General features: G+C 33.9%; 4 protein-coding genes across 5 annotated transcripts in view; 2 read left to right on the forward strand and 2 right to left on the reverse strand.

The window, feature by feature from the left end:
* LOC112757616 (protein FAR1-RELATED SEQUENCE 5-like) overlaps positions 1-1,473 on the forward strand; it is a 1,676-nt gene extending 203 nt beyond the window's left edge. The window contains exons 1-2 of the mRNA XM_025806171.1: positions 1-745; positions 919-1,473. The exon at positions 1-745 is cut by the window's left edge and continues 203 nt beyond it. Coding sequence (XP_025661956.1) covers positions 1-745; positions 919-1,473 — 1,300 coding nt within the window. The remainder of the gene's footprint in view (positions 746-918) is intronic.
* Positions 1,474-8,507: 7,034 nt separating this feature from the next.
* LOC112759152 (ferredoxin-dependent glutamate synthase, chloroplastic-like) lies at positions 8,508-10,600 on the forward strand. Its single transcript, XM_025807973.2, has 4 exons — positions 8,508-8,686; positions 9,648-9,777; positions 10,082-10,140; positions 10,280-10,600. Exons 2-4 carry the CDS (start codon positions 9,718-9,720, stop codon positions 10,398-10,400), a joined length of 240 nt encoding a protein of 79 aa, XP_025663758.1. The 5' UTR covers positions 8,508-8,686; positions 9,648-9,717; the 3' UTR covers positions 10,401-10,600.
* A 2,730-nt stretch (positions 10,601-13,330) lies between these two features.
* On the reverse strand, positions 13,331-18,227 carry LOC112755106 (uncharacterized). Of its 2 annotated transcripts, none has more exons than XM_072219607.1 (9): positions 17,937-18,227; positions 17,147-17,761; positions 16,940-17,037; positions 16,517-16,601; positions 16,359-16,433; positions 14,405-15,408; positions 14,221-14,290; positions 13,803-14,116; positions 13,331-13,653 (listed from the first exon to the last, which is right to left on the reverse strand). In XM_072219607.1, the coding sequence occupies exons 1-2, from the start codon at positions 18,182-18,184 to the stop codon at positions 17,620-17,622; spliced, it is 390 nt and encodes a 129-aa protein (XP_072075708.1). In that variant the 5' UTR covers positions 18,185-18,227; the 3' UTR covers positions 13,331-13,653; positions 13,803-14,116; positions 14,221-14,290; positions 14,405-15,408; positions 16,359-16,433; positions 16,517-16,601; positions 16,940-17,037; positions 17,147-17,619. The 2 variants fall into 2 exon arrangements, with proteins under 2 accessions (XP_072075708.1, XP_072075709.1); XM_072219608.1 differs by having other exon boundaries at positions 17,937-18,222.
* Positions 18,228-35,620: 17,393 nt separating this feature from the next.
* On the reverse strand, positions 35,621-43,867 carry LOC112759154 (triacylglycerol lipase 2-like). The gene is made up of 9 exons (XM_025807975.1): positions 43,715-43,867; positions 41,446-41,562; positions 39,439-39,579; positions 39,151-39,261; positions 37,659-37,802; positions 37,084-37,124; positions 36,662-36,741; positions 36,039-36,134; positions 35,621-35,943 (listed from the first exon to the last, which is right to left on the reverse strand). The coding sequence occupies exons 1-9, from the start codon at positions 43,865-43,867 to the stop codon at positions 35,621-35,623; spliced, it is 1,206 nt and encodes a 401-aa protein (XP_025663760.1).
* Between the last annotated feature and the right edge of the window lie 28,222 nt (positions 43,868-72,089).

Consider the following 72,089-nt stretch of genomic DNA (forward strand, 5'->3'; position numbering starts at 1 on the left):
ACGTGGTTCAGGCAATGAAATGAGTGATGATGTGGACACTTCGATGTTTTCAACCGCGGCTGCATTGGCCGATGCCGAATTTCATAGGGTTGAAGATGCTTATGCAAGATATGTGGAGTATGCAAAGGCGACTGGATTTGCTGTTCAAAAAGGGGATTCCATTAAAGATGATGAAGGAAATGTTGTGAGAAAATTTTCCTATTGCAATCGACAGGGCTTGCGGGAGAAGAAGCACTATGAGAGGGCGGATAGGAAGAGGGCGCATAAGGCAGATACTAGGACCAACTGTAGTGCGAAGTTCGTTGTATTTTTAGACAAACAGAGTGGCAAGTGGAGGACGAAGACATTTGTTCAAGATCACAATCATGATTTGACTTTGCCTGCTTTCACTAATGTGATGGCAGCCCACCGCAATATCAACGAAGGTGATAAAGCCCACATTCATAGTATGCACGAAGCAGGATTCCAAACCAATCAGATCATGTGGTTCTTTGCATATTTGTCTGGGGGTTATCAAAACTTGCACTTCATAAAGAAGGATGTTTACAACTATATCGACGATGTACGTCGCTCTCGGATTGTTCAGGGCAATGCGGCAGCAGCAATAAGTTATCTGAAGGGAAAAACTGAGATGGATCCATTAGCTGTTGTGATGTACACATATTGTCCCGAAAACCACCTTGGTCATCTGTTTTGGTCAGACGGAGCGATGCAGTATGACTATGAGTGCTTTGGTGACGTGTTGGCATTTGATTCGACATATAGGAAAATCTATACAAGCGGCCTTTAGTAATATTTTCTGGCACTAATCACCACCGACAGACAATAATTTTTGGTTTCGGGTTGCTGGAGGACGAGAAAATTCCATCTTATAAGTGGCTGCTAGGCACTTTCCTTGAGGTCATGCATCAAAAATAGCCCAAAGTTGTGGTTACAGATGGAGACGAGTCAACGAAGGAGGCTATTAGGACAGAATTCCCTAATGCCACGCATCGACTTTGCACCTGGCACTTAGCGTGGAATGCTGTTTCAAACATCAAGGATAATGATTTTTGTGCTGCTTTTAAGACTGCTGTGTATGGTCATTTTGAGGTAGAGGAGTTTGATCAGTATTGGGCAGACATGGTTGATGCATTCGGGTTACAGGAGAACGAATGGATTTGGGCAACGTACGAGAAGAGGGTACATTGGGCAAATGCATATTTGTGTGATACGTTTTGTGCTGGGTTGAGAACGACGTCAAGACGCGAGGGTATTAATGCATTGCTTAAAAGGTTTATCAAGTCATCGAATTGTTTGTTGGAGTTGGTCGAGAATCTTAAACGTGTGGTTAAGGACTACAGGAATAATGAGTTTATCGCGGATTACAAATCTCTATATTCAGAACCGGTCATAACTACTGGACTGGAATCAATTGAGAGGGCCATGTCACAAATCTACACTAGAGAGATATTCTTCGAGGTCAAGAAATAGATTGAAGGGATGGCTGCGTTGATAGTTCTTCATAGGGAGAGTTATGGTAGCACAGAGAAGTTCATGTTTAGAAAGTTTCGTAAGCCCCGTCGGGTTTACTCTGTACTGTATGAAAGCAATTCTGAAAGGTATGAGTGTTCTTGCAAGCTTTAGAACAGCATTAGAATTCTGTGTTTTGAAAGAGCTGGAGAAGGATGCCTTGCAATGTGGTTGGTGCGGAAAAGGTGGTGCAAAGATGCTAAGTCTGGATCATTCCACGACTTGGACAGAGGTTTGGATAGTAATAGAGCATTTCGGGGGCGGTATGGTTCGTTGTGGACTTCTTGCCTCCCTATGTGTTTGTTAGCGGCTCAACGGCCTGCCACGTACAAGTACGCTGCTGCCAAGATAGCACAGCTATTAAAAGAGATTGAAGCGAAAGTTCCGAAGGGTAATAGTTCAACTTTCGTGCATGATACTGTAGATGGTGAAGATATTTTAGATTCAAAGATTATCAAGTCAAAAGGTACACCGCGGTCAACCGGCAACGACAAAATGGCTAGGCAGTGCAGGCGCTGCCACGGTTTTGGACATGATCGGCGAAATTGCACAGCAAACAACGAGGACATGTTAGATGAGGTTAGTGCTAAATTTAAAGTCGTTAATGGTAGTGTTACCGTATGATAATTTACTATTTCATTTTTTCAATACTAAGTATGGAAAAAGACTGAATCTCAACTTATTGTCCAGTCATTAGGGTCCGATTTGAGACAAAGTCAGCTTGGTGGAAAAAGATCTTGCCATGCCAAGAATTGTGGGTCAGCCAAGACACCATTTTTGCATGATCAAGGAGTTTCAACCATTAACACCTAAAGAAGTGGTGGAAAAAGATCTTGCCATGCCAAGAATTGTGGGTCAGCTAAGACATCATTTCTACATGATCAAAGAGCTTCAACCATTAACACCTAAAGTTACTGGCTTCAAAAGTTTAGGATGGCTAGTCAAAGTGCCCAACACACTGTTGCTAAATTTAGATAACCATAAGATCATTTTGTCAAGGGGTAATGAGTGAATACATGTACCTGGTTTCATTAGTGTGATGTTAAAGAAACTGTTGGTCTTTTTGATAGTTTTTATTTTGATGTTAAAAGAAATTGTTGGTCTTTTTGATAGTTATGTTGTATGTGTAAACTTCAGTTGATTCGAATTAAATTGTACTAAACAAACTTTTATTTCAAACAAATGAAAACAAAAAATTAAAAATAATATTGGTGTTCAATATTATGTACTCTTTATGTACTCCTACTATAATTAATTATCATCAACAAAGAAACTAATATAAAAATAATTTACGTAACGAATAATTTAAATATTTTTATATTTTTAATTTACATAACTATTAATATTATAATGGATTAATTTAAATTTTAAAAAAAATTATTCGTGTAGTGCAATATAATACAAATAAAGTGAATTCGAAATCTATAAATACGGGTTTTGTGTGTAAATTAAATAGGTTGAGTCTTATTACCTTAAAGCACATTTGGCTAGTAGTTTATATGCGAAAACGTACTCCCTTGGGCGTTATATGCGATTTGCATCCATTCACCCTTTAGAATTCCAAATTCGATGGATTTATATAGTAACATAAATGGGTGATCGAAATTATATTTGCATGGCTTTGGTTAATTGTGTTACTTTAATTTAAATTGTGACTTACTATTTAAATGAAGTTAATTTATTAGCTTCATGACCGTAACAGTTTGTACAGCTGAGTTGATTTTGAAATTTAGATCCAACCATACGGTAACCTCATTCAATATCTTAGATTTGATTACCTCACAATTGGGTAAGGCATACCACAAACAACGGGTTAGTAATTTATAGAGATAAGCTGTGAAAATTAGTAAAGCAAATTTTAGAAAATATATAAATAAATAATAACTAAATAAAATGAGAGGTAATAAACAATCTTAGTTTATAACCTTAGAATTTTAGTGGTTGAAAAAGAGAAGAATTATATACCTCTAATTGACGGATGGTTCATATTAAAGAGACTCACCTATAAATTGAGTTTTTCTTTAATTCATTTCAATCAAGTCATCCAAATAGAATAACATAATATTTCTTTGAGTAGTTTTCTCCTATATATAGAGAGAGAAGTGTGTTCTCCTTTTGTCAAGAGAGAGTGTTATTGTAGTCTCCTTGTGATAGAGAGAAGTTGTAATTCTCAAAAAAAGTTATTCAATTGTTTCCATATTTTATACAAATTTCTAATTTTTCATCTCTATATTTTGCTGTGTCATTTGTATGGTACCTAACAGTGGTATCAGAGCCACCAAAGGTTGCTGATTAATATAATTTTTTTCCCCGCTGTGAGTTACCGTCTAAAAAAATGGCAGCAAAGTATGAAATTCTGAAATTCAGTTGGAGTAATTTTTCCATATGGATATTGAAGATAAAAGCCATTATGAGAAAAGACAATTACGTGACAGCAATTGAAGGTAGACCCACTGGAATTACAGATGAAAAATGGAAGGAGATGGACAATAATGCTGTTGCAAACTTACACTTGGCACTAGCTGATTCAGTTTTATCAAGTGTAGCAGAGAAAAAGATAGCAAAGAAAATTTGGGATGCTCTCACCAAATTATATGAAGTCAAGTCACTTCACAACAAGATATTCTTGAAGAGAAGACTTTATACTCTTCGAATGAGTGAGTCAACATCGGCAACGGATCACATCAACAATCTAAATACGCTATTCTCCCAACTTTCATCGTTGGAATATACCATAGCGGAAAATGAACGTGCAGAGCTCTTACTTCAAAGTCTACCAGATTCATATGATCAACTTATCATTAACTTAACTAGTAATGTTTTGACTGATTATCTTTCTTTTAATGACATGGCTACTGCGGTTCTTGGAGAAGAATCTAGGCGCAAGAATAAGGAAGATAGATTAGAGAGCTCAAAACAAGTAGAGGCTTTGTTGATGATAAGAGGAAGATCAATAGAGCGTGGTTCCAGTGGGAGTCAAAGTAGACCAAAGTCACAAAGTAAGAAGCAGGTCAAATGCTACAATTGTGGAAAGAGAGGGCACTTCAAAAAAGATTGTTGGAATAAGAAGAGTATGGAGAAGATTCCAGAAGGATCAAGTTCTCAAGGATGTGTTGCGAGCACCTCTGATGATGGAGAAATCCTGTATGACGAAGCAACAACTGGTTCTAAAGGCAGTAAACAGCTCACTGATGTTTGGATTGTTGATTCAGGAGCAACATGGCACATGACTCCTCATCGTGATTGGTTTTGTACATATGAACCTGTCTCGGAAGGATTGGTGTTTATGGGAAACGATCATGCCTTAGAAATTGTTGGAATGGGTACTGTCAAAATAAAAATGTTTGATGGTTCTATTCGTTCACTTCAAGGGTAAGACACGTGAAAGGCTTGAAGAAGAATTTGTTGTCGATTGGGAAATTGGATGAACTTGGTTGTAAGACCCATATTGAAGGTGGGATCTTAAAAGTTGTTAAAGGAGCTCTTGGGTAATAAAAGCAGAAAAGATTGCAGCAAATCTATACATGCTTGTGGGAGATACTTTACAAGAGGAGAGGCATCAGTTACTTTAACAAGCCAAGAAGAAATGATGATGATATGGCATTGCAAACTAGGCCACATGTCAGAACGAGGCTTGAAGATTCTTGTAGAATGTAATCTCATTCCCGGGCTCAAATCGGTAAACTTACCGTTTTGTAAGCACTGCGTTACAAGCAAACAACATAGATTGACGTTTGGTAGATCAACTGCTCAGAGCAAGCACATATTGGAGTTGATTTATTCTTATGTGTGGGAATCGCCGGAGATGTCCCTAGGAGGAGCAAAATATCTTGTATCATTTATTGATGATTACTCTAGGAGGATATGTGTGTACCCGATCAAGAAGAAGTCAAACGTGTTTGCGATGTTCAAAGAGTTCAAAGCAAAGTTAGAACTTGAATCTGGAAAGAAGATCAAGTGTTTAAGGACAGATAATGGAGGAGAATATGTCGATGGTGATTTTCTAACATTTTGCAAGCAAGCAGGTATTCAACGACAATTCACAGTTGCATATACGCCTCAGCAAAATGGTGTAGCAGAGCAAATGAATAGGACTCTCCTAGAAAGAGCACGAGCTATGTTGCAAACTGTAGGTTTAGCCAAGTCTTTTTGGGCAGAAGCTGTTAAAATCGCCTGTTATGTGATAAATCGGTCACCATCAACTGCAATTGGGTTAAAGACACTAATGGAGATGTGACAAGGTAAGCCACCTAATTATTCTTCTTTACATATATTTGGTTGTCCTGTGTACGTGATGTACAATTCCCAAGAAAGAACAAAGCTAGACCCAAAATCTAGAAAATGTATATTCTTGGGTTATGCTGACGGAGTTAAGGGGTATCGCCTGTGGGATCCCACTGCCCACAAGGTAGTTGTTAGTAGAGATGTGATATTTGCAGAAGATGAATTGAAAAAGGAACAAGAAAATGATAGCACTGTTAAAGAGATAACCACTGTTCAAATAGATGAAAAATGCAGAGAATGTGATATTTCTGAAGCAAAACCACAACACAAAGAACAAGAAGCAAAGGCCAATGACATAGAAGTTCGTCGATCCACTCGACAAAGAAGAACACCATCATGGCACTCAAATTATGTTTTGAAAAACCATGATACATATTGTCTTTTGACAGAAGATGGAGAGCCAACAACTTTTATGGAGGCTATGCACAATCCAGACGCTTCTATGTGGATGACAGCAATGCAAGAAGAAATTGAGGCATTACATAGAAACCATACCTGGAAACTTGTTGAACTTCCAGCAGGTCGGAAAGCCATTGGTAACAAATGGGTTTACAAGATCAAACGAGATAGTAATGATCAGGTGGAACGATATCGTGCAAGATTGGTTGTCAAGGGATATGCTCAGAAAGAAGGTGTTGACTTCAATGAAATATTTTCTCCAGTGGTGAGACTAACTACTATTAGAGTAGTTTTGGCTATGTGTACTGCATTTGATTTACATCTAGAGCAATTAGATGTAAAGACTGCTTTTCTTCATGGAGAACTTGAATAAGAGATATATATGCTCCAACCAGAAGGTTTTGAAGAACAAGGAAAAGAAAACTTGATTTGTAGGTTAACTAAATCTCTGTACGGTCTAAAGCAGGCGCCAAGGTGTTGGTACAAGAGATTTGATTCTTTCACTATTAGCCTTGGATACAATAGACTTAGTTCAGATCATCGTACTTATTACAAGAGGTCTGGTGATAATGGTTTTATCATTCTGCTGTTGTATGTGGATGACATGTTGGTGGTAGGTCCCAACAAAGATCAAATCCAAGAATTGAAGGCACAGTTGGCTAGGGAGTTTGATATAAAAGACTTGGGACCAGCAAACAAGATTTTAGGGATGCAAATTCACCGAGACAAAAAGGATAGGAAGATTTGGCTATCGCAAAAGAATTATTTGAAGAAGATCTTGCAACGCTTCAACATGCAAGAATGTAAGCCAATTTCAACCCCACTTCCTATGAATTTTATATTATCCTCAAGTATGTGCCCTAGTAGTGAAGCAAAGAGGATGGAAATGTCTCGAGTACCGTATGCATCAACAGTGGGAAGCCTTATGTATGCCATTATCTGTACAAGGCCAGATATTGCTCAAGCAGTTGCGGTGGTAAGTCGATTTATGGTAGATCCGGGTAAAGAGCATTGGAATGTTGTTAAGAGGATCTTGAGATACATCAAAGGAACCTCAAATGTTGCATTATGTTTTGGAGGATCAGAATTCATTGTCAATGGATATGTCGACTCAGACTTTGCAGGTAATCTTGATAAACGAAAATCTACTACAAGCTATGTGTTTACACTTGCAGGAGGAGCTGTGAGCTGGCTATTTAAATTACAGACTGTTGTAGCTTTATCTACTACAGAAGCTGAATATATGGCAGCTACACAAGCATGCAAGGAAGCTATTTGGATCCAAAGGTTGATAGAAGAACTCGGGCACAAACAATAGAAGATTTCTGTGTATTGTGACAGTCAAAGTGCCTTGTACATTGCAAGGAATCCTGCCTTTCATTCAAGAACAAAACACATTGGAGTACAATATCACTTTTTTTGGGAAGTAGTAGAAGAAGGAAGTGTTGATATGCAGAAGATTCACACTAAAGATAACCTAGTAGATGCCATGACAAAACCAATCAACACAGAAAAGTTTGAATGGTGTAGATCCTCGTACGGCCTATGGAATACATGAGCAATATGAATTTTGAAAATTTATCAAAATTAGCTTTAAGTGGGAGATTGTGAAAATTAGTAAAGCTAATTTTAGAAAATATATAAATAAATAATAACTAAATAAAATGAGAGGTAATAAACAATCTTAGTTTATAACCTTAGAATTTTAGTGGTTGAAAAAGAGAAGAATTATATACCTCTAATGGACGGATGGTTCATATTGAAGAGACTCACCTATAAATTGAGTTTTTCTTTAATTCATTTCAATCAAGTCATCCAGATAGAATAACATAATATTTCTTTGAGTAGTTTTCTCCTATATATAGAGAGAGAAGTGTGTTCTCCTTTTGTCAAGAGAGAGTGTTATTGTAGTCTCCTTGTGATAGAGAGAAGTTGTAATTCTCAAAAAAAGTTATTCAATTATTCCATATTTTATACAAATTTCTAATTTTTCATCTCTATATTTTGCTGTGTCATTTGTCTGGTACCTAACATAAGCCTCAATGTAGTCCCTGAAGTTGCACTCGAGCCTCATAGTAGTCCCTGAACTTAAAAGTTCCTCAAAGTCATCCCCGAACTTGCACTCCGGGACTCAAAGTTATCCTTCCGGCAATTTCTGGACACCTGGCACAACCGGAAAGCTGAGCTGGCAGCCTTCGTGACACGTGGGCCTTATTGAAACGACGCCATTTTGGCTGTGGCACCAAAATGAGATGAAACGACGTCGTTTCATGCTGAAAGCTTCCTTCCTCCTTCCTCCTTCCTCCCTCCTCTGAAAACACAAAACAAACACAACAGAGAGTGAGGTTTCTTCTTCTCCGAGACAGTCACCAATGGCGCATGTGCGATTATATTAACCGCACCGATTTCAGTCGAAAACTCAGGCCATGGAGCATCGCTGTTGTCATCTCCTTCATACACAGAGTTGGGAAGGCTAGTTTCTCTGACACAGGTAAGCCGAAAATGAAAAAAATATGTGCTTTCTCTGTGTTTTGATGTTGTTGTTAATTTAACATTCACCAATGTTCAGACCGTTTCTTTTGAATGCAATCTGCGGCTATGAACGCCTCTGTTTTGGGCTCTGTGCTAGGGTTTGATTAGTTACTAGGTTTGTTACGGTGGAAAAAAAAGGAAAAATTCAAATCAGAAATGATACCTGATGTTATTTCTCAGTCTTCTGTAGTGCAGCTCATTGAAACTTTCATCAATTTTCCTTTTTCTAGTTTTTATTCTGATTAATGTTGATTTGTGCTGGTTTTGTTTCTTAATTGTAGAAGTTTACTTGATTCTTTAATCAAATTGATGGTCGTACTTGTTGCTATGTTTTGAAGATTTGTTTAATGAAAAAAATTATTGGTGAAAAACTGTCTGAATTTTACTGATGTTCTCATGCCTTTACTTCGAAAGAGCAATTTGATGGGTTGTCCTGATCAAGCCATTTGTGTATTATTAAGTTCTGTTTAAATCATACAAATGGTTAAATCGGATCCTTAAAGGTCACCAGATGGATGAAATCTTTAGCTTGTATTTACTTACAATGGATATCATTTTTGTTTCTTACTTATCCTCACAATTTTTCGTCATCCGCATTGCATTCAAGACATTTTTTAAGTTAGGATTAGCTAGTGTTCTTAAATTGGACTAGTGTTCTATTATCTATTTTTCATTTTTTGTCTTAGCTTATTAGTTTGCCAATTATAACACAGTTGTATTCTCACCCTTGTCAAGAAGCCAATTCTCATTTAAACTGGAATAAAACTGAGTTTTTGGTTTTCCCATGAACCACTGTTTGCTGGTGTGACTATAGATAGGTCCACCTTGCGTGAGTTGTTGGGAGCAGTGGAAACTGTGAACCATTTCGCTTGCCTCTATCTTATTGAGCACATCATGATGTTTCTAATTTCATTTTTTAGTGCTGTCTGTCCATACTTGGCATTGGAGACATGTCGACAGTGGCGTTTGAGTAACAAAACTGTAAACCTGATGAGGAATGGAAAGATGCCTACTGTCTCAATTGAGCAGGCCCAGAATAATTACTCCAAGGTTAGTGATCATCTTCAAACTGAAAGACTACTTAAGATATGATGTGGGTTGATACAACATTGTCCTAATACACTTATATATACCAATAATCTAGGTCAAGTATAGTACCAACTGCCATTAGCCAGTCAAGGCTGCTAACATAATAAGTCTCAAAAAACAAGAATATCAAAATTCTAACCTTGATGTTTAAGAGAAGAAATTTTGTTCTGCTTCATGGTGACATTTCCTTCTTTCTGTTAATTAGTTCTTAATAAAAGAATGTGATCTCTGATAGCAAATTATCTTGCATTTGTATGAATTTTAGGCTGTAAAAGCGGGTCTTCTTAAAATTCTTTCCAAAATGGGGATCTCATTGCTTTCAAGGTATGTGATTTATGTTAAAGAGCTGAAGGGTCAAAAGAAAATAGTATTTTCTTGTGTTTTGATTCTTATCCTTCCTTAAGGATATCATGCTTATGCTTTTTTTGACAAGTCAATTTGTTAATTACTTCCATGTATGCAGTTATTGCGGTGCACATATTTTTGAAATCTATGGATTAGGAAAGGAAGTTGTCGATCTTGCATTCAGAGGAAGTATGTCAAAAATTGGGGGATTAAATGGCACTTCTTCATTCTGGAAATGAAGATATGTAGGCAGATAGCTATTGAAGATACAAAAGCTAACTTTGCTCCGTTGAAAGGCTTTACATTCTATATTCTGTGAAAAGCATGGTTCCCTCAAGATCTATGTTTAACGCAATGCCATATACTAACATCATTAGGCACCATTTTAAGAGTTACAGTGGAAAAATAAATAAATTGCTCGAGTGGTTTTCAGCTTTGTTCATCGAAGTTCCTCTGCTACATAATTACATAATTTTTGTATCGTGGCACTATTTCTATCCAATATACACTACCTAGTTTCATAACAATTGGGTAAATCCTATGCCACAATTGTGTGATATCTATGTACTTATGCCATAGCTCGTGGTTGCCATAACCGTCGGGCTTCAAAGATGGAGAAGACAAGAACACAGAACCGAGGAGAAGAGAATAGAGTGAGCACTGTGGCCTTCAAATTTGGGGATTAGGGTTTTAACTTCAACTGAGGGACCAAATTGATGTGGGAGAGTTTACTCTACCACATTAGCTAGCCGTTGTAAAGCCCACGTGTCACGAAGGTTGCTAGCTCAGCTTTCCGGTTGCGCCAGGTGTCCAGAAATTGCCGGAAGGACAACTTTGAGTCCCGGAGTGCAAGTTTGGGGATGACTTTGAGGAACTTTTAAGTTCAGGGACTACTATGAGGCTCGAGTGCAACTTCAGGGACTACATTGAGACTTATCTCGTAATTTATACTAGATAATTTTTGTCCAAAAGGCTTTATACTATCTGAGACTCAAAAGTTATGTTAATTTATGCCCTATAAGCATCTTCTGCAGTCGAAAGAGTGTAATAGCATTTGTGTGCACCAGAAACATGGCATGGAGCCCTTGTCTAGTGTGGATATAGCATTTTTCAGCAAACAGATAAGTCTACACAACAACATTCAGGGCTCAGGATTCGGTTGTCCCAGAACGTTTGGACCATTAAATGGTCCCATAACAAAACATGTTTTTTAAGGTTTTTTAATAATTGCTAAATAGTCATTTTTTAAATTTAATTACAAATTAACCCCATATATTTTATTTAATTATAAAAATAATTTTTTATTTTATAAATAATTATTTTAACCAAAATCTATCATCTTTATTAACAATCAAGAACAAAAACAATAACGAATTAGATCTTCCATTGATCCTAATAAATTTTTTGGCCATTCTAATCGATTAAAATATTAAATTTGATTTGTCACGTTCGTGAGGAGTCATGAAATCGTGTTTCATTGAAAACCAATCGATTGAATTTCAGTTTATCACTAAACAATCGATTGCAAATTGCTGGGAAGCATGGTTTTGCATAAATCAATCGATTGGTCATAGTAACCAATCGATTGAACAATGAATTAAATGTGGAATTTATGAAATTCAATCGATTGTTTAGGATTTTCAATCGATTGATTTCTTCAAAACAATCGATTGGTCTCACTATTCAATCGATTGGTTATGGCTAAAAATCGATTGAACTTTGCACGTAACTTCTAATTCAATCGATTGGTTTGAAACTTCAATCGATTGTGGAGACTTTCCCCTCAAGGTAGTACCTAATTTCTTCATCTCCTTTACTTTAATAATGTTTTCTTTAAGTCACTACTTCTTTCTTCCTACCTACCTTGCTTGCTGTGATTTCGTTCATTTGTTACAGGGAAATGATTTCAGTCTGTTTGTTCGTTCACATTCGTTGTGTTCATGAGAATGTACTATAGTTATAGTGACTCAACCCTATCAATTTTCATTTTTTAATTATCCTAGACTATTCATTGATTGGTTACACCCTCTGTTTTTTCGTCAGTGTTGGGCTGCATTGGCGCTTCAAGTTTGATTGGTGCTCAATGAGTACCCGAAACTGAAGCTAACCCAAGGAAGAAAACTGCTTGAGATATGACAATTCCGATGATGTTTTCCCAATTTATATTGGCGATGATCGTACAGACGAGGATGCTTTTAACGCTTTTAACATAAAAATAAATAATCAAACTTATTGATATTTAATTAATTACACTACTTGTATTACATATCTAACTGACTACCATAATCATCATCAGGTTTTGCGCAACAGAGGTCAAGGGATTGGAAATCTTGTTTCTAGAGTTCCAAAAGACACATAAACTTCATACACCTTGAAACATCCAGCAGAGGCAAGTTCCAACAAATAATTATTATCTTATAAATATAGTATTTTTTTGTATTATGGTGAATCTGAACATCCTTGCCCAACCAATATGTTCAGGTTGAGCAATTTTTGCGGCGTCTAGTGGAATGGAAAAGATCGATTACACCAACAAGTGCATAGAGAGGTTTATTCCATAAGTAGTATACTTAACTTATTGTAGATTACCTATTGAAGGAATATAAGAGTTTCAAACCAATCGATTGAATTAGAAGTCACGTGCAAAGTTCAATCGATTTTTAGCCATAACCAATTGATTGAATAGTGAGACCAATCGATTGTTTTGAAGAAATCAATCGATTGAAAATCCTAAACAATCGATTGATTTACATAAATTCCACATTTAATTCATTGTTCAATCGATTGGTTACTATGACCAATCGATTGATTTATGCAAAACCATGCTTCCCAGCAATTTACAATCGATTGTTTAGTGATAAACTGAAATCCAATCGATTGGTTTTCAACGAAACACGATTTCATGACTCCTCACGAACGTGACAGATCAAATTTAATATTTTAATCGATTGGAATGGCCAAAAAATTTATTAGGATCAATGGAAGATCTAATTCGTTATTATTTTTGTTCTTAATTGTTAATAAAGATGATAGATTTTGGTTAAAATAATTATTTATAAAATAAAAAATCGTTTTTATAATTAAATAAAATATATGGGGTTAATTTGTAATTAAATTTAAAAAAGGACTATTTAGCAATTATTAAAAAACCTTAAAAAACATGTTTTGTTATGGGACCATTTAGTGGTCCAAACGTTCTGGAACCACCGAATCCTGATCCAACATTCAGTGCATCATGTAAGAAAACATAAAGTGTGCCTACAATTGTTTAGCACCTTACATCAAGTAGTAGCTCAAGTAAAATAGGTCCGAAATAAAGTTGCAAAACACAAGTCTGAGCATAGCTTTGTCGTCTTTTCCACTAGGGAAAGCTATTTCTAGGGAGGAGAGTAGGACAATGAACTATGCACCAGCATTTCTGGATTAATGCAGGGGATGCTGCTCCACTTCCCAGCAATACAACTACTACGTTAAATCTTTCAACATGGTTACCTGTTATCAACCGCCTCAATGGTCAGCATGAAGGTAACAAAAGGGTGAATGAGAACCTCAATAAAACCAAAAATAGCCACCTCTTGCACCCAAGATGGAGGGGGCAAATCGTGTCAGTCAAAATTGTTAGACCATAATTTTAGAAGTACCTTCATATGCATGGGAGAAAAAGCTTTTGCATCATATATCTTCATGTCTTTGTGTGAGGGCTCATCCATCGCAGGGGGTTGAACTTCAAAATTAAGTACTTCCAAAATGGATTCATTTCTTCGGCCTTGTATTATCGTAGCTGCTCCCAAAAAGAGTTAAATCGACGACTGCAGGTTCATTTCGTAATTGGAGGATCCCTCGTGAAGGTCCTCCAATACTCTATCGCCGATTCTATCATTGGCATATGGTTCTCGTTGTGGTACTTAAGAACCATGTCGATGCCAAGCCTCATCCTACTATAGTAGCTCACCTTCTGCATCACAGTTAGCATTTTATCAGCGCATTCCACATGAAATTCGATACATTGTTCAATGGTATGGAACTAGGTAAAACAGTTTATGCAATAACATCGCTTACCGCAATGTCATAAGAGCTCCAAAGGTGGTATAATATCATCCACTGAGCTACATACATTCCGTAGTCGTTGCTGTAACATGGAGATTTTAAGGTTCATATGTAAAACAAACTTAAAGTCTCGTGTATCCACTTAAATAAATTCATTGTGATTGTGATGAATAAATGAAATCCCCTTATCTCATACCTTCGATCGTCTTGTTCGACAACTTTTGGCTCATAAAGCTTGTAGTCACTTATTAGTAACCTCTCATCAGTTGGGTTTTCGTACCATGAGTCATCATCAAGTATTCTTCTAAGAAAATTGCCTGAACACGTGGTAGGACATAAGTAGAGTCGTTATTACATTCAGAATACACGCAATTTATAAAGAACAAATAGGCCACAAAGAGGATGCATACGGAGTACATTTCGTACCACTTTCTTAATCAGCCTAATCCTTTTGGCCCTAAATCGGGCAGCAGGTTTCAGTGAATCCAGATACACTAGCTCCTTACCAACAATGTCCACAACCAGCAGGAACCAGTGGTTGTCGGACCAAATGGGGGCAAAAATTTGTAAATACTAACTTCGTAAACAACGCATTTAGGAAACATCTGTTGATTGTCCCACATAGTAAAAAATAAAATCATAAAGAAATTCTCATAGACACAAGAACACATACACTGAGATATACTAATGAATACTCTAGTTCAGCTGTAACATAGTAAAAACCTATTTAAGATCACAGTTCAACTCTTCCTCATCTACCAATCCCATGAATCTCATGTTACTTGAAAAAAAAACAATACAATCAGCTGCAATTTATAGTTCCAATTTCATATCTATGCAAATTCAAACAATAAAGGATGTGCTTCACAAACATAATATACATGCAACTTGATATATAAAATTAAGAAGGAGAAATCTAGGTGAGTAGCTGCCGCAGTGAATAAGAGACAAAGAGAAGGGTAATGTCATCATGAAGATTTGTTTGTTTTCAAAAATAACAAAGGTAAATTATGTTTAAATTTAAAATTTTCTTATTTAATTTAGCAAAGTAATATAACCAACTCAAGCACCAGGAGCGTGCGTACTCCAGATAATTTAAAAATTACATGCCTTGCACACGTTGTTAGCCATCCCCATGAAAGCTTTGCGTATAGCCTCCACAGTAGCCCATGGCATCTATCCGCGACCCGTAGCAATTTGCTGCAGAATACAGAATTTTGGTTAATACATTTCACAATTATTAGACATTGCTAGTATAATTAAATATTTATCTTTTTTATTTATAGTTATCTAGATCTTGATTTTATGTTATAATTAATTTGTGGTACGTAAATTCTTTTTCCAGATTATGATTCGTACGATAAGCGAATTTGATTAAATCATGATGATTTTAACACTAAAAATCTAACTACAAAATAATAAATAAACTATAAAATAGATGATTTAATGGGACATGATTTGTTAAATAAGCAATATATATTATCTAAATAAGTCTAATCCTATGGTTATGAATGTCATCCTCAAAATATGTCGCACAATAGGGTAAACAGTGTCATAATCTCTAATACGTTTAATGATGTTCGATTATGAGTTTATCATTTTATATTTTTCTGTCTTTAATATTCAGCAGAAAGCAATGTCAACGGACCAAAAATATAGCTCAAAATGCTATTATGGTTCGGAACTGTTTATCTGTTAATTACAATCATGTAATTATAATTCATAATGATTAAAGAAAAAGTCTAGGGGGCCAGCAACTTTTGTGTTTTCTGGCCAACATTTAACCATCAAAACAAAACTGAGTGATCTCCCACCATTAGATGTAATCTCACACCATTAAAAACATTATTGATGGCCAATTGATGGTTACAAAACACCAAAATTGCTGGCTCCTAGCATTCCTCATGATTAAAAATTAAAAGAATTGACATATTTAATTTAAATATAAATACTTTTACCTCTAATTAATAACTACATATATATTTGGCATACATAAATATTTTTTTCAAGATCCGCCTAAGTTGTCCATCATGGCAACTTTTAACATACACGAAGACATCAATTGAATTAGCCTAGAACACACATCTGATAAATTTCCTGTTGAACATTATCCTACATAAGTATAGAGAGAGACAAAGTACAAAACTAACCGTGAGGGTTGTTGGCAAGAACCATTGAACTCTGCTCGAGCTTTGAGTAAGCATTGAGGCCAGCAGTATCAGAACCTATTAGGCAGCACCATATTCTTAATGGATTGCACAACAAATTGATAGCAGTGATACATGGTTATATGGAAATAGAGACTTACGTCGTCCACAATGAGCTTTCCAGGCTCAAGGGTCCTCAATGCCCCACGTGTGACGGCACAGTGAGGGTTAGGAACAAGCAGCTCACTACAAATTAAATTGGTTAGTAGGTTGTGGCCAGTTAAGTTGGAAACACCACACGAATTCATATAGAAGCAACTTAGTATTAGCAAGAAGTGGAACACCTTGAGGTTGAAATTCTCACATGAATGCCAACATTTAATAGAATTAGAAATCCTGATAACTATATGTAAATTGCTTGTCGAAAACACAAGAAAATGAAATTGAATCATAACCAGTAGTTTTGTTATCATCTCAAGTTGATGCTATCCATATAGACTCTAAAAGAAACCAACACTATTCGTCATGTGCAAGCAGAAGGCGATGAGACAAAAGTAAGATAGAATTATCAGGGTTAAGCTTACTCTTGGTCCAGGACGTTGTTAAAGATATATGCAGCAGCTGCCAAGTCAAGCCCAACGACTTGCATGTCCTCGGTCGGGAAAAAAGTCATCGGCATGCCCTGCACACCGTGAAGGATGTAGCTAATTATGTTAGTTACTTCATTAACGATGAAAAACATTAACTCAGATCATTGTCTATTACATAACAAATAAAGATGTTATCTTTACCGCTGGGAGGATGGAACCGACTTCCTTTGCCCATCTACTCTTATCAACATGTCGAACCTGTAAGAAATTCTGCTACTCAGCCCATTTCACAACAGGGATGTCCCTACTGCTGTTGTAGGGGCATGATTCTTTTGTTCCGTTCTTTCCTCTTGCAGCATTGAACAATTTCCTTTTTCCCTTTGGAGGTTCAGTTTTAGGTCTCCTTTTCGACACCGAATGGCTTCTGCTGTCCGTCCCCCTGAAGTGATGATATCTTTCCTCCGGGCTGGAAGGTGGTGTGGGGATGGGCACATAGTCTGGATCATCGAAGATGGAGGATGACAGCTTCTGACGTCACTTGTAGGTTCGCAGTGTTGTCCTAGCTTGTTTTTTGGTGGCAGCAGGGGTGGGAGTCTTCATGTCAGAGGAGTTACATGGCATTCCGGAATTGCTTCTTATAATAGGCAAGACAACGTTCTTGGTCAGGCCATGCTTCAGAAGTTCCACCAGTTCAGTGTTGAGAGACTACTGGCGATAAACTTCTTGAGGTCGTCTATCTGGCTCTGGATACCATCCATTTTCCTAATCAACGATGACAGCATCTCAGGCGCGACCTTCGCTCCAAATTCGCCGTCCCTACACGGGTTTAAAAATTCAACTTTAGCACAGTTGATGAGTGTTAGTCACGATATCAACACAGTAGCATCATAACAAACTTTTCAAATGAGACTAAATCCTTCGATACGAAAATCAGAATTCTCATCTAACTGGAGCTTCAACACAAATTATTATAAGACTCAACAAGACTTACGATTTCGGAGAATCAAATGTTGGAGACCCCGGTGATGCCTTCGATGCAGAGTCGCGAGACAAAGTTGGACCGTCTTTAAAGTCCTCCATCTGATCTGCCGAAGATATATGAATCGGTGGGTGGTTCGGTGCGTCCATGCCTGTAAGTTGAAATCCACGAGAGGTACGAACAAAAACTTCCATAAATAGTATAATGGAAAATATTAGAATCCCTACCCGTGAAAGATCCCCACAATGAAGTTGCGTCATTGTCTTGGTTTGGGGACGAAGGCACAGGGAGGAGGAATTGAAGGCGGTATTTGGTGGTTTAGGGTTAAAGGTCACAGTGTTATTAGAGAGCACGGTCGCATCAGATTGTGATGCTGGTGTAATGGGCAATTTTGATGATTTTTTTTATCAATCCAATGGTGCTGCAACTTTTATGTAATGGAACGGCAGCCAATTCCATGCCATGGGTTATGAATAAACAGCCATATTATTGGGCAGTTGTTATGTTAAGCCCGAAATGTATAAGAATTTGGGGATGGAACCAATATGGGCTAGCCCAATGTGTTGGGTAGGGAAAATGAAAAATAATATAAGTACTCTATTTAGGAGGCTCATTCTAAAACCATATCGATGTCAAAAGGTTCATGCAAGTGATCTTCAACAAGGTTCAGAGATGGCTAAATGTATGACATTCAACTTGAAAGTCTTTATTGCTAACTTTGATATTTTTAAATAAGACACGAAAAACTTACCTTGGCTTATATGAAACAAACATATACTTCTCAGGTCGTTTGGAGAGTATAGTCTATTAGGAGTCTCCTAATAGAATGTTTCTACACAGCAAAGGTGCCAAAGTTAGGTCGATCACTTCTTTCCTGAGGTGATACCGGTGTCACGTTAGTGTTTAGATTTCTTCCATGACCACCACTATGAGAAAGTACAGAAAGTAAACCAGTTTGATATGTTAATGGTATGAGTAAAAATCACACAGTTTTTACAGTGTGCTTTCTATACATTGACTATTCAGGTAATGCTTTAATTTTGTGGGCATGAAATTTGTATTTTTTTTCACTCTTAAAAGTATCATTGTGACAAACGATATAACCGTACGACACAACCAACTATAAGGAAGTCCTCAGACTCCATCTCTGATGTGATTTTTCTTCAACCTGGATACGGCACTGTGGTCCTCCATGAGTGCAATCTTTTTTTAAGTCTATTGGGCCGTTATTGCCTTTAATAATTAATATACACTTGAAGTATTATTTTATCACATAATTCATCACAAAATATACAATTATATTTCAGGTGACATAACAACTAAATCTGAGATTTGAGAAAATTATTAAATGCATCTAATATTCTTGGCCTTATATTTTTATTCTAATCGTCCGATTTAAATAAAATTATACAATGACGAATTTGATATATTAAATCTAAAAGAAAATATAGACCGAAGTAGTGAACAAATTTTTTTATATACCACAAATCTTTTTTTTTTAAAGTAAAAGAGCTCAACACATTAAGGTGGAGCATGCAGTATCAAACAACAGAAAACAACAGGCAAATAACAACGTCTAAACCAAGGAGACAAAAATCCCATGTCATCTCCGGCATAGCCATCAACAACCCTAGGGATAAACACCTCTCCACTCGTCGCAGCTAAGGAAGGTCATTGTGATGATATCTTGTACGCCTTTACCCTCATTCTGAAATATCTGCCTATTTTGCTCCATCCAAATGTGCCAAATGACCGCACAAAAACACCTCAACCGCTGCTTTCTATCGTCTTTTCCTCGCGGCTCATCTGTCCAACTTAAGAAATGATCCTTGACCAGCTCCAGAACCGCCCAGTACCGGCCAAATACAGAAATCCATGCACTCCACACCTGCCAAGCAAAATCACAGCCAAGAAACAAATGATGGACCTGCTCTACATCCTTATTACATAGCACACAGTTCTTATCATCCTGGCTAATAATCTCGATCCTACTTAGCCGTTCCTTAGTATTCACCCTGCCTACTAGTACAAACCAAGCAAACAGCTCCACTCTTGGTGGAACCAATCCTTTCCAGATGGTCTTTGTGAAGCTGTAACTGGTCACATCCTCTGATAGCATTCCTTCTTGTAGCACCTGCACAAACGAGTTAGTAGAAAAAATACCAAGTCTATCATATTTCCACACAACTCTATCCTCCCTATTATTCGCTAACCTCACAGGCCTCAAAACCTCATGTAGCTGACTTAGTAGGTCTAACTCCCACTGAAAAAGTTCACGCCTCCATTGGAAGTTCCAAATCCACTCTAACCCATCCCAAAACCCATAGTCCCCTATAACCAAACCACATTGGTTTGAAACAGAGAAGAGCCGGGGAATCGATCTTTCAAGGAACCACAATGCAACCAACCATCCTCCCAAAACCGAGTCCTTCGTCCATCACCAACCTCCATAGCCAGACCGGTAATCAGCTTATCTCTCAGAGATTGCTCCTGGATTTCTAGATGACAAATATCCTTCCACGGGCCTCCTCTAGTAGGCAACACTTGTGTGTGTAGAAGCTCATTCGGTCTCAAATTATTACAGGAACAGACCACCTTCTTCCACAAAGGGCATTCTTCCTTGGCAAACCGCCACCACCACTTGAATAACAGTGCGGTGTTACGGACCATAGCATCTCCAACTCCCAGCCCACCGAATTTCCTAGGCGCTTGCACCAACTCCCATTTCACCAATGCCATGCCCTGTCTCCCATCCTCCTTACTCCACAGAAATCTCCTCTGTAAGGAAATCAATTTTGCAGCCACTGCCTTTGGCATCTTGTATAAACTCAGGTAATACACTGGTAGACTGTTTAAGACTGATTTTATAAGTACCAGCTTTCCCGCTTTATTTAGCACCTTAGCTTTCCACAGGCTTAGCTTCTCTTTTACCTTTTCAATAATTGGCTTCCAGGTCTTAACCAACCTTGGATTAGCTCCTAGGGGAATACCAAGGTATTTTATAGGGAGAGTGCCTGCCTTACAACCCCACAACATGCACATACAATGCACCCACTGCTCATCACAATTGATTGGGATCAAACTGGACTTATCGAAGTTGATGCTCAGCCCTGACATCAACTCAAACCATCGCAGCAGCCGCTTGTAATTCTGCATAGTCTCATCATCTGGTGGGCAAAATAGGATAGTGTCATCAGCAAACTGTAGGTGTGAAAGCTCTACACTGTCTTGTCCAACCATCAGCGAAGAAATACACCCGTTCCTAATTGCCTCACCCACCATTCGATGCAGAACATCCACCACCAGCACAAACAAGAAGGGAGAAAGCGGGTCACCTTGTCTCAATCCCCTTTCCATTTTAAACGGATTAGATGGCGATCCATTAATCATAACCGACATCGAAGCTGTGGTCACACACTCCATAACCCATGCCCTCCACCTGCACCCAAACCCCATCTTCTCCAGCACAATATCCACAAAGCTCCACTTAACTCTGTCGTATGCCTTCTGGAAATCTAGCTTAATTATAGCTGCCTCCTTTTTACTCCTTTTAAGCCAGTGCACCGTTTCACACGCTATGAGGGCCCCATCATGTATCTTCCTACCCTGCACAAAAGCACTCTGAGTCTCCCCTACCAGTCCTGGCATCACTGCTCTCATCCTCCGAACAAGCACCTTCGAACTGACCTTATACACACACCCAACCATACTAATGGGTCTTAGGTCTTTAATCTCCTTTGCACCTGTGAACTTTGGGGCCAGCGCCACCCATGTGATGTTGGAATCTGCGGGTAGCCTGGATGTCTGGAAGAACCCCATAACAGCTCCCGTAAATTCTGCCCCAATCTCATCCCAGCATCGCTTAATGAAATTCATATTGAACCCATCACATCCTGGCGCCTTCAAAGACTCACAATCCCATACTGCCTGCCTAATTTCCTCCGCTGTTGGCATCACCTCCAAGGACATAGAATCTTCCTCATCTATCCTTTCTACTAGACCATCTCTGAATCCCAGCATAGGAGAACGCTCCTGATGATACAGACCGTGATAAAAGTCTCTAATGGCCACTTTTATTCTAGCTTGGTTCCTTACCAGTCTGCCATTGATTACCAGAGTATCAATCCAATTATTCCTCCTTCTTGCCGATGCTATATTGTGGAAGTATCTTGTGTTCCTGTCCATTTCCGTTGCTTGCCGAGATCTCGACATCTGCTTCCAGTGAATTTCTTTCCTTACATACCACCTCTCACAACAGGTAACTAGAGCCTTTCGTCTAGCCTCCATAGTTCCATCATACACGCCAATTCCTATCATATCATCCACCTTCTTTATCTCTTCCTCAAACTTTAGTATCTTGTTGTCAATCTCCCCAAAGTTGTTCTTGTGCCACCTCCTCAAAGGCCCCGTTAGTGCCTTCAATTTATCAGTGAATTGCAGATCTCCTAGGCCCTTCCATTCCTCCTTCACCATTCGAAGAAAGCCATCATGTGTGAACCATGCGTCAAAGCTCCGAAAAGGTCTAGGGCCTCGTTGCACCCTCTGCTCTTCCACAATAATAGGGCAGTGATCTGACAAACCCCTCAGATCGCCTCTCAACCGAGTCTCAGGGAATTCTTCTAACCACTCCACACTCACCAGAGCTCTATCCAGTCGACTGCAGGAACGATCTCAAAACCAAGTAAACTTTCGGTCTGTAAGTGGGAGGTCCACTAGGTTCATATCCTGAATCCAAGTCTTGAATTCTTCTGCCGACATAGGTAAATTAACAGTACCTTTCCGTTCCTCTATATTCACTATCTCATTAAAGTCCCCAATGAAGCAGCAAGGGACCTGACATAACCCCGCAATGTAACTCAACTCCTCCCACACCTGACTCTTCTCTTCTCTAGTATGCGCACCATAGATCAAGAAAAAAGCACAATTGAACCTATTCTTTAACAAGACACCTTCAACACATAACCATCTTCCTCCCTTATAGCAGTTATTCATATTAAAATAATTGGCATCCCATATCATCAACAGGCCCCCAGATGCCCCGTCTGACCCTACATATTCCCACCCTGCTCCACCATAACCCCAAATCCTTTCAACATCAAATCTGGTCACAACCTGTCTCTTGGTCTCAATCAAACCTATCATGCTCAGATTATATTTATTTTTTAAATCTTTTACCATTCTCAACTTCCCATCACCCCTCAACCCCCTAACATTCCAAGAACTGAAAGTCATTTAAAAATATTCTTACACACCTTGTTTTTGTTTTTGGGTCTGCACCGCCGAAATTTCTCCTTTTGTTTTGCCAATTTTCTTTTTTGTGATATTTCTTCATTTTGAGCTTGCAGGATCGCCATGATGTCTTCTTCCTCGTCACACAGCACAGCTCCTGATTCCAAAGCCAGCTCCAAAGTCTTTTTGTTCTCCAGCAATTGCTCCTCTAAGCTTTGGCCATCCTCATCCCCCCGTTCTTTCCCAATACCACATGTGTCCCTTACCCCTGCAACCCCCTCAGCCACGCTTACCTCTCCCTCTTCCATAACCTCATGACCATCGCCATCCTCCTCTACTCTCATCAAGCTTGCCGTAGCTTCAGCACGCACCTTATCAACCGCGCCCATGCCTGAAGATACAGCTCCGTCATCGTCAACCTCAGCCTCCCCAGATTTGGTCGCACGAACTCGGCTGCCCGACCTGGTTCGGTCACCATCAACGCAAATCACAGCTTTGCACCATCTCCCCGCAGCTGAAGGCAACCGGCTCCCTTCTTGATCAGCCCCTAGACAGGTTGCGTCCTCCCGCTTGAGACCGCGTGCTCCATCCAAGGGGGAACCCTGCTGTGCGTTGAGGATCGCCAAGGATTGCTGCTGGGCGCGCTTCTCTCGATCCGGGTCAGGCCCATTGGCTGATGGTGAGCGGCCCACCCCACTAGAGCACCCCTCCAGCCCCATACAGACATTCCCAGCCCAATCCTTAGTGTGGCCCAACTCTTTTTGTTTTTGTTTTTCCTTCAATGAGATCTGTTTCAGCCCAACATTCAAATAAGGAAAATCCCACGTGACTGTTTTTTCCGAATCTGCACCATAGCTGCAACCGTTTCCTCCCCCAAAAACAGCAGGACCTTGAATGGCGCCATTAAAGATTTGGGACGATGTGATGTTTTTGCCAAATTGATTTGGAATGCCATTAACCAATTCATTTAAAAAATCTTCAACAATTACTATTCTACCCTCATCACCTTCCCCTTCTCTGTTCACCGCCATTAACGCACATTCATCCTGCTTGTCAACCGTCAATGAAGTCGGTCTCCTTCTCTGCCAATAGGCTCCACCCGTACTCGTACTTGCTTCATGACGATTTAAAAATCCACCAGCTGTGAGGTCATTACCCGAAGAGCACTCCCTGTCCTGCACGCCAGGCCCTCCAGACCCCACCTCCTTAACCCAAACGTCATATTCCCCGGATCCAACAGAGATCTAGATCCTCTCCTGAATCACTTCCATAACACCCGTATCAACCAAGACCCGACCTACAGTGAAGGAACTGCACAATTCTGTCTCTTCCGAACATCTGACTACAGCTCCCCACTGGCCGCCTATCAAAGAAAAAGTCTCGGATGCCCATGCATGCAGCGGGACTCCATAGCACTCTAGCCATACCCTTCTAGAGTTATTTCGCTCCAACTCATTCCACCTATCTACCTTGTGAAAAAATTGCAGCAGGTAATTCAACTTAAACGTATAGATTTCATTCGCATTCAGAATACTATCGAAAGTCAAGAGGGCTTTACAAGCTCCCATCTCTCAAACTTGGACGACAGAAGGTAAAATCTTCGTTAGTAAATCCCGCAAGGAGGTGAAGTTGATCGGCTTCAGCGTACTCTCAACAAGGCTTCTCTGCAGCCAATCCATATTTTTTTGCACCACTGCAGCCTCGAGCACCTTAGCCTCGCCCATCCCATTCCGGGTTTTTACTATTTCCTGTGTTCGTGTGTCTTTACCAGTTGACAAGGAGTCGGCATCACCTATTACACCACATGGTTGTTGTGTCGCCGGGTCTATTGTGCGAATTTCACATGGCCCCTTCTCCACCGTCGTTGGTCCCGACAGTCTTCTATATTTAGCCTCCCCACAGCGATAACCTTGCTTCTCAGTCTCAGACGATTCATTTCCGCTATAGCTTTCAGCGCCCCACCTTACGAGACAGATATATATCATTGATGCGTCTAGTACAGTTGAACAACTGGAATAACTCTCTCTTTGATATATCTTCCGGGAGATTATCCACACAAAAATGGAAAAAGACTCTGATTCCAACCGTCGATACGCTTCTCTCTGTCCCAAACCCTGGGATCCTTTCTGTAGTCCTTAGACCTACCCTTCACTGTGTTTCCCTCCCCTACTCTCGCTCTCTCTCACTCTCTCGCTCTCATTTTTTCAATTAAAATTAATTATTCTATGAAATCTTTTTAATATGATTTTTTAGATTTGATCTGTCTATTCTTTTTTATATATTGACCATTTTTTTTGGTTGGCATATATTGACCATTTAAAATAGTATTTTTTTTACAAATTGTTACTAATAACGACAATTTTGGATTCTTTTAGGTTTTTAAATTATTTTATTCATGTTTCTGTTTGGTTTCTTTTTATGCACTCTATTTTAGTTTCATTATTTTTTCAATTGCTTCTCTCTGATCTCTTTAAATTTTTTTCATTTTTTCGTTTATGCATATATCTTGATATTTACCGAAAAAATTATAGCTTAATCAAGGTACTCCAAAGCAGAAAGTTTATCTCCTAGCATATGTCTTCAATGAAGTTTTTAAACTCATAGTATACGCAACTTGTATTTTCAATATTTGTCCATAATTTAATAAATATTAAACTATTTTGCGTATTCTTTATGTACTTTTTTAATTTTATTAACGAAAATTTTGTTTCTGACAATTATTTATTCTTTAGAAATTTTTTTGTTATTTTGTTTTTCTTATTATATTTTTATACTTATGTAAACAAATATTGAAATAAAATTTTAGCTTTTATGATTTAAAATGTTTTAAATTTTTTTTGTAAAAAAGATAATAATAATAATAATATGTAATTACTCATATAATTTTAGATTTCAATAACACTTGATTAATTAATTTCAATTAATTAGTCTTCGTTATGGCCAACTATAAAAATAATAAAATATGCAAATTAAAAAATTAAAAACAATGAAAAGGACGAGTTTTAATGGTTAAAATCTTTGAGAATTAAAAAAGAACTGAGTGTAAAAATAAACTATTATTTCAAAATCAGAGATCAGTTGTAGATTGAATATGAATTTTATTGAGTAGTATATAATAATAATATTTATTTGTCCCCACAAAATTATTAAATTTGACCCCTAATAATTTTTTATTTAACTTTTGACACTTGATATGCAATTTGAGAACTTCATATTAAATTTTTATTATAATGATCAAGTTTCAAATTTAAATAAGATTGATGTTCTTTCTTAGAAATTGATTCGAAAGAATCTATCTATTTGTAATTCTTCTTTTAGAATTAGCTTTAATTTTTTTCATAATAACTACACTAATTAAATGAACTGTTTCAACCATAAATATCATCAAGAGCTAATAGTATAAAAGTTGAGTTTTAAATGATTGTTTAACGACATATACAACAAAAACTAGTTTAAATATAAAAAACTCCAAGGGCAAGGTCAAAGAGAATCTAATACAAAATTATTTCTATTCACATTCATATAAAATATTAATAAAAAATTATTTCTACTTTAATTCAAATAAAATATTAACAAATAAATTGATACGAACAAAACTTTTAATTTACTGCTTTATTCAACTTTAATAGAATTAACTAAATTTATGACTTTAAAAAGATTAATAATTTTCTAAAATTTATTATTTAATTCATTTCCATCTAAAGGATTATGATCGAAATTCTGATTCTAAAAAGATACGAATGAATTTTTAAAAAGATACATATAAGATATAAATATATAGTTCTCCAGACTCTATGTGATATAGGAGACATGAACTCAAACTCTAAAAATTTTAGAGTTTGTATTAACATATAACCATTTAGAGTTTTACTATATCATATTTATTTTAAAAGTTAAATAATAATTTTATTAATACTATATCATAATATTTTTAGAATCACACTTTATAAATCTGGTTAGAAATTAAAAATATTTTTATTATAATTTTTTATTATGTTCAAATTTAAAATGTAAAAAATTTATACTCACATGCCACGTTAGAGGGTTATATATAGATTATTTTTTTCAAAAATAAAATTTATGGTTTAAATTAATATATTTGTAGATATGCAACTTTATTTGAATTTTTAGTCAAATAAAAAATTTGAATTTCAATTTTTTTTAATTTTTATTCTGTTTTTATCTTTTATTGTAATATGCAGGGAACAGTAGTGACTTCGGCCACCCAAAAATTTTAAAGAATCATGTCTACATATGTGATATATGTCTAAGAAAATAAAAAATATGTAATTTATTAATTTTATATGTATTTTTTTTATTATATGATGCATTTATATCTTAATTATTTAGCTCCCTGATATTTTTTACTTAACTAATTTAATATCATACACTCAAGTTTCTGTACTTATCAAATTAGTTTTTATATATTCACCTCTATATCTATTTTTAAGAAAATTTATTTGTTCTTTTAATAATAACATGTTTAACATTTATATTATTATATAAAATATTAGTAATGAATTACAAAATTATGTTCTGATAATTATATTGTGTATGGTAGATGTTATTTTCTTGTAAAAAAATACTGAATTTTCGTTTAATTTTACATTCTCAAAAGAAAAAAATCTACCTAACTTTTTTTATCTTAACTTGTTTAATTTCATCTATCATTTTATTTTAATAATGTGTGTATCTTATATTTGATAAGAGTGTTATGCCTTTCAAGTAATTAATAATTTATTATTTGTTTTCAAGTAATTTTAATTAATAATTTTTTTAACTAAATACATTATAAATTTTTGGTACATTATAATTTTATAATATATTATTGATAGTGTTGTATCTTCTATGTAATTGTCATATAAAAAATGATATAACAAAATTTTTTTTATAAGATTTATTGTTTGTATTTTGATAAAACCAATTTAACAACTATATATTATTCCTAAATTACTTTTATGTAATGAAAAAATCTAAAATAGAATATAAATTTTTTTTCTACAATTCGACTTTTCTATATTCAACTTTTTAGATGTGTTTCTGATAATATAAATACAAAAATATTTTATAAACTATTATGTTTAAAATATCGTTTACCGTAATTTTACATAAATATTTTAAAAAAATATGAGCGGCTCTTTTTATTTTATATTGTCATGTTTTGTACTTGTCAATGCCTATTTTTTCTTTAGTTTTAAAATTTATATTATGGAATTAACAAATAATATGTATAATTATGGATATACAAATTAAAAAACAAAGAATTTTTGGCTAAATAAAAATTAAAAAATTAATATCTTAAAAAAACATAAACGTTGATAAAACTAACAAATTTACTTTACAAGTCGTTGTGATTTTGCAATTTTTATATCTGGTTTAGGGGACGAGGGTGGCACAATACCTTCATCGGACTCATCAAGTGGTTCAGGCGATCAAGTAAGTGATGATGTTGAGACTTCCATTCTTTTAAAAGCGGCTCCATTGGCAGATGCCAAATATAAAAAAAAAAGTGCATGATACATATAAAATAAAGTATATATTATAACTTTTTGCTTTGAATATACCAAATTTTTTTAATATTTAATTTAGTTATATTTTATTTTTAGCTTTAAAATAAATTTTAGTTTGATCTTGGAATATCTATTTTTACAGTACATAATTATTTGATTATTTTCTTAATTGTATCTAAATAAATTACACTTAATCTTGTTACTCTAATTCTAAATATATATTTTTTAAAATTTTATTCTTAATCACATTACTTTCTTTTTAAGTAAATTTAAATTCGAATAAGAATAAAATTAGAAAAAAATTCAATAATTATCTATAGTAAAACAATTAACATTATTTAAGGATAAAAAAATAAATATTGAGAGGACAAAATTATGATGCTTCCATTTTTAATACAATCTGGTATTATTAATTTTTAACTAGTTTATTTAAATAAATTATCCTAGGTATAACATTATGAATTTAAGATTTGCAGAAACTAGTTTCAGTGAATTCAAAAAGTGAAAAGATAAATATTATTAATAGAACCTATTATAAAGATTTTTAATAAAAGTAATGCTATATGGCCAATAAGTATTATCATTTTTGGCCCGTACTTAACCAGTAATAATTTGTACTCATATATTACATAGATTTTACACACAATAAGCATCTAATTTACACCTATGTTTATTATTTTCACTCAAATTTTTCAAAATTTATACACATGAATTAATAAAATTTATCTATTAAATACTATTTAATATTTATGTTGCTCAAAAAATGACCAAAAATACTAAAAAATATTAATGCCAATAATTTCTATAATAATAATAATAATAATAATAATAATAATAATAATAATAATAATAATAATAATATTTAATAGTTATTTTTATTAAATTAATATTTTGTTATAAAATTTAAACATTTTATAAATTTATTCTCTCATATAATCCATGTTACAAATACATTAATAGCAAGAATTTATATAAGTGTCCCATGATTTTGTTCTTTTTTTCTCCCCTCGTATTACCGTTATTTATTAATAATTCAAGAGGTTTTGTTGACCCATCATTATAATGGATTTTTAGTTTTGGGTATTACTCACTCAAAAATGATTAATAGGGCTTTTTTTTTTTTTACATTAAAGGCCCATATAATATACACATAATTTTGGTCATGACATTTCCTTTTTTGTCCTGCAATAATTACTAGCATTTATAACAATCAGTCCCACTAAAAACCTGCATGCTCCTTTTCATATGTCATCCGTTTATAGGACAGTCAAATCTTGGTCATTGTTAGTCATTGCAACCTTGACCACCAGAGAACTTTCCATATATATATATATATATTGAATTGATGGATGTTGGGTCGAAGGCCGTGAATTGGGCTGGAGACCAAAAAAGATAAGTTTGGTAAGTTGGTGATTGAATTGTATGTTAGTGCATAAGATTGAAATTGTAAAATTGGAATTGAGTATGAGGAAATGGGAAATGATTGTTAGAATAGTGGAATTGAGGAATTGAGACGTGAAGTGGATGAAAGTTAAAACGTGTGAATGAAGTAGGTTTGAGTTTGGTTAATTGTGAATGTGTGAAATTGAGTTGTTTGAGGTTATTTTGTTGAGTTAAAACTATTTTGACTTGTGAACTTTTGGAAAAGTTAGTAACTTCTGTTTTTGGTTAAAACTTAAAATTAATTTTTTGTCAACTTTGGCAGGCCATAATTCGGTCCTCGGAGTTAAAAATTTTTTAAAATTATATTTTTATAAAAATTTATTTATCAATCTTTTCAACGGTTCAAGAATGGTTGAAAAATGAATTTTGTGAAAAAAGTTGTGAAGATTTGAAATTTGGGTTGAAGAGTTAGTTTCTGCAGCATATCAACATTTTCAAGTTCTGATATGTCATGCGTACCCGGCACCCATCGTGCATATGCAGGAGTTGGTCGCTGCCTAATACCTATGTGTACGTGAACATGGTCTGCGTACGCGACTTTGTCACGCTTATGCTCATGTGTACGCGACACATGTCATGCATAAGCGAGCGAGCTCCACTACCCAAATTTCTCGCTAATAATGTAACACCCTACCATACTTAATCTTATGCTTAAGTCATAAGACTGAGTTGGTGAGATATTACGACCTCTAAAAGTTAAAACATATATATAATATAGTTGAAAAAGATTTATAACTAGGAGTCTTGAAAGAAAGGGTAAAACAAAAGCGTTAAACCGAAAAGCGCAACACTCGCGTAAACGATAAGTATGAGAGAAGAATTCCAAAGATACATATAGCAAGGCTTCTGACCTGGCTCGCGTAGTTAAAACCAGACAGAGCGTATAAACATATATACATATATACTTGAGAATCCCAATATGACCCAAAGCAGAAAAAATGATAACCTGTTTCTTTGAGTCAACCTCTAATAGGGACAAACATAAAATACAAGGTGGAGAATTTATATACATATATAAATATAAACAAAATACGCCCCTGAGTCCCAAAAGTTCTTCGCTTCGTCAGAGTCTCCAGAATACAGAGTGGTGCTTCTTAACCTGTATCTGAAAAATAACAATATTATATGGGATGAGAACCGGGGATTCTCAGTATGGTTAAGGTGCCCACATATATGATAAATAAGGTACCGAAAAAGCTAAAGGCAAATCTAAAACTCCGGCATTAGATTATAAAACTTAAGGAATTAAAGCAGAAGCCATAAACGGGTGGTTGTCTAAGGTTCTAAACTTGACCAACTCTATCCAAAGCCCTCAATTCTCTGCCTTTCCTCCAATCCTCTAACTCCAGTGAAACCACAGACAAACAAATAGGCAAAGCAAGTACAGGTAGAGTACAAATACAGCAGGTAATAGTTTAGCGAGTAAGCATAATAATCACGTAGGCAAGCCCAATTAATGCACAAGCAAACAAAACATATAAATGCATATGATGTATGCCTGTCCTATAGCTGATGATATCATCTGTCGGTTATATAGCCAACTCGACACATCCTGGTAGCTAACCATGGATAGCAACACCCATTGCGGAGCAAGTGAGTTTGAGTTACAACCCCCTTGTTACTACCTGCTTAACGCAGAGCCAGTGGAATAGCCGCTACTGCGGCTACTACCCAGGCGGGCGTTTAAAAGCTCAACCTGGAGCAAGCAAAATAATCCACTACTGCTGCTACTACTCAGGCGTCACAATCACTGGCCTGGAGCAAGCGGGACGAACCACCATCCTTGCTACTACCCAGGTATCTCAAACATTCATTCATTCATTTCATCTCAATTCATTCATCAATCATCATATCAATATGACAAAATATTCATCAATTACATAACACTTTCACACTTCCCAATCCCGATTCATCATATTCTCAAGCTTTCTTCTCTTCCAAGCTACCACCCCTTCCTAACTTCACCTCATCACTAAGCATACTATTAAGATCTAGGGCTAAAAGAATGAAAATAGAGGTTTAGAGGTTTAAAATTAAGCTTTAAAATACAAAATCCATGTTTGCTGAAATAGGGGCCACGCGTACGCTGATTATTGCGAGTCGCGATTGAAGCTGTGGTTGCTGCGGGCCGCGAGGGAAAAGGGGTTTGTGATGCGTTTGAGTTTTCGAGTTTCGACAATCGAGGTAGGAGAGTTTTCTTAAATTCATTTTACTTTCAAGAGTTGTTATAAGTCGATAATAGTATGAAAAATATATTTTTATAATTACGTGAGTCTTATGAATTGAATTGAACTGTTTGAATGGCTATGATTATTTATTTGATTGATTTATTGAATTATTGAGGAAGCTGGTTATTCTGATTTGCTGTTTTGGTTTGTTAAGTTAGTCAGTGTTGAATTGATTTTCCTTGAATTACTGAAAAATGTTTAATATTAGAATTTAGTTTAATTTTGGAAATGTTTGATTTTAGAAAAGATTCAAAATTAGGATTTGGTTTGATTTTGGAAAGGATTTGATATTTGAAGCTAGTTGGGAACGGGTGGAAAATGTGACTTTGATGGACCTGTAAGGGTGGCATAGTCTGAATTTTAGAGGAGATGCTGCCAAAATTTTTATGAAAACTGGAGACTTCGTTTAAAATGGTTATTTAGAAAGATTTAGACTTTTAAGAATTTTATAATTTGAATTTTGGAGTTATTAAGAAAATGGTTACGTTTTAGAGTTTAATTTATTTAGAAAATAATGAATTATGTTTTGAATATGAATTATTGAAGAAAGTAATAAGAGGTATGACGAGAATGAGTGTGAGAATGAAGATTGATTTTTTAGTATGATTTTTTGAATAATTGAATGATAATGAGAATAAATGTGAAAAATGAATTGAATTTATTTGAGATGCATGGGCAGTAGCAAGGATTGTGGTTCGTCCCTCTTGCTCCAGGTCAGTGATTCTGACGCCTAGGTAGTAGCAGCAGTAGTAGATTATTCCACTTACTCTAGGTTGAGCTTTTAAACACCCAGAAAATCCAGAGGCAATCCTAGAACACCGACACTCAGATTATAAAACTTAAGAAACTAAAACAGAAACCATAAACAGGGGTAGTTCTCTAAGGTTCTAAACTTAGTCAAATTCTAATCAAAATCCAAAATCCTCAATCCTCAATCCTCAGTCATTCAAATCATTTTCAGTGTCAAATTATTTCAAAATCAATATCAACCATTTTCATACTATACTAAATACTCTCCAGCCTTTCCAGTCACATATATCTCATTTAATTACAAATCATCCTTACTTCATCATCATCATCAAATCAAGTAGCCCCTTCTTCAACTCCAAGTTACTTCTCCTTCCTAACTTCATCTCATTAATAAGCATATTACTAAAGTCTAGGGGCTAAAAGTGTAAAAATAGAGGTTTAGAGGTTTGAAATTAAGCTTTAAGACACAAAATTCATTTTTGCTAAAAACAGGGGTCACGCGTATGCGTGGGCCATGCGTACACGTGGGGTGCAATTTTTCCATCTCACATACGCATTGCTTGGTCCGCGTACGCATGCATGCTAGACAGAAATGCCCATCCGTGCATTCTTGTTTTGGCTTGTTATAGGACAGGCATACATCATTTGTATTGTTTGAATTATTTCGGCTTATTATTCTTGTTTTGGCTTGATTGATTGTGCATATTAAATGTATATGTGCTAAATGCTTTACTTGAATTCTATTTGTATATTATTTATCTGCTTTGTTTGTGTTTGAACACTTGAGAGATCCTTTATACTGGCGTTGGTTGACGCTGAGAGCTGGTTTCTATTCTGTTTGGAGAGTTATGAAAAGACGAAAAATATTGAATTAGATTTAGATTCCCTTATAATAGTTGCCTAAATATGAATTAGTGAGAAACTATAATGGATAATATGATGTATAGAGCTTAAGATTGTTTAGTGAGTTTCTGTTGCCTTATATATGCAGTATCTATTTGGCACTTTTACTGACTGAAAACTCATGGGTCGGGGATTCTCATTCCGTATATATATCTCTTGTTTTTCATATGCAGATCCTGGTGCTCAGCAGTGAGCTGCGATTCATCTGGGAGACGGCGAAGTTTACTGAACTTCTGTTTTACATTTTGTTTAGAATCTCTCCTTACTTATTTTGAAAAACTTATATATATATATATATATATATATATATATATATATATATATATATATATATATATATATATATCTTTTGGAACTTTCCTATAGAAGCCTTGATGTATATTTTAGAAGAGAAAGAAAATAATGTTGTCAACTGGTTTTTTATTACTATAACCCTAGCCGACCTAAATTTCGCAGGTCGTGACTAGTGGCTATTATATATATATATATATACCTTGTCTTTATCTTATTCTTCTTTAATGTTTAATTTTATTTTCACTTTCCGAATGCGCCTTATTCTTTTTCATCGATACGCGAGTGTTTCCGTTCACGATTTTACTTTTACTTTTTTTCAAGCTTCTCGTTTAATAATTCCTTTGAAATATATATGTATTATAAATTCACCTTGAGGCGTACCACCTTATTATCATTGACTTATGACTCAAGCATAAGGATTTGAATGTTAGGATGTTATAATGCTGCTGGAATTTCAACGGTCCTCACAGACAGCGCCAATGTACAAAACTGTACCAATCGAATACGAGATGGAACTTCCTTAGTTGATGATAGCATCCGTTGGTCCGGCAGGATGACGAGGCTGAATTCAGGGAGCGTGAGGGTGGTACCTGCAAAGGCACTCTAACGTCCAAGTCAGAAAATTAGAGAGGTAAAAGATGAGTGTGTAGAGTTGAATGATCATACTTGAGAAGAGCAATTAAATTCTCTTTTGTAAAAAGTGTAAATTATCTTATCTGTTAGAGAGATTCCGCCATTCCAAAATTTAACAGGTTTGTTGGGATTTGGGGCTCGCTTAGATGAGCAGTTAGTTGAGGGCCCATGGAATCCGGGAGATTGGATCTGTAACAAATTTATTTTACACAAAAAGAGAGTATTAAAATATTGGTTAAGTTTTCTTTGTCTGATTTTAAAGTTATAGTGATGTTATATTAAGCTGCATATGTTATGTTCTTTGAGTGCGGCTCTCTTCTGGACTTGTGCTAGTGCAAATATTTATGCACAGGATTTTTTTACACAATTAATTGATTTAAAAAAATTATATATGAATCAAAAACCTTTTAAAAAAATGAACAAATAAACTATACTAATTTGAATTTGATTGATAACTTAACATGGTTGACAACATAATATATTAAATAAAAAAATAGGGTGTTTTCATTTTAAAATTTAATATGAAAGATCTAAAATATATATTCACATAATATGACACACACCATCATATATCATTTTGCACCAATCATTATTGCGTAATACAAATTTAATCATTAGATAACTTATATTCAAATCGGTGATGATATATTAATATATAGGCTAATAGCCTAGTACATGGAATGTTTCCCCTCCCTGTAAGATTTAATTAATTAAATCTGTTGAAAAATGAAATGACAGCATTGTACACTATGTCTTTGGCATTGACCCCCATAATGAAATCAACATGAGCATAGTCTTTGATAAACTGAACACTAAGCTTATCAACATCATGAAACTTTAGAGAATCAAGTAAAGTTTGCACATCAAGAACATCAGAAAGAGCATCTCGACCACCATAGCTGAGAAATAGAGGTAGGTCATGAGGGATATTAGATAGGTTGTAAATTGGAGGGGATGCTTTTCCATAGATTCTAATATTTTGGTCTCCTCTCCCATAATTAAACTTTGCCACAACCCCACTTCTAACAACTGCAAAAAATAGTTCACAAATATTTAATCATTGGTAGATTAAAATTCACAAATTATTTATGGTAGTATGTAATTACTAATGAACTACGACGTACTCTGGGCAAAGTGTATCAAATTCTTTGTTGATGTTGACTGAGGTTCATTCTTCAAGAATAGACTAACAGCTGAAGAATTGAGGCAACAATTATTACCTGAAAAAAAAATTGAGTGTAGATAGTTATTAAAATGCTATGTCTAATTCAAATTCATTACCATGCATTTGTGTATATTTAATTATTTATATTTATGGTTTTATATATTTTTTTTCTAACAAAATAATAATTAACCAACAAAACTAATGAATATTTTATTATATAATAATTAGACTCCTTATATTCCAATAATCAAGTCTTTTAACACCATATAATCAAATTTCTTATGAATATAAAAAATTAGTTATTTCTGTTTTTTTTTTATATTTCTATTGTGAATTTATCATAAATATAAATCTAATTTGATTGTATTATTTCTGAAGTTTTGTAATAAGTGTAAATCAAATTACTTATTTATAAAACTTAATTAAAAAAGTCAATATATGATTATTTTATATTTAATATATATTTATGTACAAATAACTCATTTTTAGTGACAATGTAATATAATTAATTTTTTTTAATTATTTCTATTCTATCCAGTGGTTGAAATCAAATTATCAATAGAGTATGGTCAAGGTCAAAACCGGTTATAGCAGTGAACAAGTCGGAACAATCAACTCCAGGCTGAGCGCAAAGTTGGTTGAGAAAGGATTGAAAAGGTATCCTATTAAAAAATTAAAAATTAAAAATTAAAAATGCATTATACAACACACATAAAAGTTAAAAAAAAATACATCTTAAAAGACAATAAAAAATAATTTAAAAATCACTTTTTTTTTTTAATTTTGTAATTACCTTGTATTTTATTTTGTGTTATTTAATTAATGTTAAAATAATTAAATAACATAAACATATAAATGTATAAATAAATTGAATTAAATAATTTTTGGTTATTATGTCTTTAATATAATAAAAAATAAATAAATTATATTACATGCATGAAACGTGATAGAGTTGAAGTATACATAACCAGACGGCTATTTTTGTTTTGTTCTTAACTTCTTACCCTCTTGTACTGAATTCCGCTATCCCCAATGTTTTTATGAGCTATTGGGCAAAAGAGTCAAAGACAAAAACAAGGTCATTTTATCATCTGTACAATGTTATATAAGTTATATAAAATTCATAAAATTAAACAGGAAAACAAAATTTCTTTTATGCCCTTTACAATAGGTAGTTATATGTCATAAAATACGAGAGAAATATTAGAGGATTATCAAAATTTATTATTTTTTAGTTATTAATTAATTATTAATATTTAAAAATATAGAATAAAATATATTATTAAATTATTAGACTAAAAAAATTAAAAAAAAGTTGAATTAATGATTAAGTAATGACTAAAAATAATAAATTCTAATAATTTTTTTATAAAAAAAATTATGGTACATATTACTATAAATAAAATTTAGTATATATCTGTAAATTAATGCATTTAGCTATAGTGTTTATTTGAATAAATTAATAAAACAAAAGAAGAAACAATTTTTTATGATAGTAAATAAAAGATAAATAAGGGAGATGTATGTTGATGAGTATTGAGAATGAATTAATTGTTATGGTCTATGAATATTAAGTTACCTGATCAAGAAATAACCTATCTGCAACATTTAATAGTTCAGAGGTCATATGACTCAAATAGGCTACTGGGCTCAATAATGCCGCTGATTTCAGTTTATTCACCAATTTCCCTTCCGAGAAGGAAGTCAAAGCTATCAATGTTCCCTGCCAAACATGCTCTTTAATTTCTAGTTTCAGATCAATTCAATAATCTTGATTTTAAATTTCCCACACAATACTATTGTTATTCTATGTGATTATTTATTCTCATCACGATATCCAGGGCTGTTGTAATCATTTTTAAATTTGTTTCAATTTAATAATCTGTGTCATTTTCACAATTCCAAGTACACTAAGTCACTAATAACCGCCAAATTGTTAGGCTCAGGTTGGATAAATAACTTAATTAAGTTACTTTTGAAGAAATAGTTTAAATAATAAATACTTATATTAAAAGTAGTTTATAAATAAGTTATTTTGTATTTGATTTTTTAGTTCTAAAAGTACTTATTTTAAGAAAAAAATAATAAAAAAAATTTTATTAGGAGAGAAGTCATTTTTTTAACTTCTCCTTAAGCACCAAAATAGCTTTTTAGAAAGTTATAATTTTATTTTAAAAATTGTACCAGACATTAATACTACACTTTTTTATAAGTTAAAAATTAAAAAAAGTCACTTATGAACCTATCCAATCTAAATGGATAGTTAATAATTAAGATGAATAAATTAGTAATAAACAGAGTTATTTTGGTAAAAAAATTGTAATTATAGATTTTAATGAATTTGTAAAACTGTAAATAGTCAAAATGATAGATGTAATTAATTAAACCGTGTTCTAAATATATTGTTCAAAAATTAAAAAATTTAATATATTAAAATTTAAAGTTTATACATTTTCAATATTTTATTCACAATATCAATAAAAAGTGCCACATTGACAATACAAATTATAAAAAAATAATTTTTAAATTAATAGTAATCGAATTTTTATAATAAATTTATTTTTAATTGCTATTTCTAAAATATTCAAATTTAAAATAAAAATAATTTCGAATAATTAACTGATATTAATAAAAAAATTAACTCCATCACTTTTCAAAATAGGTAACATAACTAAATTCAAAGTTGAAAGAGTTTAAGTCTTCTAAAGTAAAAAAAAAAAATAATAAAATAAAAAATTAATTATTATTAAATTTATAATTTTTATAAAATATATATTTTATAATTATATTGTATGTAAATTAAAATGACTTACTATAAAATCAATCACTAATATAAAATATATATTAAAATATTAAATATTTTAAAAATAAACTAAACAACACATATATTTATATCCAAATACATAATAATTAATTTTAACGTATAAATAATATTTTTAATATTTTATTATTTTAATTTAATAATAATTAATTTTCTATTTTATTACTTTATTAAGTTTTTACTTAAAAAAATCTGGAAGGAAGCTGAAGTAAAAGTAAGGAAGCAAGAAAGAAAGTAGGTGATGTAGTACCTGTGAATGGCCGATGTAATGAATCTTTTGTCCTGTTTGGTTGGACACATACTCCACAACAGCACGTAGATCATACCTACCCAGTTCTTCCCACGACCAATTCCAGTACGCCTGTGTTGTCATTCAGAAAATTAACATTAGGTTTAAACTATATTTTCTATTTTTATATTTTAAAAAATTTTATGAGTGATTTAAATAGTAAGACATTTAAATAATATTAGTTTAAAGTTAAGAAATAGTAGTATCCAAGTTAAGAAATAAAAAGAGGAGAGAAAGAAGAAAGTAAACCGGAGTAGAAGGGTCCAATGAGATATGGCGGCGGCTGAATCTGGTGCCTCTGGTGTTAGAAATCCAAACATCGAAGCCGTTATCAGCTAATATCAGTGGCAAATTTTGCTCTGGACCGTTCAAAAGCCATGTCATTCCGTCCTGCACCCACGTATACATATACTTTATTATATATTTATTTATTTATTTCTTAAATTTTATCATTTTATGGATAATATTTTTATGATAACATCTTCACAGAAAGATAGCAGTGTAAATTATTAAATAAGTTAATATATTTGATTAAATATATTTAATTAACTATTTAAGAGTTTATAATATTATTTTTATATAAAGATGTTATTATATGTGTATTCTTTTTATTTTAATGCACAAATAACATAATAACGGGCATTGAGACGGTACATAATGTGCTGCATTATTTTTTTTTTTTTTAGAGTAAAAGAGATAATAAAAAAATTACTATAAATAATTTAGAATTATTTTATGTAATATTTATTAATTATCAGTAAAATAATTATATAATTCAGATGTACAAATATGTATTACAAATATTATGAATATTATATTATATAAAATAATTTTAAATATAATAGATGTTGTGTGTAACGAACATAATCAATTGAAAGTAAAAGACCAATATATATATGTGGGACTATAATAGATTTGATTAAATTATTATTTAATAAATTTTAATTATTAATTTTATATAAAAATAATTATATATAAATTTTTATTAGAAATTATAGAATACATTAATCAGGATAAATTATTTAAATAAACTAATTGAATACAAAAATTATTAGATTATTCTAAATAAAAAATAATATTTTTATTCTCTCATTTTTTTATATAAATCATGGGTCTACTATTAATTTAAAAAAATATATATAAAACTATGATAATTATTACAATTCATGCATTGATATTCTGCAGTGTCTAAATTCTTCCTCTAAAGTCAGTAGCAAATTATAAGGAACAAAAAAAAATTAAATACAACAAGAACAAAATTAAAAAATAGTAAAAATTAACCAAATTCAACTAATAATATAAATGCAAAATTTTTATATTTTAGATACGTAATTTTTAAAAATTTTAACATTTAAAATTCTTATTAACTAAATTCTATCATTTCTCTAATAAGAACGGCCATTTGTCTACACATCTATGTACTATAAGTAATATTAGGAAGTTAATCTTTTTCAGATAAGATCAGTCAATTTTTTTAACATTATTTTATTTATTTTAAATTTTAGACTTTAAATTATAAAATTTTAATTTTAAATTCTAAATTATAAACTCTAAATTTTAAATCGTTAAAATAATTTAACTTAAAAAGACTAATATTAATCAATTAAAAATTAATTTTCTATTTTCTATAATTTTTTCATATATTAGATAGATGTAACTCAAGAAGTTGTGGTTCAACCTCGTTATTACTGCATAACGCCAACTGGTAATTTTAGTAAAAATCTGAAATTCAGTTTTCTGAATAGATAGAAATATAGAATATTATAAGTTTCATCCAAATGCACATTTGACCTTAGCTCGTATGTCTGAAACTATATATATACTTTTCGATAATAATTTGAACACGTATATCTTAATAAGTTCATATTATGTGAAATTAGTTATCGCGCTAATAACCAGCATTTTCCACAAAAACTAATATACATATTTACGTAATTAATCTTCACACTTTTTTTTTTTACCAGATAGGAGACTCGAACCCGCAACCTCTTAATTGAGTATGAAGAGACTATGCCATTTAAGCTATAACTCATTGGCTAATTAAACTTCACTTTAAAATAATAATCTCACTAACATATTTATAATGACACACTTAAAATTAAACTCTAGCAAATACAATGCAGTATGATGTCAATATATATTTTGCTAATAAAAAAATTTATGTGAATTGACACGTTATATATGCATCATAGGCAAATAAAGAGTCGTAATAATTCAAGAATAATATATAGTAGGGTGTTTATTGTGTGCACTTACCACTAATATTCCATGCTGAATTATCACTGGCTGCTTATTATTATTATTATTCCCATTGCCATTTCTACCTTCTGGGATTCTTTGGACGCTAAGAATGTACCCATCTGCAGTTGTAACCTGTGAAAAAAAAAAAGAAAAAAAGAAGAAGATATAATCCAATTAACGTTTACCAAAAATAGTAGTTTCTTTCAAGTTAATAAATAACCTCTGTCTCCCACAATTTTAACATAACCATCACAATTCACAAATATACACTACAAAACGTTAAAATTAACGAAATTTTCCTCCTTAAAAATATGTGGTCAAAAAACTTAACTTTAAAACACATCTAACAAAGAACTAACCCTAAAAATATGTAGTCAAAGAGGTTTTTACGAAAAAATATCTATTAATTTTAGGAAAATATATTTTGTTAATTTTAATATTTTTGACATAAAAATGATCTAATTACAAAATTAAAAAGAATGTAAAAATTTAATTAAGAAAATATATATATAAAAATTTAATTATAAATTTAGTAAAATTATAAGAACTAATAAAATAATTAAACTTTTAAAGTAATAACATATTATTTTTAACAAAAATTAAAGACTAATTTGTTATTTCTTAAAAAGAATTGTAGATGATTTAAAAGAAATATGAGATTCATTTTTTTTTAAAAAATAAATTTATTTAAAAATTTAATCTTAATACCTTGTCAGCATAAATTAATTTTACATATGCATTTAATTGTATAATGCCAAGTTAAAAAAAATAATTATTTTTTATATTAACTATATAAATAGTTATTTAAAAATAAATATTATTGAATAATTAAATAAAATATTTTATATTTTCAGTATATTAAAATTAAATTTTTTATTTAGTATAAAAATTATTAAAAGATAATTCAAAATTTAAAACAAATGCAAGAAAAAACACTATAATAGGACATGTCATCAAGTCATGCATTGCATATTTGCATGTTACCCTAGGAAGGACAATGACTTCATGGGGAAGGACAAAGAAACTTTAGATTGCACAAATGTTATTTGGTTTGGATTTGGTTTCACTACAATAATATAGACTATTTTTAAGAATTATTATGTGTCAAGAAAAAATTAAAATTCGTCAAAAAAATAAATTTTGACACTATTTTAACTATGAAAATATGTTAATAAAAGTTTTGTCAAAAATAGTATTTTTAACATATAAGTAATTGCAAAAAAAGTTTAAATCTTATTTTGATAAATATTGGAAATCAAAAATAATTTGTTAGAAAAATTTGAGAATATATTTTTTGTGATACTTATTAATCGTCAAAAATACTATTTATTTTGATACTTATTGACCATAAAAAATTCTCAACAAAAAGTTTTTAATAAAAAATGAGATGAGATCTTGAAACTGAAGAATAAACTGAGATTTTGAAGATGATAAACGAGTAGTATAATCCCAAACTGAGAGCAGTCTGATGCCAAAATTGACGGAGCTCAACGAAAAAAAAAGAAATAATGGAGTATGTTGAAAACAAATGAGTGTCAAAATTGAGGAATAATTTTCTACAATCAAATTATAAATAAAAAAACATAAAAAATTTAACATTTATGATATTTGTCAAAAATATATATTAATTTTTACACTTAACTATGACTGTTAAAAAAATTATGTTAAAATAACTCTCTTTTTTTTGTAGTGTTTATTATGGCTGCCAAAATTTAATCATAAATTGATGAAAGCTTATTCGATTTATTTGTTTTCACTATTTTAACATAAATTGATTCAATGCAATTCGATTTACATGTGAATGATAGAATCGAATTTACTAGATACTATTTACATAATTTAGATAAAAGATCAGACTTACATGTATTGAAATTAGAAATAAGATATCTATATAAAATTTTTCTACCATCATTTTATTAATGTAATTTATCTTAAATTTGTCTATTTTTCAAACAATAATTTTATATATATATTAATAAGACAATAAGTTATATATTATAAATTTGAATAAAATTAAAATTAATTATAAGAATTAGACTTTTATAATGTCTGAAATTTGGTTTGCTACATGTTTAACTAAATTGACTTTTATGTAGGCGAATTTCTACGTTTGACAATGGTTGAATAATGTTGCCGCTTGGCGCTTATAAAAAATGTCACCTAAAATCTAGGGCAACATTTTCAATTATATATCTAAGCTGTCGTAGTGATGTGCTATCATATAATAAGCAACGTTTTTATGGACATGTCTTTATTTTCTTAAGGCCTCTGTTGTGGTTCTTACTTGAAGTTCCTGGCACTTGTAACCATGAACAACAACAGAAGTGGCACATATGCCATCACCTAAGGAGCCACGGCTAGAGCCCTGTGCTCCTGAATGAACCACAGATGATGAAAAGAAAAATAAAAGCCACAGGGTAATAGCCAAGAGAGACATAATAATAATAATAATAAAGGTTTATTATTTTATGCTTATGAAGGTGTGGGGATAATTGAGTAGTAGAGAGAGAGAAGGGGGAGGGGTGTGTGAAATAATGAAAGAGAAATTAGGAGGACAAAGGAATGGGAAAACAGACTTCGTTTCTGATTCTCATGTGTTTCCTCTCTTTAATTTATAGGGTTTTTTTAAGGTCTAAAAGGATATGGTTTCTCTTTTCTTTGGGCGTTTTGGGAAGTTATTGAGGGGTCCACTAATATTTGGAACTTCTTCCTTAGGGCTATTGGTAACTCACAATGACTTAATTAGATTAGAGTTTAATAGATCAAAACTGTCCAACAATTAATGATTTTAAACTAAAATAATACTCCTTCTGTTTTAAATGAACAGAAAATCAATGAAGCCAGCAGTTTTATTAAAATCTGGCTAGCATTTAACCAATAAAAAAAAGTAAATAATCTTATATTATTAGATATAATCTCACATCATTAAAAATAATAATAATAGCTAATTGATAGTTATAAATTACAAAATTTACTGCTCCTAACACTCCTCTTAAATTAATTGTCTCTTCCATTTTAAACCAATATTAATTTAAATAATATTTTTTGATGGTTAACTAATCGATATTCAACAAATTTAATTGGTAAATTTTTTTTTAAAAAAATATTATCAACAAAACAGTTTTTAAATAATTTAAAAATATGACAAAAAAACAATAAATATTATATTTTTGTAAGTAACAAAAAAACTTTTATATTTAGTAAACAACTTATTCATTAATTATATTTAAATTTCTGTATCAATATTTAAATAAATATTTAAAAGATGTAAAAAAAAATTTGGAACAAATTTTTATTTCTAGATTTTTTTTATTTTTAAAAAATATGTAGTCATTCATAATAAAAAAAATTCACTTGACAAAAAATTATCAAATTTTAAGAATAAAAAAAATTATTTTTCTAATAATAATGGTAAAAATTTGCATCAAAATTTAATCATTAAAATCGTTTTTTAAATATATATTTAATATCTATTCTTTTTATCATATTTTTAAATCTTTTAAAGAGAAAGTTAAGCATCAAAGTGATCTCTGAAATTGTATTCGATACTCAAAGTGGTCTCTCAAGTTTATATTTACCTAATTTTATCTTCAAAATTACATTCCAATACTCATAATAGTTTTTCAACCAATTTTCACCTAACATTGGCCTTCAAAAAGTTGAGCGCTGACATATCAACGCTAAGGCGAAGTAAACTTTTTTTTTTTTGTAATGTGATTTCTATCCCCAATTTAAAATCTTAATCCTCAATTTATGTTTACCACCAATTGCTGTAATTAATAAGCAAAGAAAGTTATTAGTATACTTTGCCATGATTATATATATTGTTTTCTTTTCAAATTGGAAAATCAATGAGTGTGTATGTATATATAAAATAGCACAAGTATATTTAAATTTGCTAGAGTAGTGAAGAATGTCATTGTCATGCATGCACAAATACAGCTTTATTTTGGCAACTATGTATTCACTTTCAATTTTAAAATTTTCTATGACATGATTGATTATCATGAAAAAAAATGAACAAAGGTGTCAAATTGGGCACTATTTGACTTTGACCACTATCACTGTATATATATCTTGCAGGTTTTTTTTCATTCACTACATTGCATTATGTAATAATGGTGAAACCTTTTTGTTTCGATTAATAACTTTTTATTAGAAAAAATTTTGCAAAATGTTACGTATCCAATCAGGGACGAAGATAGTAAAATAATTTTACTTGTAAATAAAAAATAAAATAAATAAAAAGTGTCTCCAAAAGTCACTATAAGAAAACATCGCTATTATCATCTTTTTAGAACGTAGCAAAAAATTAAAAAGAGCACAGCAATAACTTTTTGTCATGCTTTTTTAGCTACCGTCGCGTTTTTAAAAATGTCACATCTGTAAATATGGCGGTTGTTCTATCACCATACTTTTATTGACCTTTTGTCACGCTTTTTACAGATTGCCACACTTAAAAGCATAGCCTTATGTGTCACTCTTAAAGCTTATTTAAGATCATAAATAACTTTGTTTAATTTACAAACCAAGTTAGAATTAGAGTGTTCAAAGTCTTTTGGGGTTGAGACATGTAGACAATTTCATGAAATTGTTTATTTAGAGAAGCATTATAAAAATTATATTGCTTGATTCTCCATTCCTTAGTTAAAATTATAGTGATAATGACTCTAATTGTAATTAACTGGTTTAATCATAGAAAAAAAGACTTGATCAAAGTCTACCGCTGCTAATTGAATGAAGTCTCGATATAATTGATAACCTTTCAGTATTCACACTAGAATCTTGATTAGAATTTTGTGAAGAAACAGAAACGAATGGTGCAGGAAAGGTATTTTCATCGAACACTACATCTCTTAATTAACACAATTATTTTGTCTTCTTTAGTTAAGCACTTATAACCTTTTTGTTGCATAGAATAACCAATAAAAATACATGGATAACACAAACAACCAAAAGTTTTTAGAAATGCATAACCAGGGACAATGCCAAAAAGGACTTCAAAAGGAGAAACATTCTTAAGTAAAGGTGTAGGCATTCGGTTAATTAAATACCCTGATGCAGCAAAAGTTTCATCCAAAAATGCAAGGAAAGAGCAGCAGTTGCTAAAAGAGCTAAACCTGCTGTTTTGACAATATGTTTATATATTGGACATGTAAGTCATTTTGCTAAGGAATATGTACACATGTAAGTCTATGTGTGATACCTTCTCAATAAGAAACTGCTTAAAAGCATGAGATATACATTTACCACCATTAATAGTTTGTGATGCCTTAATTAAAAGGCCTAATTATTTTTCAATATATTTTGTTTGTATTTTTTATGTTGAGTTTGAAAAAATAATAACAATAATTTAATGATGATTAAATATCATAACATTGGACTAAAAATTTAAAGTTGTGTGAATAATCTGTTTTGGCTAAATGTGCATGCCAAATTCAAAAGAAATTACAACAAGCAAAGTCCTAAAATGGCCCATGATGACCAAAAGCATTCAACTCATTTCATTTATTGATGGCTCAAAAAATAGTTGCAAATTACTATCCAAGATGAAGAGAAGCAATTCATTCTTCTATGAATCATAGCAAAGTGACCGAACTCATTTTTTCTCTAACCCACGTGAATTAGTTCTGATGGTTATCAGTGGCTAAGAGAAGGGGGGTTGAATCTTAGCCTCCTTTTTTGCTTGATAATACTTGCTAGCCTTTGAAACCACTTCTGGAAACTTTTTGTCTTTTTATCTCGTAAATAGCCACGAGACTTTTTCTTTTGTCTCGTCCCCAACTACGAGACTTTTCTTTTTGTCTCGTCAGTCAGCACGAGATATTTTCAGTTTTATCTCCTGGGCAGCAGAAATAGAAATGTAGTAGAAGAAAGAGAGAATTACATCATGATATATCCTGATTCAGCTGCTAAGTGCAAGGCAGCCTACATCCAGTCTCCATCACAATAATGATGGAATTTCACTATAATCATCCTTGATTACAAACACCAATTCTCCCTAGGAACTACCCTTCCTATCCGGGACAAGTCCAGAATCTAAACCCAAACTGAACTTGACTTGGTCACTGCCAAGCTTTCAACTGTAAAATGCTAACCCAACTTACAAGGGAATTCCCACAGAATCATGAAACACAACACAGATGTACAAAGGAACTCTAAGGACATCTATGGCTTTTTCTTTTAATTTTGCACTCTCTGCCTTTTTCTGCTCTATGGCTTTTTCATACAAACCTCATTATTTGCCTTTTCCATGATACTCAAGACATGACAAAATTAAATAGAAAAAAAAACAAAATGAAGAACATTGAAGGAGAAGAAATTCTGTTAGCTTAGAGAGCTATAGGAACTCTGTGCTCACTCTTTTCTATTCCTTAAATCAAACCCTAACTGTTCACCCTTACTTATAGTGAGAAGCCTCCAAGGTTGAAACCAAACAAACCAAGCCAATCTTCTTCTTCTTCAACTAGAACCGGTTCGGCCAGAGAGAGAGAGAGATCAGAGGAGATAACTCATGCAAAATCCAACATGCTAAATTACCTCTAGTCCTTCCTTGGTCACCAATCTTCATCGATCCGAGCCCTTCATCCTTGCCTTGCTCTCCAAGATGAACTTTTGGCCCTTGATGCTTCATGATGATGATAGCTTCATCTGCTCCAATCTCTGCCTCTTCCATCACGTAGCCACTGTAGCTACCTCCTGTGGTGGTTGAGAAGAATCAGAGACAAGCCATCCTCTCCAAGGATCTTTTTCTCTGTCCAAAATCTTCTTCAACCATTTTTGGTTTGGAGAAGCCAAGATATCTTCACAAAATCTTACTACAAGTGAATGAGAATCTTAGTCACAGCATACTTTTAGTTTGCTTTTTTTTGCTATCATTGTGATGGTCTTTGTTGCTTGTTCTTCCTTTCAGTATCTAGCCATAGCCTCCATGCTTTCTCTGTGTTTGATATGACCGAAAGAGAAGAGAGATAAATGAGAGAGAAGAAAAAGAAAACACTTAAGTGATCTTAACAAATTAATAAAAGAAATGATTTACTTTTAGTGAGGCTAGGAAAGAGAGTGAAATGAATTAAATTATTTCGAAACCCAAGCCTAGAAGCGTGTAGAGCACTTAAGGATATCACATCATTTCTTTACTTTCTCTTTCCATTTTCCAATGTCTGCATTAATTGAAATAGAACAAAATTTGAAATCCATCCAAAGGTGAGTTTGATTTCCGTGGAAGCATGAATGGATCTCCTTCTCTCTTTTTATCAATTTTGGACTAAGCTAATGGATCTTTCCATCAAAATTGATTTGGGCTAATTAAAATCAATTCTGGCCCAATAACAAGAATAATATTTCTGCCAAAACAGACAAAGCATTTTTGCATCAATGCTGAAAACACTTGGGCTTGCAAGAATTTTTCTTTTATTTTTGGCCCAATCAGAACCTGTATAGCAAAAATAAATTTTATCACCATATATGAATTAATATTTTTGCAATTAATTAAATTAATAATGTTTAGTCATCACAAATGTTATTTTAGAGTTTTCCAAACTCATCAATCTCCCCCTTGATGACAAACATTATTAAAATTGAAATGGAAAGAAATTAAAGATTGAAGTATATAATACTCCCTTTGAATATTTGAATTTCTCCCCCCTTTCTAATTGTCACATGGCTCCCCCTTAATGTATGCCTATTTTACCAAAGGAAGCTTCATACCTGTAACAATTTTTATCAAGTCTAAGGCAACAATGTTATTCAACATATTCATTATGTAATGTTGAATGGCTTGATTTATGAGCAGAACTGAATGATAATCAAAACTCATTTGTTATCAATAATTTGATTTTCTGCTCAAACATACAAAAACAACAAGGTTGATGTTTCCTGAATATTTTCCAATCAAATCAAAACAGATTGATCATAGCCAAGGAAAATTTTTCTAATCATTGATGATCATCTCAAACAATAGTAAACTTCATATTTCTCAACTTAAAGGAACTGCCAAAAATAAATCCAAAATAGCAATCATTATATCAAGGTAAGACAAATGCATCACAATTGTAATCAACCAAGCATTTTACCAAGATAAACATCAAGCAACAGCAGCAATCAAGATAAAATAAATGCATTATCAACATGCATTATCAAGCATCAACAAGGGTGATCATGAACTCTCAAAAGAATCCCTTGTTTTCTAGTTTCAATTTTCAGAACCATTCTTCCACCTTTTGGCATCAAGGGACACCTGCAAAAGGAATTTGACATAGCAACCAGAATATCCAAAATATTTCCAAAAGTATCCACAGAGTATCACAGAGTTATAGTACTAATAGTATCCAACCAAATAGAACAGAGTATCAAATTGAGCCTAAACATGTACATGCCAATATCAAATAGTAAAAGAAACAGATTAATCATCAGATAAATGAAGGTCAAATTCCTTAGCTCCTTCCTCACTAGCAACTCCCAGATCCTCCTCAAGACTCTCCAGCATCAGGCTGACCTTATCCTTGCATCTCATCCAAGCTTTTTCATTTTCATAAGCTAGCTTGCGTCTAGCCTTATGGAATTGTATCATGAGCTCTGACATATTTGAAAATTCAGTAAGAATTTCTTTGAAAGATTCAGTTGTTTTGGAGGATTCAGGCCGACTTTCATAGTCACTCTCCAAAGCCACAGATTTCTTGCCCCTGGTTCCTTTAACAGCTCCACCTCTTTTCATCATAGACACTTTGTTTTCTACAGCCTCGTTCAGGAGATCAATTTTAAAATACTAAAAAATACTTGTTAAAAATATTCCATAGGGCAGATTTGCCTTTTTGGTGCTTTTAACTGACTTCCACATGTGTCTGATCATGAGATAACCATATGATATAGGAGTAGATGTAACAAGAGCAAAAATGATGAGAGAGTCAGAGAGTGTTACTCTATTGTGGGAGCCGCTTTGAGGAGTCAGGATGTGGGTGATGATCCTGTGAAGCAGAGAGTTGGTTGGTCCGAGGGTTTTGTGGGTAGGAGTAGTTCCATCCAACCCATATAGGTTCTCACAAATGTGTTGAAGAACAACTTTATAGGTGACGCCGACCTGAGAGTCCCACTTTTCGGCCATGTATGCTCTCGGCCCCTCCTCTTTGTAGCCTAGAGCCGTTCCAATGGTTCCTGTGTCAAGAGTGATGTGAACCCTCTTTACATATAAGTGTATAGTGCCATCAATTAGTCGCATGTTGGCATAGAATTCACGAACTAAATCGGGATAGACCGGTTTCTGGATGTGGAGCAAAGGAGTCCATTGGAGAAGTTCAAAAAGAGAAGAGACATTTATCCCTTTGTTAGTGAGAGAGTCAAGGTTGACGAGATATGTGGCACAGAGATGACGCTTTTTCAGAACCTCTTTGTGGAATTCATATGAAGCACAGGAGTTGAATCTGGCAGGATCATAGTGAGAGTGTGGTTTGCTGAATTTGTTCTTGAAATTCAAGGATTCCAAGTTTGCTGGTTCCTTGGTATTGTGCAGCACGAACCCCTTTATTTTCTGAGAACTCCTTCCGGGCGTGGCTTTCTTCGGTGGAGATGGTAGTGGTGATGGAATCGGTGAGGTGTGAGATTCCTCCTCTTCTTCCACAGGAACTTTCTCTTTCTTCTTCCTTGAAGAGGTTTTCGTGGCTATGACCTTCCTTCTCATGGTGTCGGTTTGTTTTGAGGGAGGTGAGGGAGAAGATGATGATGTAGAATGAATATGGATATGGGTGTGTGATTGTGGTGTGGACGGTTTTTGAGAGAAGAGAATCCGTTCGCTTTTTCTAGGTGCAGTTTTCTTTTTCATGATGATAATGGTGAAGTGGAGTAGGAAGGGTTGATGAAGGCCGAATTGAGTGTGGGAGTGGGGAGGTTAGAGACGTAATAAATAAGGAGTGGAGAAATAATTAGAGGGAAGTTAATGACCATTAAGGAGAGGTTATTACCCAAGGAAGTTTCTCTTTTATTTGAAATAAACTGAAAAGTAGTTTTCTAGAATCAAGGGATTAGTTGAGGAGAAGGATTTGATTTGACAATAACCACTTCCAATCAAGATTTGATGAGACAACAAAGAGATTGTGATTTATGCACAAGGAAACTAACAGAACGGTCAGAGTGGGGTCAAAGAAATCTGGTGGGGCCCATGAGAATTAATATTGGTGCGGTCTCCCCCTTAAATACAGCCCTTCCAACACTCTCTGATTTTTATCTCGTCCTTTCCTATGAGACAAAACTGAGCAGAATCAAAATTTCACAAATTATCAATAGAAATTAAATCAATCATTCCCAAACTTTTTCTCAAAGTGCAGAATCTGTCTTCACAGAGGGGTTTTGTAAAAATGTCAGCAAGTTAGTCTTCAGATTTCACAAATTGAATATCAATAGTACCCTTTTGCACATATTTTCTAATGAAATGATATTTTATCTCAAAGTGCTTGGTTCTTGAGTGTAGAACAGGATTTTTTGAAATGTTTATAGCACTCATATTATCACAAAATAAGGGTATACTATTGATTTTTAATTTGTAATCTTCCAACTGCGTTTTTAACCAAATTAATTGTGAACAACATGCAGATGCGGAAATATATTCAGCTTCGGCTGTGGATAGAGCCACTGTGGCTTGCTTTTTGCTTGACCACATGTTGAGTGAGCTTCCAAGGAAGCAACACATGTCGGATATAGTCCGTCTATCCATCCTATCTCCCGCATAATCTACATCACAAAACCCTACTGCACAAAAATCATCAGATTTAGGATACCACAAGCCATAATCACTAGTTCCCTTAATGTATCTAATGATGCGCTTAACGACTGAAAGATGGGATTCTTTTGGGTGAGATTGAAACCTTGAACATACACCCACACAAGTAAGGTACATGAGTGAACCTATCATTCTTCTATACCTAGTTTCATCCATATCTTGGCCATCATCATCCTTTTCAAGTTTTGTGTTAGGTTGCATTGGTGTTCCCATTAGTTTGGAACTTTCTAGGCCAAATTTTTTGATAAGTTCTTTTGCATACTTTTCTTGGTGAATAAAGGTACCACTAGGAGTTTGTTTAATTTGGAGGCCAAGAAAGAAAGTAAGCTCTCCCATTAAACTCATCTCAAATTCACTAGTCATGAGTTTTCCAAACTCTTCACACAAGGACTCATTGGCCGAACCAAACACAATGTCATCCACATACACTTGAACTAGGAGAATATCATCATTAGATGCTTTAATGAATAAAGTTGTGTCGGTGGTTCCCCTTTGAAAGTGATTTTCCAATAGGAAGGCACTAAGCCTTTCATACCAAGCTCTTGGAGCTTGCCTAAGGCCATAAAGGGCCTTTGATAATTTGAAAACATGATTTGGGAAATCTTTATGTTTAAAACCGGGGGGTTGTGCCACATACACTTCTCTATCAATAAAGCCATTTAGGAAAGCACATTTAACATCCATTTGAAACATTTTGAAACCCTTATGAGAAGCATAGGCAAGAAGCAACCTAATTGCTTCCATTCTAGCTACCAGAGCAAAAGACTCATCAAAATCTATACCCTCTTCTTGATCGTAACCTTGGGCCACTAATCTAGCCTTGTTACGAACAACTTGTCCATCCTCACCAAGTTTATTTTTAAAGACCCACTTAGTACCCGTTACTTTCTTACCATCCGGATGAGGTACTAGTGTCCAAACCTCATTTTTGTCGAATTGGGCAAGCTCTTCTTGCATTGATTTGACCCATGAGGGATCTTCAAGATCTTGTTTGACATTGTTGGGCTCCATTTGTGACAAGAGGGCAAAATTGCTTAGCTCAGATTGCCTTTTGGTTGAGGATCTTGTTGTTACTCCTTGATAGGGATCACCAATGATAAAGTCATGAGGATAACCCCTTATAGACTTCCATTCCCTGGGCTTCCGGAGTGGTGTTGTGCTTTGATGAACTTCTGTTGGTCTCACTGTTTTAGTTTCTCATGCCTGCTCAAGAGACAAAATGGAAATGTCTCCTCCAATCTGACGAGACAAAACTGGACTGGCAGATTCTTCATTTTGAGCAGATTTGGAATTTTCTTCACTGGTTCCTTTATTGATAACATCTTCACAATCTGTATCATCTTCTATCACAGCACTGGAAATTGAATTAGAATCACAAAAAGTAACATGTATGGATTCCTCTATGGTCCTATGTTCTTTGAGATAAATCCTATAGGCCTTGCTAGTGGTGGAGTATCCAACAAATATCCCTTCATAGGATTTTGGATCAAATTTACCAAGGTTTTCTTTATTGTTAAGTACAAAGCATTTGCATCCAAAAACATGAAAATACTTAAGATTTGGAGGGGTTCCTTTCCATAGCTCATATGGAGTTTTCTTCAACCCTTTTCTAATAATTGTCCTATTCAAAATGTAACAAGCTGTATTTACAGCTTCAGCCCATAGAAATTTAGGAATATCATTCTCACAAAGCATGGCCCTAGTCATCTCTTGAAGGCTTCTATTCCTTCTTTCAACCACCCCATTTTGTTGAGGGGTTCTAGGGCATGAAAAGTTATGAGCAATTCCAAAGTCATCACAGAATTTTTCAAAGTCTTGGTTTTCAAATTCTCTTCCGTGATCACTTCTCAAATGGGCAATTTTTAAATCTTTTTCATTTTGCATTTTCTTGCAAAGGGTTGAAAATGCATGGAAGGCATCATTTTTATAAGCAAGAAAAAGTACTCAACCAAATCTAGAGTAATCATCTACCACAACAAGACCATAGTGTTTACCTCCTAAACTTTGAGTTCTTGTTGGACCAAAAAGATCAATGTGTAACATCTCTAATGGCCTTTTGGTTGAGATTCCATCTTTTGGTTTAAAAGAGGATTTTACTTGTTTTCCCAATTGGCAAGCATCACAAGTAAGATCCTTATCAAATTTGATGTTTGGAATTTCTCTAACCAAATTTTTCTTAACTAGCTTAGAATTTTGGTACATGCTAGCATGACCCAACTTTCTATGCCATAACCATTTTTCAGATTCAAGAGAAGTAAAACATGTTATATTTTGTTCTTTCAAGTCTTCAAGAGTCAATCCATACACATTATTGCACCTTTTAGCCTCAAATAAAATATCCTCAGATTTTTCACAAACAACCAAACACACAAACTTTCTAAAAATAACTTCAAAACCTAGATCACACAATTGACTTATACTAAGTAAATTATGTTTCAAACCATTTACAAGAAGAACATCATTTATACAAGATGAAAAGCTTTTACCAACTTTCCCAACAGCCACAATCTTTCCTTTAGCATCATCACCAAAAGTGACAAATCCTCCATCATATTCATCAAGCTTTATGAAGAAGGTTGTCTTTCCGGTCATATGCCTAGAGCATCCGCTGTCCATATACCACATATTCTCCTTCCGTTTGGATGCTAGACATACCTACAAAACAAGCTCAAGTGACCTTAGGTATCCAAATTTTCTTGGATCCTTTCACGTTAAACCATCTCTTATGTCCTAAGCCATTATAATAAAAAACAATCTTGTAAACTTTATCACCTATCATCCTTTCACCAAAAAAATATTGTATGAGAAAGTGTCCATTTTGGTTACATAGTCTACAAAATCTTAGTGTTGCTGTTTTGTTAAAGCTTCTTGGGTTTTGAAACCTTGTATCATTGGAAGATGAAGCAATGTTTTCAAAATGAGATTTTTTAACAGATTTATAGAACCCCAAGCCAGCTTTATCATAAAGAGGTTTTTGGCTAGCCAAGATTTGATTCAGATTTTTAGAACTTTGTGTGAACTTGGCTAAGTCTTCTTTAAGCCTTTTGACCTCTTTAAGCAACTCTTCATTTCTTTTAAAACAATCGACATATGCAACAGCCGAATGGTCACTTTCATAGCTCCTAAGTTGGGCTTTTAACTGCTTATTTTCTTCAACAAGATCACAAGCAGTTTCGTCCTCCCTTAGCTTTTCTTTGAGAAATCCATTTTCTGCTTTAAGAATGATAATTTGTTGTTCAAGTTCTTGATTATCCAGCAAAAAGCATCTTATTTTTTCAGAAAGATGATCTATCATAAGATAAAGAGATTCAGTGTCAGGGTTAGGAATGATTACCTGCTCAACGTGGTCAGCCATAAGGCATGGTTGAGACTTTGTTTCAGATTCTTCATCGTCTTCAGAGTCATTTTCAAGATCTTCCCATGATGCCATCAGTCCCTTTTTCTTTCCTTTCTTCGGCTTTTCTTCCTTCTTCAACTTAGGGCAGTCAGATTTGAAGTGCCCCGTTTCTTTACAGTTGTAGCAAGTCACCTTGCTGAAATCTTTCTTTTGTTTTCTTGAGTTGCCTCCTTTGCCTCTCTCCCTGAGCTTCACCATCTTCCTGAATTTTTTTGCAAACAATACAAATTCATTTTCAGATGAGTTATCACTGGATTCATCATCCAGAGGGTTAGTAACAGATGAGAAAGCTATTCCTTTCTTTTTTGAATCTTTTTTCAAATAGGTGTTTTCAAAAGCAAGTAAATTTCCTCTCAAATCATCATATGTCATGGAGTCAAGACCACTACTCTCAGAAATAATTAATGCCTTTGTTTCCCACTCTTTTGTGAGACATCTTAACCCTCTTCTCACTAGCACAGATTCAGGATACTTGATTCCCATAGCATCCAAGCCAACAATAATGGTGTTGAAGCACTCAAATAGCTCATCAATGGATTCTCCTTCCTTCATTGCAAACATTTCATACTCTCTGTTTAACATATATATCCTGGTCTTCTTTACAATGGTGGTTCCTTCATGAGTAACTAGAAGTTTGTCCCAGATTTCCTTTGCCGTTGTGCATCGTGATACTCGTCGGTATTCCTCGAAGCTGATAGCACAGTTGAGTAAGTTGATGGCCTTGGCATTGAGCTCAACCTTCTTTCTGTCTTCTTTGGTCCAGCTTGCTTCTGGTTTAGGAGAGACAACTCCTTCGGCACTTGTGATGGTTGGATATTGAGGACCTTCCAGGATAATCTTCCAAAGTCTGTAATCCACTGCTTGCACAAAGATCTTCATTCTCTCCTTCCAATAGGTGTAATTTTTTCCATTGAAAAGAGGAGGTCTGTTGCTTGATTGTCCTTCGGTCAGATTGTAGGACACCAGATTTGAGCCACTATTTTCTACCATCTGGATCTTTACTCCAAGCTACAAAGCTTGATCTCTTTGAGACCAAGCTCTGATACCAATTGATGGTTATCAGTGGCTAAGAGAAGGGGGTTGAATCTTAGCCCCCTTTTTGCTTGATAATACTTGCTGGCCTTTGAAACCACTTCGGGAAACTTTTTGTCTTTTTATTCGTAACTAGCCACGAGACTTTTTCTTTTGTCTCGTCCCCAGCTACGAGACTTTTTTTTGTCTCGTCAGTCAGCACGAGATATTTTCAGTTTTATCTCCTAGACAGCAGAAACAAAAATGAAGTAGAAGAAAGAGAGAATTACACCAAGATATATCCTGGTTCAGCTGCTAAGTGCAAGGCAGCCTACATCCAGTCTCCATCACAATAATGATGGAATTTCACTATAATCATCCTTGATTACAAACACCAATTCTCTCTAGGAACTACCCTTCCTATCCAGGACAAGTCCATAATCTAAACCCAAACTGAACTTGACTTGGTCACTGCCAAGCTTTCAACTGTAAAATGCTAACCCAACTTACAAGGGGATTCCCACAGAATCATGAAACACAACACAGATGTACAAAATAACTCTAAGGACATCTATGGCTTTTTCTTTTAATTTTAAACTCTCTGCCTTTTTCCGCTCTATGGCTTTTTCATACAAACCTCACTGTTTGCCTTTTCCATGAGACTCAAGACATGACAAAATTAAACAGAAAAAAAACAAAATGAAGAACATTGAAGGAGAAGAAATTCTGTTAGCTTAGAGAGTTATAGGAACTCTGTGCTCACTCTTTTCTTTTCCTTGAATCAAACCCTGACTGTTCACCCTTACTTACAGGGAGAAGCCTCCAAGGTTAAAACAAAATAAACCAAGCCAATCTTCTTCTTCTTCAACTAGAATCGGTTTGGCCAGAGAGAGAGAAGAGATAACTCATGTAAAACCCAACATGTAATTACCTCTAGTCCTTCTTTGGTCACCAATCTTCATCAATCTGAGCCCTTCATCCTTCCCTTGCTCTCCAAGATGAACTTCTGGCCCTTGATGCTTCATGATGATGATAGCTTCATCTGCTCCAATCTCTGCCTCTTCCATCACGTAGCCACTGTAGCTACCTCCTGTGGTGGTTGAGCAGAATCAGAGACAAGCCATCCTCTCCAAGGATCTTCTTCTCTGTCTAAAATCTTCTTCAACCATTTTTGGTATGGAGAAGCCAAGATCTCATCACAAAATCTTACCACAAGTGAATGAGAATCTTAGCCACAGCATACTTTTAGTTTACTTTTTCTTGCCATCATTGTGATGGTCTTTGTTGCTTGTTCTTCCTTTCGGTATCTAGCCATAGCCTCCATGCTTTCTCTGTGTTTGATATGACCGAAAGAGAAGAGAGATAAATGAGAGAGAAGAAAAAGAAAACACTTAAGTAATCTTAACAAATTAATACAAGAAATGATTTGCTTTTAGTGAAGCTAGGAAAGAGAGTGAAATGAATTAAATTATTTCGAAACCCAAGCCTAGAAGCGTGTAGAGCACTTAAGGCTATCACATCATTTCTTTACTTTCTCTTTCCATTTTCCAATGTCTGTATTAATTGAAATAGAACAAAATTTGAAATCCATCCAAAGGTGAGTTTGATTTCCGTGGAAGCATGCATGGATCTCCTTCTCTCTTTTAATCAATTTTGGACTAAGCTAATGGATCTTTCCATCAAAATTGATTTGGGCTAATTAAAATCAATTCTGGCCCAATAACAAGAATAATATTTCTGCCAAAACAGACAAAGTATTTTTTCATCAATGCTGAAAACACTTGGGCTTGCAAAACTTTTTTTTTATTTTCGGCCCAATCAGAACCTGTATAGCAAAAATAAATTTTATCAATTAATTAAATTAATAATGTTTAGTCATCACAAATGTTATTTTAGAGTTTTCCAAACTCATCAAGTTCCAAAATTGAACAAGAAAAAGAAGCTCTTATTAGGGCTCAAATCAAAGAAAAAAAGGTGATTATCAAAATAAAAAATAAAAGAAAAAGAAGACGAAAGTCAAAGAGTAGGGTACAAAAACAAAGATCAAATCTTGAATTAGAAAATCATTTCTTTTTTGTGCTTCATTGTTGCTTGTTGAAAATGCTTTCCTCCTATACACACTAAACAAGAAATTTAAAGAAAATTGAGATTATGAAACTTTGCTACAAATCAAGGGTCAAGAACTAAACTTGGAGCCAAAGTATTGATGAATGACTCAGGTACTTGAAGAAATTTAAAAAAGAAAAAAAGAGAAGCAACTAAATAGGAATGCATGTTAAATTTAATCCCTACTACTGTCCCATCTCTTCTTTACGCTGCTGCTGCTGTGTTATTTGGAGAAGAAGAAGTCAAAGTTGTTCAAGCCGAGTTTCAAGTTTTGGAAGCTTAACCCTTCTGTTAAAGGGATAAACGGCCGGGGATTGAAACAAAGAGTGAACACACAAGTTTGGGTCTTCATAACTTACAAGCTATCCCTTCTCCTTCGTGAGTTTACATTAAATTTTATGCTCTTCAGTGTTCATCTTTCTTTTTTTTTTTTTAATGAAAAAAGGCATTAAGTGAAGAATTGGTAACAGCACTGAGAAAACAGGCAAAGAGAGTTATAAGAAAAAAAGCCTAAAAATTATGTCAAAAGTCTTTTGTATGTTTTTCTGTTTTATACACATTATTATCCTGAGAGGATTCCCTTACTGAGTTGAGTAAACATTTAGTAGTTACAAGTCTAGAGAGTGAATTTAGCCAAATCTAGTTTGAGTAGAAATTGAGTTTGTCCCATATAGAATTGGAAATTTGGGATGAATCCTAGAGAAATTGGTGTTTTAAATATTGAGAAAGATAGTGAAAATTTTTTCACTGTTGTAAGAGAAGACTAGATGTAGGTCACATTGTACATGGTAGTTAAACCAGGATACATGACTGTGTGATTCTCTCTTCTCTACTTTTCTTCTGTTTTACTTCGATATGAGATAAAATAAACGTGTCTCCTGCATTTTCTATTTCTCGGAAGTTACAACTATCCAAAAGTTAAGAGTTATTCTATTTCTAAATGCATCGTGAAGAGATAAAATAAAATTGTTTCCTGAAATCTCAACTTGACAAATTTAACAGTGATGAGCGGATAATTTATACCCTTTTTGGCATTGTTTTTACATAATTTTTAGTATGTTTTAGTTACTTTTTATTATATTTTATTAGTTTTTATTCAAAAATCACATTTCTAGACTTTACTATGAGTTTGTGTGTTTTTTTATAATTTCAGGTATTTTCTGGCTGAAATTGAGGGACCTGAGCTAAAGTCTGATTCAGAGGCTGAGAAAGGACTGCAGATGCTATTAGATTCTGACCCTCCTACACTCGAAGTGAATTTTGTAAGCTCCCAGATTTTTAGAAAATAAATAATGAATTATTTATGATTATATATATGATTTTTTTTAGAAAGGTGATGAGACTTCATGTTTTAAATTAATTTAGTTTTATATATAAATTTTATTTATAATTAGATATTTTTGATTTACTAAAATTAATGGTTTTTGCTTAATTAAAATTAAGAGGTTTAGTAATTGGAGATGAAAGAGAGTTTTGTATATAATTTAAATTGAAATAATTTAAAGCCTTAATTAATATTATGAATTAAAAGAAAATTAATTTATTTATCTACAATTTTAAATTAAAGCATTTAATTACAAATAATTTGTAATTTGAAAAAATAAAATAGTATTTTTAAAATTAATTATATTTATTAAATTAGGTTTTAAATCAAAACTCTACTCAAATCCTATATTCCCAATTCTAAACCCTAATTCCTAATTCACTAATCCAAACCCCAATTCTTAGAATACACACACGTATACATAACCCCCACACTTGTTCATGCCTTAGTGAGCCACGCTCACCTCTTGTTCACCATTCACTAACCCATCGCCAACCTCTCATTCCATATACCCATGACACTGCTTCAGCAAACAAAAAGGAAAGAAAAGAAATCAGAGAAAAAGAAATGTAGAGAGACAAGAGAGAAGGAAGCTGAGCACCGCGGGGAAGAAGGGAAGGTGATGAGCGGATAATTTATACGCTTTTTGGCATTGTTTTTAGTATGTTTTTGGTAGGATCTAGTTACTTTTAGGGATGTTTTTATTAGTTTTTATGTTAAATTCACATTTCTGGACTTTACTATGAGTTTGTGTGTTTTCCTGTGATTTCAAGTATTTTCTGGCTGAAATTGAGGGACTTGAGCAAAAATCAAATTCAGAGGTAGAAGAAGGACTGCTGATGCTGTTGGATTCTGACCTCCCTGCACTCAAAGTGGATTTTCTGGAGCTACAGAACTCAAAATGGCGCGCTTCTAATTGCGTTGAAAAGTAGACATCCAGGGCTTTCCATCAATATACAATAGTCCATACTTTGGCCGAGTTTAGATGACGCAAAAGGGCGTTGAACGCCAGTTCTACGCTGCAGTCTGGAGTTAAACGCCAGAAACACGTCACGAACCAGAGTTGAATGCTAAAAACACGTTACAACTTGGCGTTCAACTTCAGAAGAAGCCTCTGCACGTGTAAACTTCAAGCTCAGCCCAAGCACACACCAAGTGGGCCCCGGAAGTGGATTTATGCATCAATTACTTACTTCTGTAAACCCTAGTAACTAGTTTAGTATAAATAGGACTTTTTACTATTGTATTAGACATCTTATGATTTTTAGTTCATCTTTGAATCATATTGATCACGTTTGGGGGCTGGCCTCTCGGCCATGCCTGAACCTTCATCACTTATGTATTTTCAACGGTAGAGTTTCTACACTCCATAGATTAAGGTGTGGAGCTCTGCTGTTCCTCATGATTTAATGCAAAGTACTACTGTTTTTTATTCAATTCAACTTATTCTGTTTCTAAGATATTCATTCATACTCCAACATGAATGTGATGAACGTGACAATCATCATCATTCCCCCACGAACGCGTGCCTGACAACCACTTCTGTTCCACCTTAGATTGAATGAATATCTCTTGGATCTCTTAATCAGAATCTTCGTGGTATAAGCTAGATTGATGGCGGCATTCATGAGAGTCCGGAAAGTCTAAACCTTGTCTGTGGTATTCCGAGTAGGATTCAGGGATTGAATGACTGTGACGAACTTCAAACTCGCGAGTGCTGGGCGTAGTGACAGACGCAAAAGGAGGGTGAATCCTATTCCAGTATGATCGAGAACCTCAGATGATTAGCCGTGCTGTGATAGAGCATTTGGACCTTTTTCACAAGAGGATGGGATGTAACCATTGACAACGGTGATGCCCTTACATAAAGCTTGCCATGGAAAGGAGTAGGACTGATTGGATGAAGACAGCAGGAAAGCAGAAGTTCAGAAGAACGAAAGTATCTCTATACGCTTATCTGAAATTCCCACCAATGAATTACATAAGTGTTTCTATCTTTATTTTCTATTTATTTATTATTTATTTTCGAAAACTCCATAACTATTTGATATCTGCCTGACTGAGATTTACAAGGTGACCATAGCTTGCTTCATACCGACAATCTCCGTGGGATCGACCCTTACTCACGTAAGGTTTTATTACTTGGACGACCCAATGCACTTGCTAGTTAGTTGTATCGAAGTTGTGACAAATCATAAATTAAGATTAGATCACCAAGTTTTTGGAGCCATTACCAGGGATCATAATTTCGTGCACCAGAAGGAAAGGGAGAAGACTGCGCTGGCGCATTGCCTCCGTCACCACCATTGAAGGCTCCAACGCCGCCGCTGCTACCACAGTCGCCATCATCTGTTGCATGTGCGAGAGGAGAGAGAGAGCAAACAAGATAGAGGGAACGGGAAGAGACACGATAAGGAGGGGAAGGAGGAGACCGTTCCTGCTGCCGCCGGACTGTCGTCACCGCCACTGCTAGGGTTTGACTCCGTCATGTCCTGCTGCCACCAGAGTTAGCCTCTATTAGAGCTGTTGTTCTGCCATCGTCAAACTTGAAAGAGGATGTCATTGCTGTTGTTGCCGGTAGAACTATTACTATTCTGGTTCTGGTCTATTCTTTTATTTAAATTCTGTTCCATTTACACACTTCAATTTGTCACTGCCATGCTTGTGAACGTTTTGATTTAGTATATTCCTTGTCCTAAATTTCCAGAGTTGTGTTTGCTCTTGATTTCTATTCAATTCGAATCCTTTGTCCTGGTGCAACCATCGTCGCTGCCTTAGGAAATTGACACTGCTGCTGTCCTGGTTATGTTGGAATGCCGCCGCTGCTGCAAATTTAGAACCAAAGAGGGTTTGTCATGTTTAATTTCTGAGTTTGACTAACTGAGGTAGGGGATTTGTTTTAAAAATAAATGTTTTAAGTTATGAATGCCAATAAAATTAAATGAGTAACTGCAAATGGTTTATGGTTGCTTTGTGTGAATAATTGTTGGAATTGAGTTGAATCATAGCTATAGTTGGTGATTGGTTTAATGATTTAATGTAGTAATTATTGACGATGTTGTGTATTTTGAAGTTATACTTGTTGCTAGTACTTGTTGATGATGATTTTGTGTATGGAATGTTGCTATGGTTGTTGGAAATTCATTTGATGAATCAGAATTTGAGATATGTTATAGATGAGATGCTGAAGAATGGATGCTGTGATAATATGGTTACGTTGCACCTATGATATGAAATTGTGATATATTGAATTAAGAGTTCTTGGGCAACTTTGGTTAGTCAAAAGAAAGTTAGAAATGTGGTTTTAGATGAATCCTAGGCTTGAATATAGGATTTGGTATGTGAGGTTGTTGGAAATACTTTGTGCAGAATTTCTGCAGAAATCTGCATAATTGGCAGCAGAACGAATGACTTTTTGGGAGCAGTACAGACCTAATTTTTAGATGAAAATATTTTTCTGTAAAACTTTAGTGTGTCTTGAATATTACATAAAAATTTCAGGGAATTTGGCCAAGTGGTTTGGAAGATATGATTTTTTGAAGTTTAGTGGTTGCTGCAGATTTTTCTGGTTTTCTGGTTCTGCAGTACCAACTTCCAGACGCTATAACTTTTAATTTAAACAGAATTTTGAGTTAATTTCAAAAGGATTTTAAAGATCTATCAGTATATTTTAATTGAGTACAAGTTTCATGTTCATATCTATTTTGTAGACTTAGATAAGTCACTTGGAAGGTCGGTTGTTTGCTAGAAACTCTGAACTGGTTTATGAAAACAGGGCTCCACTTCCAATTGATAATTAATTAACCAAATGAAGTGATATGAACCTGAAACTTATGGATTCTGAAACTTAGGGATGTTGACTATAATCTCACCAAAATTTAGAAGTAATGGATTAGAATTGAATTTATTATAGATTTATCAAAAACAAGGCTGCTTGCTGTATTTTTTCTGAATTCTCTTTAGCGCAGTAGCAAATTTTATTAAGCTGGCTATCTAATTCAATTCTAACCTAAACGTGGTAAAACTTGGCTTAGACCCAAAGGATATGTCCAAAATTGGTAGAATGTATGAACTTAGTTAATCAAAGGCGTGTAAGTTATCCCTAGGATACGTTTAAAGTTAAATGGTGATGCGGAGGTACGCCTAGTTTCATGGTGATGTGGAAGTACATTTAGCTACTTGGTGATGCGGAGGTGTGCCTAGTTGTAAGGCAATGCGGAGGCATAATGGAAAGGAAAGAAAGTGAGAAATAAAGGATGGAAAAGATACTTAAAAGGGAAAGAAAAAGAATGAGGAACTAGGAAAGAAAGGGTAATTGATATTGTATATTCAAATGGGCCTTTGTGCCGAGTGCTAATGCAGAAGTGCTCGCCTAACTGATAGCCTAAGATTGCTAATGCGGGAATGTCCGCCTAACTGATAGCATATTGTATGTTTAATTAGGCTTTTGTACCAAACTGCTAATGCGAAAGGGCCCACCTAACTGATAGCTTGAGATTGCTAATGCGGGAATGTTCGCCTAATTGATAGCACTGTTCCTTACTGTGATACACATTGAACTGTTATTATAATGAGGCCTAATTGACACGGGTAACCGTGATGCCAATGGGTCTAATTGACATAGTAAAGGGACCATATTCGGGGTTCACTCCGAGTAACGTCGGGTTGCGGGTAGACAACTGACGCATGAGCTCATGGCCTGCGCTAGGAACAGGCATGTATCATCTTGTTTGCGCATTTACATTTGATTGTGTTTGCTTTATTTTTTATTTATTTGTGACTGTGCTGTTGTTTTGGTGATTTGCTTGTGTGTGCTTGATGGATATTTTACTTGAGTTGTGGTCTTAATAATGTATTTAGGAAAGTTATTTATGGATAAGGAATTGTTAATGTGACTGGGATTTTATTTAAGTAAAGAGATTTAAAGAAAGGAATTTAAAACTGTTTTAAGTGAAATCGTTTTTATGATATGAATTAGCTATTTGTATTTACTCTATATATTGCAGCGTTCACGTTCTCTACTGAGAATGTGTGGCTTTGTTCTCACCCCAAAGTTTTTAAAAAAAACCTTTTCAGAGGTACAGACAGGATGGCTAGTTCAAGAGCTACGGACATAGAAGGCTTGTTTGGCTAGTTGCTTTTGGGTTTATTTCCCTCGCCCTTGATGTTGTAAAGTGTTGTATTTTTATAGAGTGATAGGTTTGTATTTAAGTCTTGTATGAATAATTATTATGTATTAATATTAATTATGTGAGTATATGTTTATCTGACATAGTTGAGTTTGAAGTATATACCAAACTAAAAGGAATTTCGTTTTTCTTAAAAACTATCGACCAGTTAACGTGTAGAGGCTCAATATTAAATAGCTAATAAAAGGAAAATAGAGTCGTAACGCTTTATTCTTAGTACGATCATGACGTGCTAGAAGTTAAGGTGTTACAAATTTTCTGGAGCTACAAAAGCTTAATTGGCGCGCTCTCAATTGCGTTGGAAAGTAGACATCTTGGGCTTTCCAGCATTATATAATAGTCCATACTTTTCCCGAGATTTGATGGCCCAAACTGGCGCTAAAAGCCAGCCAAAAATTTTCTGGCGTAAAATGCCAGAACTGGTACCAAAACTGGAGTTAAACACCCAAACTGGCACCCAAGCTGGCGTTTAACTCCAAGAACAGCCTATGCACGTGGAAGCTTCAATACTCAGCCCAAGCATACGTGAACATTTTCAAGTTCTGATATGTCATGCGTACCCGGAACCCATCGTGCATACGCAGGAGTTGGTCGCTGCCTAATACCTATGCGTACGTGAACATGGTCTGCATACGCGACTTTGTCACGCTTACGCTCATGCGTACGCGACACATGTCATGCATAGGCGAGCGAGCTCCACTACCCAAATTTCTCGCTAATAATGTAACACCCTACCACACTTAATCTTATGCTTAAGTCATAAGACTGAGGTGGTGAGGTATTACGACCTCTAAAAGTTAAAACATATATATAATATAGTTGAAAAATATTTATAACTAGGAGCCTTGGAAGAAAGGGTAAAACAAAAGCGTTAAACCGAAGAGCGCAACACTCGCGTAAACGATATGTATGAGAGAAGAATTCCAAAGATACATATAGCAAGGCTTCTGACGCGGCTCGCGTAGTTAAAACCAGACAGAGCGTATAAACATATATACATATATACCTGAGAATCCCAATATAACCCAAAGCAGAAAAAATGACAACATGTTTCTCCGAGTCAACCTCTAATAGGGACAAACATAAAATATAAGGTGGAGAATTTATATACATATATAAATATAAACAAAATACGCCCCTGAGTCCCAAGAGTTCTTCGCTTCGTCAGAGTCTCCAGAATACAGAGTGGTGCTTCTTAACCTGCATCTGAAAAATAACAATATTATATGGGATGAGAACCGGGGGTTCTCAGTATGGTTAAGGTGCCCACATATATGATAAATAAGGTACCGAGAAAGTCAGAGGCAATCCTAGAACTCCGGCATTAGATTATAAAACTTAAGGAATTAAAGCAGAAGCCACAAACGGGTGGTTGTCTAAGGTTCTAAACTTAACCAAGTCTATCCAAAGCCCTCAATTCTCCACATTTCCTCCAATCCTCTAACTACAGTGAAACCACAGACAAACAAACAGGCAAAGCAAGTACAGGTAGAGTACAAATATAGCAGGTAACAGTTTAGTGAGTAAGCATAATAATCACATAGGCAAGCTCAATTAATGCACAAGCAAACAAAACATACAAATGCATATGATGTATGCATGTCCTATGGCTGATGATATCATCTGTTGGTTATATAGCCAACCCGACACATCTTGGTAGCTAACCATGGATAGCAACACCCATTGCAGAGCAAGTGAGTTTGAGCTACAACCCCCTTGTTACTACCCGCTTAACGCAGAGCCAGTGAAATAACCACTACTGCGGCTACTACCCAAGCGGGCGTTTAAAACCTCAACCTGGAGCAAGCGAAATAATCCACAACTGCTGCTACTACTCAGGCGTCACAATCACTGACTTGGAGCAAGCGGGACGAACCACCATCCTTGCTACTACACAGGTATCTCAAACATTCATTCATCCATTTCATCTCAATTCATTCATCAATCATCATATCAATATGACCAAATGTTCATCAATTACATAACACTTTCACACTTCCCAATCCCGATTCATCATATTCTCAAGCTTTCTTCTCTTCCCAGCTACCACCCCTTCCTAACTTCACCTCATCACTATGCATACTATTAAGATCTAGAGCTAAAAGAATGAAAATAGAGGTTTAGAGATTTGAAATTAAGCTTTAAATACAAAATCCATGTTTGCTGAAACAGGATCCACGCGTATGCTGATTATTGTGAGTCGCGATTGAAGCTGTGGTTGCTGCAGGCCACGAGGGAAAAGGGGTTTGTGACGCGTTTGAGTTTTCGAGTTTTGACAATCGAGGTAGGGGAGTTTTCTTAAATTCATTTTACTTTCAAGAGTTGTTATAAGTCGATAATAGTATGAAAAATATATTTTTATAATTACGTGAGTCTTATGAATTGAATTGAACTGTTTGGATGGCTTTGATTATTTATTTGATTGATTTATTGAATTATTGAGGAAGCTGGTTATTCTGATTTGATGTTTTGGTTTGTTAAGTTAGTCAGTGTTGAATTGATTTTCCTTGAATTACTGGAAAATGTTTAATATTAGAATTTAGTTTAATTTTGGAAATGTTTGATTTTAGAAAAGATTTAAAATTAGGATTTGGTTTGATTTTGAAAAGGATTTGATATTTGAAGCTAGTTGGGAACGGGTGGAAAATGTGACTTTGATGGGACCTGTAAGGGTGGCATAGTCCGAATTTTAGAGGAGATGTTGCCAAAATTTTTATAAAAACTAGAAACTTCATTTAAAATGGTTATTTAGAAAGATTTAGACTTTTAAGAATTTTATAATTTGAATTTTGGAGTTATTAAGAAAATGGTTACGTTTTAGAGTTTAATTTATTTAGAAAATAATGAATTATGTTTTGAATCTGAATTATTGAAGAAAGTAATAAGAGGTATGACGAGAATGAGTGTGAGAATGAAGATTGATTTTTTGAATAATTGAATGATAATGAGAATAAATGTGAAAAAAATGAATTGAATTTATTTGAGATGCCTGGACAATAGCAAGGATTGTGGTTCGTCCCTCTTGCTCCAGGTCAGTGATTCTGACACCTAGGTAGTAGCAGCAGTAGTAGATTATTCTACTTACTCCAGGTTGAGCTTTTAAACACCCAGAAAAGCCAGAGGCAATCCTAGAACACCGACACTCAGATTATAAAACTTAAGGAACTAAAATAAAAACCATAAACAGGGGTAGTTCTCTAAGGTTCTAAACTTAGTCAAATCCTAATCAAAATCCTCAATCCTTAATCCTCAATCCTCAGTCATTCAAATCATTTTCAGTATCAAATTATTTCAAAATCAATATCAAGCATTTTCATACTATACTAAATACTCTCCAGCCTTTCCAGTCACATATATCTCATTTAATTACAAATCATCCTTACTTCATCATCCTCATCAAATCAAGTAGCCCCTTCTTCAACTCCAAGTTACTTCTCCTTCCTAACTTCATCTCATTAATAAGCGTATTACTAAAGTCTAGGGGCTAAAAGTGTAAAAATAGAGGTTTAGAGGTTTAAAATTAAGCTTTAAGACACAAAATTCATTTTTGCTAAAAACAGGGGTCACGCGTATGCGTGGGCTATGCGTACGCGTGGGGGTGCAATTTGCCCATCTCACATACGCATTTCTTGGTCCGCGTACGCATGCATGCTGGACAGAAATGCCCATCCGTGTATTCTTGTTTTGGCTTGTTATAGGACAGGCATACATCATTTGCATTGTTTGAATTATTTCGGCTTATTATTCGGCTTGATTGATTGTGCATATTAAATGTATATGTGCTAAATGCTTTACTTGAATTCTATTTGTATATTATTTATCTACTTTGTTTGTGTTTGAACACCTGAGAGATCCTTTATACTGGCGTTGGTTGACGCTGAGAGCTGGTTTCTATTCTGTTTGGAGAGTTATGAAAAGACGAAAAATGTTGAATTAGATTTAGATTCCCTTATAATAGTTTCCTAAATATGGATTAGTGAGAAACTATGATGGATACAATGATGTATGGAGCTTAAGATTGTTTAGTGAGTTTCTATTGCCTTATATATGCAGTATCTATTTGGCACTTTTACTGAATGAAAACCCATGGGTCGGGGTTCTCATTCCATATATATATATCTCTTGTTTTTCATATGCAGGTCCTGATACTCAGCAGTGAGCTGCAATTCATCTGGGAGACGGCGAAGTTTACTGAACTTCTGTTTTATATTTTTTTTAGAATCTCTCCTTACTTATTTTGAAAAACTTAATAATATATATATATATATATTTCTTTTGGAACTTTCCTATAGAGGCCTTGATGTATATTTTAGAAGAGAAAGAAAATAATGTTATATATATATATATATATATATATATATATATATATATATGTTTTATTTTATTTTATTTTCACTTTCCGAATGCGCCTTATTCTTTTTCACGATACGCGAGTGTTTCCGTTCACGATTTTTCTTTTACTCTTTTTTAGGCTTCTCGTTTAATAATTCCTTTAAAATATATATGTATTATAAATTCACCTTGAGGCATGCCACTTTATTATCATTGACTTACGATTCAAGCATAAGAATTTGAATATTAGGGTGTTACAATGCTGCGGGAATCTCAACGGTCCTCACAGACAGTGCCAATATACAAAATTGTACCAATCGGATACGAGATGGAACTTCCTTAGTTGATGATAGCATTCGTTGGTCCGGCAGGATGACGAGGTTGAATTCAAGGAGCGTGAGGGTGGTACCTGCAAAGGCACTCTGACGCCCAAGTCAGAGAGTTAGAGAGGTAAAAGATGGGTGTGTAGGGTTGAATGATCATACTTGGGGAGAGCAATTAAGCTCCCTTTTATAGAAGGTGTAAATTATCTTATCTATTGGAGAGATTCCGCCATCCCCAAATTTAACAGGTTTGTTGGGATTTGGGGCTCACTTAGATGGGCAGTTAGTTGAGAGCCCATGAAATTCGGGAGATCGAATATGTAACAAATTTATTTTACACAAAAAGAGAGTATTAGAATACTGGTTGAGTTTTCTTTGTCTGATTTTAAAGTTATAGTGATGTTATATTAAGTTGCATATGTTATGTTCTTTGAGTGCGGCTCTCTTCCGGACTTGTGCTAGTGCAAATATTTATGCACAGAATTTTTTTACACAATTAATTAATTTAAAAAAAATTATATATGAAAGAAAAACCTTTTAAAAAAATGAACAAACAAACTATACTAATTCGAATTTGATTGAAACTTATGTTAATCTAATTGAAAAAATTAACATGGTTCACAACATAATATATTAAATAAAAAAATAGGGTGTTTTCATTTTAAAATTTAATATGAAAGATCTAAAATATATATTCACATAATATGACACACACCATAATACAACAAAAACGTCATTTAGCGGCGGTTCCTGGAGCCGTTTAGCGGTGGTTTTGAACCGCCGCAAAATATTTTGCGGCGTTTTCATGAAACGCCGGAAGATAGGGCGCGGCAAAACGGATAGCGACGGTTTTAGTCAACCGCTGGAATAACCGCCGCAAAATGTGAATGGATTTTGTGGCGGTTATAATAACCGCCGCTAAATAGCAAATAAACGAAAGTAGCACTTGTTTTGCGGCGGTTCTAAACCGCCGCCAAATTTCAGTATTTTCGTTCATAGTTATTGGAATCGGACCAGACCATCCGGTGGTCATGTGGATCAACTATGTAAAGCCTTCCACAAATGAAGAAGGCAGGGCTCGAACCTTGAACCTGGAAGAAGGAAAAGCTTTAACAATGTCATGCTGCCACCAAGCCAAGTGACTCTTCGATATATAGCGCTAATAATTATATATATCATACATAATTATTATAGCGCTATCTTAAGGAATTGTTCTATACTTTATATATGATCATAGTTATAAAAGGCACCTTATATATTGGGCAAAATGCACAATTAAACCAAATGGACGACCAAATTACACAATTCTACCAAATTGAAAAACATTACCAGGATATCCCAAAAGCACATTCTTATGTAATTCGAATCAGTCCCATTCGAATGAGACAAACCAACACTAATTCAAATTAGTCCTATTCGAATTAGTAGTGATGCTTGTAATTCAAATTTGTCCAATTCAAATTATGATTGCATGTAATCTTAATGGAGTTTAAATTAGGGTGATTCAAATTATGCATGCTAGGACGTTCCTAGTAATTCAAATCGGTATATTTCGAATTAATTTTAGACCATAGTAGATCGAATTAATTTACATCTATTTATATATGATCCAAGCGTATATAAAGAGTACATTTAGTTATATCCATAATAAATTCAATAAAGAGTACATTCAATAACAAATAACAAAAATAATAATTATAAATATTTTTTATAAATTATTAAAAATCTAACATTTTCTAAAATATTTATTAAAATTTAGAATTTAGTCTTTAATATTTAAAATTAGTGAAATATTTGCCAAAAATATTATATTTGTTAGTCAGTTAGCATTATTGAATTTATTAACCATGATAATATGCAGATCATTAATCGGTTTTATATAAAAATATTTTTATTCTATTTAGAATTTAATTTTGGTAAAATATTAATTAATTTTGAATTTTGCTATTATGAATTCTTATATCTAAGAATACAGGTTAAGATTGTTATTAATAAAAATTTTAAATTTTTTATTTTAATAAATGCTCAACAAATCATTAAAATAAAACATTTTAAAATTTAAAATGATAATTTTGGTAAAATTATAAAATTTTGAATTTTTAATGATTTGTAGAAAATATTTTTAATTATTATTTTTAATAATTTATAGAAAATATTTATAATTATTATTTTTAGAAAATATTTGATTTTTAATAATTTATAAAAA

Source organism: Arachis hypogaea, chromosome 16, assembly GCF_003086295.3.
Source record: "Arachis hypogaea cultivar Tifrunner chromosome 16, arahy.Tifrunner.gnm2.J5K5, whole genome shotgun sequence".
NCBI lineage: Eukaryota > Viridiplantae > Streptophyta > Magnoliopsida > Fabales > Fabaceae > Arachis > Arachis hypogaea.

What these genes read in the sequence shown, in the direction of transcription:
- LOC112759152 (XM_025807973.2), top strand. Translation starts at nt 9,718, where the DNA reads ATGAGGAATGGAAAGATGCCTACTGTCTCAATTGAGCAGGCCCAGAAT. An exon ending in CCCAGAATAATTACTCCAAG is followed by an intron (nt 9,778 to 10,081) that starts GTTAGTGATCAT and finishes TATGAATTTTAG; the next exon opens with GCTGTAAAAGCGGGTCTTCT. An exon ending in GGGATCTCATTGCTTTCAAG is followed by an intron (nt 10,141 to 10,279) that starts GTATGTGATTTA and finishes CCATGTATGCAG; the next exon opens with TTATTGCGGTGCACATATTT.
- LOC112755106 (XM_072219607.1), bottom strand. Translation starts at nt 18,184, where the DNA reads ATGACGCAACTTCATTGTGGGGATCTTTCACGGGTAGGGATTCTAATA. An exon ending in ACATTTGATTCTCCGAAATC is followed by an intron (nt 17,762 to 17,936) that starts GTAAGTCTTGTT and finishes AAACCCGTGTAG; the next exon opens with GGACGGCGAATTTGGAGCGA.
- LOC112759154 (XM_025807975.1), bottom strand. Translation starts at nt 43,867, where the DNA reads ATGTCTCTCTTGGCTATTACCCTGTGGCTTTTATTTTTCTTTTCATCA. An exon ending in GCGGAATTCAGTACAAGAGG is followed by an intron (nt 36,742 to 37,083) that starts GTAAGAAGTTAA and finishes ATTTTTTAATAG; the next exon opens with GATACCTTTTCAATCCTTTC. An exon ending in TTTGATACACTTTGCCCAGA is followed by an intron (nt 35,944 to 36,038) that starts GTACGTCGTAGT and finishes TATTTTTTGCAG; the next exon opens with TTGTTAGAAGTGGGGTTGTG.